This window comes from Enhydra lutris, unplaced genomic scaffold, assembly GCF_002288905.1.
Source record: "Enhydra lutris kenyoni isolate GAN:26980312 unplaced genomic scaffold, ASM228890v2 scaffoldscaffold8, whole genome shotgun sequence".
Classification (NCBI taxonomy): domain Eukaryota; kingdom Metazoa; phylum Chordata; class Mammalia; order Carnivora; family Mustelidae; genus Enhydra; species Enhydra lutris.
Window position 1 is genome coordinate 33,851,955 of NW_019154092.1, and position 72,089 is coordinate 33,924,043.

The window sequence follows — 72,089 nt, forward strand, 5'->3', positions numbered from 1 at the left end:
TGCTTCCACAGTGTTCTACTAGACCACTGGTAGAACTAGATTGTCCACTAGACCAAGAGGTAAGTCATCTTTGCCAAGCAAGCTGGTATGAGTCAAGGTTGCTACATTCACTCTCAGCCTGCCTCCTCTCTCCAGTTTACTCTTCTCCCACTGGGGTAGCTCGAGTAGCAATTTGACTACCTATGAAGATATCCAACACAGAAACGAGGTCCAGTCTTCCTTTCTCACCAGTGTCTTTCATCTCTTCATTAGAGATTTTCCTGGGCCTCCATGCATGCACTCCTCATAAGAACAGGGACTCTCCCCTCATCACAGAACTCACTTCCACAGCCTGATGGGATGAAGACAGAGGGGTAGATATACACTGTAGGAGGGTCAGTCGTGCTAACTTTTAATAAACCCTAGAGAAGTTCCATCCTCAATTGTTAGTGGCTTTTTTGAGGTTGCGGTTTTCTTACTACATTTTTGTTTTCAGGTATATAAAGTACTTATAGCTCACATCAATTCTTTGGAGTCTGCAGTCTGATACATCTCCCTTCCTCACTAATTACATTTCCATAAAGCAGCCAGACAAGGCTCCTTAAATTATCCTATAACACCCAGCAAAATCAGGGGGCTCCTCCACCTCTCTGTGGAATGACCCTTTTATTCTTCTTCTCTTTTTATGTTCTAATTATATCTATATCTGTATCTACATCTCTCGATATATATATAGGCACATTTTTAAAAATTTGCTTATTCTGTGCAATTTGGTTTCTTGCCTCAAGCTCTCCTTCCTGGACTGTCCTCCTCAGGAACATCTGCCCACCATGATCACCATTATCAGTGGTTTACCTTAGCCACACCTGCTAGCTACAGCCAACCTAAGGTGCTTGTAGGCAGCTAGGGATTAATGACCGATGCATGCCTTAGTCCCATTCATCTGTAAGTTTTCAGGTTAACGACATTCTTTAGGGCTCTTCTCTGTCTTTGTGATTAAGTTAGTTTGCCCCCTTTGCCCTTTTATAACTCTCATCATACTTGAAATTACTTGCTCACTGACTATGTTCTCTGTTAAATTATATGGTTCTTGAGGATAGGGGTCAATCTCTTGGATCTATCTTGTTCACTGATATATCCTTAGTACCTAATGCATTTCCCTAACAGCTACTTATTTATTAAGTGAATTGATAAATGTATGGAGAATGGAAATACTGTCATTAATTTTTATTAGATTTAGCAAATGATTGTTCAACCCTTCATTTGAATCTGCCCTTGGAGCTGTGAGGAACCTTATCGACTCTATCCTTCTCCACCTCTATTGATTTCGCTGCATATTCTTGGTTTCTATCCAGTCAGAGTCTGTTTGAGATTGCCACTGTATCCTCATTTCTATCTGTACTGAAGAGGTTGGTGAAAACACTTTTTTTTTAAATCAACAAATAGTGAGTATTACATGTTTTTAAATTAGATATCTTTGAAGTCAACATTTTTAAAATGAAATAGTGCTTTGAGCTCCTAATGTCTTGTACATCTTAATTTCAGTATTGCCTACAGTGCATTTTTAAGTGCTCTTTCCAGGACAGTTTAAGTGGCCAAACCTAACATCAGTCATTGCCTCTAAGAAAAAAATCTTAAGTTTTAAGTTTTCCTCATATGTGTGCTTGTTTAGTTTTTAATGTCTACTTATAATGAAACAGCATTTTTCTCATTGCTTCCGACTTAAAACAATAAGGTTCTGGAGAATGCTGACCCTCAGCACATTTGTGCAGAAGGAACACTGGCAGTGCTCAAAACCTTCCATCTGGTTCCCCATTATATTAGGTTTACCTCGGGACCCCACCACTGATACAATCTCTGGCACAGTTAGTGCATCCTTCCACATCCTGTCAAATTTCTTGGTTTCTCTTTTCCTCTGGCAATTTTACTGAGCTAATCTGTCTGTTAATGGTACAAAGCCAAACCCTACTATTGAGGAGACTCTCAGAGGCCAAATACATCATTCCCCTTATTTTACAGATCAGAGAACCAAGATCTCCAGGACAATATGATTCTCCTATAGATCACAACTAGTTAGGGGAGGAGTCCAGGCTAGAATACGGGGCTCCTCATGCCCAGCTGAGGGCTCTTTCTACTATAAAACACATGCATATTAATTCAAGTATTCTGGAAGTAATTTACCATATTTGTTATCTGACTAAATTGCAGATTAAAGTGAAGGATTTGAACCACTTTAGTTTGGATATTCAAATCCCAGTATGCAGTAAATCAAGTACACACACACATGCACACACAAACTGAGGACCAGAAATGGAGGAAAATATCCAATTATAAAAATATTTATAGGAGTGCCTGGCTGGCTCAGTTGGTAGAGCATATGACTCTTGATCTCAGCACTGTGAGTTCAAGACCCATGTTGGGCACAGAGCTTAAAAAAGAAAAAAAAATTGTAGACAGTATGACAAAATAATTTCAAGGAAATTAGACAAAATCTAAAAAAAATAATAATAATAAAATCAGTATTTTATCACCCCCGCCCCGGGTTTTGTTTTGTTTTGTTTTAATCTGTTGTGTTTTGGGTTTGATTTCACTTCAAAGTGTTCAACTCCCCTGCCCTTCCTGGGTCTTCAGAGAAGCCATCAGAATGCAGCGGCAGGATTCTCATGCCCTTCTCTCTTGTATCTGCAGTCCCACAAAGGTAATCATTCCCCAACTGTCAGAGAAATCCCTCCTCCCAGAAATGGTAGCTGGGCATATTTCTCTGAAGTTTTGTGGTAGTGGTCAGCTGCTGTCACTAAGGATTAACTGGTCTCCGAATAACCAGAAGCATAAATCAAAGTGGGAGCAGAAAAGACAGATCCTCCTCACCAAGTCTATGAAGGCATGGAAATGCGGCCTGTAGGCTCTTTCATCTTCTCAGCCACACCCACACGTGGAGAGTCGGCTGCATTAGCACAGTCATCTTCAAAGGCAGAGGACAGCAAAGCAAGAGGGGAGAAAAAAGAAAAAAAAATCTTAATGACTAATTGGCAAACCATCTGTCTATATGTGTTATCTCCCTATGTTACCTTCACAATTTTCCTTTTTAAGTTCTCATTGATCTAAGCCTGAAGACATTAAAGTTCGTAATATATTCTGGTCTGCTCATCAGCAAAGTCATACTAGTGTGTCAGGGCTGGGCAAGCCTGCAGTCCAAACCCTAGCTTAGCAATAAAGAAAACTGAGGCCAATGATGTGGGTAAGTTGGCCAGAATCTTGTATCTCCTTGGGGAATGAGCCAGAGCTAGCTATTCCATGTTCTGATTCCTTCCTCAGACAACCTTCTTGCTAGGACAATATCTGATTAAAAAATTATCTTGCCTTTACTCTGTGCTATTTTATACCTTCCATCGCTGCCTGTCCAACCTTCCTAGCTTTAGAGCAGGAGCCTTAGTTTCTATCCTCTTCCATCAAAACTTGCAACTAAAATGTGTTTTACATCTGTCTTTCATCACTTCAGATGAATGAGAACCCCCACACCACCTTCCCTGAGGGCATGTTCATGTTCAGCCACATAGTGTGGGTTCTGGAAGGAAAAATTCCATTTCTGTTAAAGGGTCCAGCATCAGGGCAGATTGTGGGAAAAGGTGGGAAGTTTTTTGACACTCTAGTCTCTCAGCTACTGATAGCTACGATTAGCAATAACAAAATGCACACATCATGTCCCCTTTCAAGAAGCCATGTGGGGCATTGGTTCATGATTGTAAGATGGGCAAGTTCAGTTTCGTAAGGTGATAACCTGGAAGAGCCCTCTAGTCTCAAACAGCATTCATGAGTGTAATGCAGAGTAGTCCTACTTTTCCAGTGGAGACAGTAAAAGGTTTCTCTATGTCTCACTCTCTCTCTTTTTAAAAATCTGAGTAAATGTATCTTCAGTGTCATTGCTGTTGTGCGCATTTCAGGGTCTCTCTGCTCTGCCTCAGACCTCCTGGGGACTCAGAAGAGGGAACATCTGTTTGCCTGTTTTACTCCCTTTTGCAGAACCTGCTAAATAGGGAAGAAGCTAAATTTTTAATGTTCCCGAAGCTCTGTGTGTGAAACGATGATATTGGGTTGCAATTGAAGAAGAGTTTTAAGACAGGCAATTTTATACCAACTTACATAATGCATGCCAAAGTGTGAGGCTGTTATGGAATCGCATCTGCAATTGTGAGCTGCATAATACAGCAATAGTATTTGAATATTATCAGATTGTAAATGGCGGAAATGCGGTATTAAGTGTTTGTGAGGAGTGAATTATGCCCTATTATATCACAGAGACCCTGGGAGCAGTGGAAGCAGCCGGTGAATGGCGGGTTTCTCTGATTTATTAACAGGGTTTGTTGACTGGGATTATGCTTATTTTTATGTGAGGCACCATTATCAGTTCTGAGGCTCTACTCTAAAAAGGACACACACAGAGAGGAGGGATAATAGTTGCATGCCTCCCCTCCTGCATGTCACAGCACCTGGAACATCAGCAATATTTGACTTTCTTTGGAAGGAAGAAACCTAGAGAAATATACAAAGAATGAAAACAAATCTCCACAAACTAGCGAGAGAGTTTGGGGAAAGCTGGGGATGTGGAAAAGGAAGGCTCAAGAGGGACATGATCACAGACTGTAAGTACCTTTGAGGTAGCATTATAAATGAAGGGTTGAAATTATTAAGTCTCAGATGATGGCAGGAGTAGAAGGAAGTAGCAGCTTGGACCAGCTAATAAGAAAAGCTTATAGCAGTAAGAATGACAGAGCAGAGAAATAGGTTCCCAAGAGTCATGGCAGATAATCAAGAAATAGGTTAGGTAAGACATTGGCAGGACTGATGGGGTAAAGACAGCCAAATGGATGCAACAAGTGGGCTTTGAAGTTTCTGTTTCTGGAGACATTTGTGAAATAGTAAATGCAAACATTTTCCCCACTGAATGGTGTTTTGCCAATATTCCTAACAAAATCTTTACTCTTGTGTGCCAATGTCATATGTAAGAAACAAAACTTCCAAGTAGATTGCCAGCTGGAAAGTCTCAATCAACAAGTGTGATGACCTTTCCTTCCCCTACAAGTACCCCCATTCTTGACTTTGAAAGTTCTCCAGGAGACTGTAGAAGTTCTCCAGTAGAAGTTAAAATAGGCTGATGGGCTAGAGAAAGCTTATTGAAGGAGTTGAGCTCTAAAGGGCAGGGAATTTAAGGCACATTTTATATTATTTATTCATTACTTATAAACATGATCATTTAAAAAAAAGATTTGTGTTCGTTGTTGAGGATTTAAATAAGAAGGAAGCAGATTATTGTTCTGGCTGGGCATGCCTCCTGGATGTTCTAACCATGTCCCAAGTGAATTCAGCAATAAATAGCAACATTTGTAGTCAAGTAGCCTCTTTAGGTTGTAGGATTGAAACATCAACCTCTCAAGGTTTGGTGGTTGTTCTCAACTGACAGAAGGAATAATAATATCAACAAGTTCTATGAACAATTAAGTTTTAGAGATGTCTCCATATCAGTATGTAGAGTGTTACATGTGATCCATACTCTGCAAATTCAAGAGGGTAGATGGCACCAACAACAGCCTCCCTTTCCATCACCAATTCATTGGTGTCATTAGAAAATGAATCCACAGCTATACTGGAGAGCCATCTCTATTGGGTGAGAAACCATGAGTAATATCTAAAATATGGAAAGCAGCCTGAGCTATACTGCAGACTGCTACAAAAAAATCAAAGTAGCTCTAAAAATGTGGTGTCAAGATCAGATTGGGACTAAAACAATTGCAAAGAAGTTCAGTAGGGTGGCACAGTTCAGAACTTCTGCATCTCTCCTTACCCCCAAACCTTGGGCCAGGCAGTGAACAACAGTGGTTCCTGGGCCCTGGCAACCATAATAAATGTGAGCTCCTAGGGCAGAAAGCAAGGTAATGGTTGAATGACTGCTGAAGTTCTGGGTGAATAGGGTAAACCCACACCTACACTACCTTTTCTTCACTGTAACTCTACCCATACATCAGTATAAACTGCAGTGGTGTGACCTGGCCCATAGCTCATGGAGTCCATACAAATAGCATTACCAGCAAGGTAACAGTGGACCTTAAGACAAATATACATATACAACTGAGCATAACCTTGGAAGAGCCACATCACAAAAGAAAGGCAGAAAACACAGTAAATGGAAGAACATATACTCACAGAAATTGTGCATGAAACAAATAAGGTAGTAAAGGGGTATTATACATATCCACTGAGAAACACAAGAGGATACTATGATTGTTTTTTTAAATCAATTTGAAAACTTGGAAACAAAATTTAATTCTTTAAGAAAAGGAAGGAGAAAATGTGAAAATAAAAGTAAAAGTTGAATGGTAGACTATTCACATATTAAAAAGCTGTATTTTTTTTTTTCAGTGAGGTGGAATTGAGGGGTTTTCCTTACTCTGATGGAGTATTTTAAACTGAAAGCACATGTGAAGACTTTTGGACATATGTTCAATACTGTTCTAAAAAAAGATCAAAGGAAAATGGAGGGGAAATAGGCAAAGTCAAAAATTTTTTAATTTTGCAGGACTGAAGAAAGATGAATTTCTAGATTGAAGGAGCCCACCAAATATTGTGTGACCAAAACAAAAACAAAGAAAAGATTGCACATAAGAATATTGTGAGATTCTAAAACTCCAAAGATAAACAGAATGCCCTTAGGGTATTTTAAGAGAAAGAAAGAATATAAATGAAATTTCAAACAAAGCAACAAAGCTTGACCTCAGAATCTCATCAGTAACACTAGGTGCATGAAGTCCATTTTCCACGAGATTCTTAGAGAAAATTATATTGAACACTATTATTAATTTTGGGGGCAAAATAAAGACTTTTTAAAAAATCTTTTCCCATTTAAAATTTAGTATTTTTTATTTCTTTTTAAATTTAATTTAATTTTTTTTTGGTGTGTGTTTCAAAATTCATTGTTTATGCACCTCACCCAGGGCTCCATGCAATATGTGCCCAAATAACGACATTTTCAGATTTTTTTTTTAGGACATGGAAAGTTTGTATCCATAATTCAAGTCTGAAAGAATTACTGGAGCATACATTCCAACAAGTAAAATAGATGAATCCTAGAGGAAAAAAAAAAAAAAAAAAACAACAGAATTTAAGCAATAGCAGTGAACAAAGAAATCAGTAAAATGTATTGCTAAGTATAAATGAGCACTAATTATAAAATATTGACCTGAAAATGGCACATGATATTGATGTTTTATAACATCACTATACATACAGCAAAGAGTAACCCTAAGAAAGAGTCATGGGATTTTTTTTATCTTTTTTCTTTATTCAAGGACTCAAACATGGTCTCATTTCTCCTCTTCTGAGCATGGGATAATAAAGAGAGCCTTATTTCCCTGACTCCTGTTACAGATATCATTCCATTTCATTGTTCAGATGTTTCATTTACTCCTCTTTATATGCACTGTAGCACAAGATTGATTATAAATTCCTTCCGGAAAGTGAGTTTATCCATTTATTCATTTAATAGATAATAACTAGCATTATTATATATATATGTAATAACTATTGTGTGTGTGTGTGTGTGTGTATATATACACACACACAATAGGTAATAACTAGGATTTTGAAGGTGCTAGTTAGATAAAGAACGAAGGTTTGTTTTCTGTGCTGGCTAGTGCGAGAGAATCAGAAAACAAAGGTGATTATACTAAACCAAGAATCATACAAACAAGTCATGATCTTATAAAATAATTTGGTACAGAAGAAAAGAAATCATTTAACAATACAAAAAACACAGTTGCCTGTCTTTATTAGCTGGGAGAACTGTCTATCACAAAGACTTACAGGCAAAAACCAAGGTCTTATGAAAAGTCCCAACTCTACCAGAAAAAAGCTCTCCACTCTCAACTGCCACAAGAGCCCCTTGAAAATATTTGACAGAATAAATTCACTTCCTTCAGTAAAGGTAATAAAGAGAAACAAACACAAGACAGAATGATATGACAAGGAAAATAGGAAAAAGATAACTATCAAAAAAACAGTGGCCAAGTGTAAATAAAAATGTAAATCAAACATTTCACCATCAATGAAGAAAGATACTATGTCCAACTCTGCTTTGAAACAAATAATAAAATAGTAATAATAATAATAATAATATGTTAAGGAAAGCATATCATGAGTCAAATAGCTCAGAAAATAGAATTTTAAAAATCACAGAAATGTAGGTGAAATAGGAACAGAAAATATAATAACATCCATAGGACACAGAGATGAAAAATAAAAGCAAAATAAAATAGAAATTAAAAAAAGAACTTGTGGGGTGCCTGGGTGTCTCAGTGGGTTAAACTTCTGCCTTTAGCTCAGGTCATGATCTCAGAGTCCTGGGATGGAGCCCCGCATCAGGCTCTCTGCTCAGCAGGGAGCCTACCTCCCCCTCTCTCTCTGCCTGCCTCTCTGCCTACCTGTGATCTCTCTCTCTGTCAAATAAATAAATAAAAATCTTAAAAAAAAAGTTTTAAATGCTAAAAAAAAGAATTTGCAAGGAAAAAAGACAGTTAATAGAGATTCAAACTACACGTATTCACAGATCTTAAAAGAAAAATAAAAACCAAAAAAATTCACAAAAATCAAATACTAAAATATATAACTCCAGAAAACTTTCATTTAATTAAAAAATAATTATTTCTACTTATTAAAAAATAAAACCCATTCCAGAGAATCATCAGAATGATCAAGTTGAAAACATATCATAGTAAAGGCACGAAACTTAAACTATGGAAAAAAAAATCCTTAGGGCATCATGAGAAATAAGCAATTGACTTATAAAAGGGGGAAACAAAGAAGGAAGCAAAGTGGGTGACGAATTCTCCATAGTTACTATCAATAAAAGAGGACAATGGGGCCACATCTATAAATTCCTTGAAGATAAAAAGTAACCCAAGGATTTTCTATCTAGATCAAATGTCAATCAATTATAACATCAAGAGACAAGTGTTCTTTATTTTATTTTATTTTATTTTATTTTATTTATTTGAAGAGAGAGAGCAAAAGAGAGAGCACAAGCAGGGGAAGAGTGAGTAGCAGACTCCCCACTGAGCAGGGAGCCTGATGCAGGACTCAATCCCAGGACCCCGGGATCATGACCTGAGCTGAAGGCAGACACTTAACTGACTGAGCCATTCAGGCACCCCGAAAAAAGGTTTTTAACATACAAGAACTTAGGAAAGATTGCTGTGAATTTACAGATCCTACTTTAAGAGCAGAGTCAATTGAGATATTACTAGGGAGACTACAGCAAAAGCACTGGCCACAGGCAAGGCCTGTAGTTAACTGTGGATCTACAACTCAAACAAATCTGAGAATGAGGTAATGGACAAAAACCAAAGTTACATGTGTGAGAATATCAAAATTACACAAATAACACAAACTGAAAAAAGAAAAAGGTAAGTAGTTAGGAGACGAATCTTATCAATGTAAAAAGTAAAAAAGCTTATCCAAGTAAAAAGCTTGCTTAAAATATAAAAATAGATGCTAATCAAGAAAATAAAACTAGGGAGATTTGCAGATGAGAAGGAGAGAGGCCTATAGTGAACATTTAATAGACTAATACTTTGAGGCAAACATAAAGATAATTTTTAAAATCCATTTTTTCTTAAATATCTGAATTATTAACACATTTTTCAAAGAAACACAGAGGGGTCCCTGGGTGGCACAGTCAGTTCAGCGTTGGACTCTTGGTTTCAGCTCAGGTCATGATCTCATGGTCATGGGATCAAGCCCTGTGTTAGGCTCCCCGCTCATCAGGGAGGTCTACTTGAGTCTCTCTCTCTCCTTCTCCCTCTGCCCCCATCCCTGGGGTCTCTCTCTCTCAAAAAAGTAAATAAATCTTTTTTAAAAAACAAAGTAGGGGCACCTGGGGGGCTCAGTGGGTTAAGCCTCTGCCTTCGGCTCAGGTCATGATCTCAGGGTTCTGGGATCAAGCCCCGCATCGGGCTCTCTGCTCAGCAGGGAGCCTGCTTCCTCCTCTCTCTCTCTCTCTGCCTGCCTCTCTGCCTACTTGTGATCTCTCTCTGTCAAATAAATAAATAAAGTCTTAAAAAAAAAAAAGTAGCACAGAAAACTACATAAAGGAGCTATATAAAGATAAATATTAGGCCCATAAATGTATGTCATATCAGTAAATTTAAATTGGTTAAATGCACCTCATAAAAGAAAATGACTTTCAGAGGTGATCAAAATGAGCACAAAGAAAAATCCCACCCCCATCAAATCCATGCTATAAGGAATTCACCACCACACAAATACACAGACATATAAAAGTCAATCAAAAATATTGAAAATTTTAAAATTGACAAAACCCTCTAGAAAAACTCCAAGAAAAAGAAAACAAAAGGTTATGATCTTAATATCAGACAAGTTTAAACCGTGACCAAAAAGCCCTAAAAAGAGAAAAATCATGTTTAACTGCTAAAGAGTAAAATTCACAACAAAAATATAGCCAATATAAATATCTATACTCCAAATAATATAATGCAAACACTCTGAAGCATTCCACTAGAACATACAAGGAAAAACAAATAAAAACATTAACAGTAGACTTTGTCACCTTATTCAGCACATTCAAAGAGGTAATCTGAGACAAGTTTCATAAAGGGCTTGTTTACAAATTTCAGGGTACAGAAAAACCACGGAATCCCAGGAATTGTCGAACTCCCAAGGCTGATAACAAGCTTTGACCAACCTTAAAGTAGCAAGAGGTGTAAGCAATTTTCAATATACGAAGGCAGGGACTTCCAGGTAACTAACCCAAAGTCTGTAGTCTAGTACCTTTCTCCTAATATTTTGTCTCCAAACAATACAAAACAATACAAAACGTGATGATGTTGGAAATTAATGCACAAATGTAATATATGGTGAGAGTGTTACTGTAAAAATCCTGAATGTTTTGACAAAGTAGACAAAGCATATTTAATAAAGGGAAAAGATGGGAGAAAAACAAAACAAAAAATAAAATAAGTTCCTCATTGTATAGGCTACAGATAAGCATTAAAGAATGTTGAGGGGAAAAAAAAAACTCTGAGAAATCAGATAGAAAAATATTAATAAGAAAATAGTAGGCTAAGGGGGCACCTGGGTGGCTCAGTTGGTTAAGCATCTGCCTTCAGCTCTGGTCATTATCCCAGAGTCCTGGGATCAAGTCCCCTGTCAGGCTCCCTGCTCAGAGAAGAGTCTGTTTCTCCCTTCCCTCACTGCTTGTGTTTTCTCTCTCTAGCTCTTACTCTCTCCAATAAATAAATAAAAGGTTTAGGGGGAAAAAAAAAGAAAATAGGAGGCTAAGAACATTTAACAAAAAGTAGAAATACAAAGGTTATCCCTAGGATGAATACAGAAACCTTTCTAAATACAACATAAAAATGTTTTATAAGTAATAGAAAAAATACATACACCATGCAAAGAAACCTAGCATATACAAAAAGTGTAATAATAAAATATTACGGTAGGGAAGAAATCAAATGTATCAGTCATTTTGGTGATTTTAACTGGACTCAAATGATCTAATAAAAGATAAAAATGTCATGGGGCACCTGGGTGGCTCAGTTGTTAAGTGTCTGCCTTCAGCTCAGGTTATGATCCTAGGGTCTTGGGATTGAGCCCCCCCATTGGGCTTCCTGCTCAGTGGAGATCCTGCTTCTCCCTCTCCCTCTGCCTTCCACTCTGCCTACTTGTGCTATCTCTTTGTCAAATAAATAAATAAAATCTTTAAAAAGAAAAAAAAAAGATAAAAATGTCCTATTCCATTCACAAAACAAGACAGAGGTGTACAAGGGAAATGGAAACAGAGAGCGGTGATAGCAATCTTGATATAAAAAAAATCTAGAATTCAAACCCCAAACCATTAAATGTGAAAAAGAGCACTTTCAAATGTTAAAAACCACAATTAACAGTGAAGATATAACATATATGGATATTTATGCACCAAGTAACACAGTGACCGTCTTTATGAAACAAAAAGTATAGGACATATCGGGACACAAGGAGAAACACTAATAATAAGATGCACTTGCACATCACTGTAGAATAAGAGAGATGAAGTGGACACAATAAATCAGGATACAGAAGACTTTAAAAATGCAATCAATGAGATAGATCTTATAAATATATATTAAACTTTACACCCTGATAAAGTAAATGCAGTTCCTTCTTAAGCACCCATGGCATATGGGCAAAAACTGGTCATAAACCGAGTTCAGAGAAAATGTTACTAATTTCCATAAAGTAGAAATATAAATGACATTCTGATAGCAATGAAATAAAACTAGAAATTATCAACAATGAAACCAAAACCAAAAGGCCCTGCCACATAGAACATTTTAAAGCTTCCTATGAATCAACTCTTTAGAGAAAGGGGGAAACAAACTGAAATTGCGACTTTTTATGAAAAAGAACGGCAATGAAAATACTATACACCAGAACACATGAGATGCATTTAGAGCAGAGATCAGAGGAAAATTCATAGCATTAAACCCTTTTATCAGTAAAAATGAAAGAATGATAATAGACACAAATTCCCAGTTCAAAACACAAAAAAGGAAGAAAGCAAACACAAAGAAAGTATAAGGAAGGAAGGAAAGAATAAAATGAAAAAAGAAATTAAGGAAGAGAATAGAGAAATGGATCTAACAAATAAATCAAAATCCTGTTTTTTAACAAAATTTCACAAAATAGACAAATCATGAGCTAACTTATGAATTAAAAGAAGAAAAGAAAAATATGCAAGACAAGACGTGAGAAAGGGGACGCAACCATTGAAACAAATAGATTTTTTTTTAAATCACTGGAGATGATATTGTAGATATTTTTTTGCAAATAAATTTGCAAGCCCAGATGAAATGGTGTTCAGGAAAAACATATGTGATGCCAGTAGGATATGGGAGTGTTATGGCCAAGAAAGATGCTATTAAATACAGCAAATATACATGAGGGAGTAAACTGAAGCAAAGTACTGTCTGCTAGAATTCTTTTCCTGAAATATGAATATATAATGTATGCTAATCAGGGACGTTATCACATACTCATACCTATCACCCCTCCTTCTGCCTCCCGCCCCAATCAAACACTATAATCAACATCTAGCCCATAATCCAATCTGAGTTTTGAATAGCTATTTCTTTGACCCTCTGCATACTACACAGTAGCCCTACATTCCCCCTTCACCTTTGGTACCATGAGACAGATGAATGAACACAGGGGCTATTGTGGGGAAGTCCTATCGAAGAATGGGATGGATTCACCTTGCAAGTATGCAAAGCATTAATGACCACTTATGTGAAATTCCCCAAAGGCTGTTCATTAAGCCTAAATCAGGCTTCCTGTTGTGGCTCCTCTGAAAGAGATGACAGGCCACTGTGTCCTAGAAATGGGACTCCCACTGGGAGGGAAGGACATTCAAACTGACTCTGTGCCCTCAGGGTAGGTGTCCCATGAAAGGCCCCATGAGGGGGCTTGACTTTCATATCTGAGTGGTATGAATATATTTGCCTGTCATTTCCATGTTAGTCAGCATACAGCAGCCTAATTACCACTTTCTAAAGCCACTGTATAATAGTGAAGGTCATTAATAATTGATGAAAAGCTATTGACCAAAATGAAGTGAGTCCTTGAATATAACTAATAATTTTTAAACCATTACTAATATTTACTGAGCACTTACTGTGTGCCAGACATTCTAAATGTTATATTTCGATTGTTTCATTCAATCTTCACAATAGTTTTATGAGCAAGCTGAAACACAATTTGTATTTGCTCATTTTGTGTCTTTAAGCAGATGACAGATTTTTATCTTAGAGAATAATCAAGGCCCTTCTAGGTGTGATTTGTGATTCAATCTGCCATCCTGATGATGATTTTTTTCCCTAACATTTTATATCATCATTAATTAAAGGGATTCCATGGAACTTGGTAACACTTGCAGAGACCTGCGGTTACACTGAGCACACATTATAGGACATGGGACCATCGATACATGTTTCCAAAGGGTGGATATTTGGCAATGCAATTCACGTTCTACAAATAATGATGACTTTGTTTTTTTTACTCTTCTATTAAAAATGCTATGCTTTGGGAAAGATAAATCCTCACTGTACAAGTAGCAAGAATGGACACAGGGGTCTTCTCGGCTCTAATTCTAAGATAGCAGGAGAATGGAGGCTCCTGAACCACAAAGATGTTAATTTTCATGATTCAAGGTAAAAAAAAAAAAAGTGAAAGAGTGAGGTGGTCATTCATTTCTGATCTTTATAAGAAAGACATAGAGCAGATACATTGAAACCCAGCTCAATCTAGTATTGAAAAAAATTATTATTGCTCATGCACATTTTTTTTTAAGATTTTATTTATTTATTTGTCAGAGAGAGAGGAGCAAGAGTGAGCACAGGCAGACAGAGTGGCAGGCAGAGGCAGAGGGAGAAGCAGGCTCCCTGCCAAGCAAGGAGCCCGATGTGGGACTCCATCCCAGGATACCGGGATCATGACCCGAGCTGAAGGCAGCTGCTTAACCAACTGAGCCACCCAGGCGTCCCGCTCATGCACATTTTTATCTCCCACACAGTTTATCATAATGTGTCTTGTGTTAGTAAAAAACTGTTACAAAGCAAGCCTTGTATGTGATCGACTGTGTGTGTGTACGCTTTCTCCAATATTCAGTAAGTCTTTATTTTGACCTTATACATACCTAAACATTTTGTAAGAGAAGGTCTATTACTTACAGTCTAGAAGAAAGAGGAAAATTGATGCATGTCAACCTCAGGTGCACAAAGCAGGGCAGACAAGAACTTCCCACAATTGACTGGATCTTGAGATTCTGTTTTGGTTAATTCCAAAATAATATGGTGCTTGGAGAGGTTCCCAAACTGACCAAGTCTTTGTACAAGTTGACTAGAGACAATGGGGAGACCAGAGGTGAAGCATTGCTCGATAGTTCAGCAACATCTCTGGCTGGAGACCCACCCGTTTTGCAGTATGAGACAGAAAGTGTGTGGTGTTCCAGCCTGGCTCTTTTCCTAACACTCAGGTGACTTGAGCAAGTTATTAAATCTTATAATAGGGCAATGATGCCCACCTTACCCGGCATTATGTTAGGGACTAAATGAGCTAATGTCTGTAATGCATTCAGCACAGTGCCTGATATAAATGTGTGTGTAAGTAGGTCTGTACTTAAAAATCAATGGCAAGATAATACTAGTTTCTTTCTAAAGGACTAGTGAAACTTGAGGAAAACTCAGGCATCCTAAACACTGTGGACATTTGTCCTTACAGTGAACATTTAATACGTGTGATGGGGGGGGGGGCTCCGCTAAATTAAGTGGTTCCATACATCCTGCCACATGGACTTGCTCACCCTTAGCCGCAAACACATGTGGTGTAGTGTCTGTTGTACACCTCCAATCCCAGTGCCAGGGTACAAATTCCTTTTCTTGCTTTTGATGAATCTTAGTCTATGCACATAACAAATGTCTCCCTTACTTTTGTTCTTTCCTGATCATTCCTGTTTACAGTTGCTGTTACAGAAAATAGCATGTCTCATTTTGTTATCCTTTCTGTGATTACGGCTAATAAAGATGATTCTTTTTTTTCATTTCTCTTTCCACACATAATATAAAAGGTAGAAGGAATTGTGATGACTGTTCAAAGCAACCACAGGTGGTGTGAGAGTATGTGTGAGTGCATGCACATGTGTGTATGTTTTTGTGCATGTGTGTTTGTGAATGTGCATTTGTTGGGGTTGAGGAGAGCACTAATGTGAAGAAGGAGCAAGAAAAGAATTTAGTGGCAGCATAAAACTCAAGTCCGTATAACACTGAACCCATGTAATAAGTGTAAAATACTGAACTCTATTTGGTCCATGTCTAACTCTTAAGAGTTCAGACACCCTTCATCAGAGTGATATTTTAGCATGAACAGCTTCATCAGAGCTGTAGTCCCTGGACACCCTGGGGTCCAGGGTGGTCTCAAACCATCCTATTTCAGTGAAGGAATTTCTTGGGAGAACAAAATCCTGTTTTTGAAGAATCATGTCTGCCTTAATATCCACTTTCATGCTATATCCTTTTAGTTTAATCAAAACACTTTTCCCTGGGCAAAAAGTGCCTCCAGAGTTTATTTTCATTTTCAGCAACCATAGGAGTATTAGCTCATTGGTCTAAGACTCAGTTCTTCTCCTTTACTCGTTAGCCAGTTGGAGCTTCAAGGAACACATCTTTAAGGTCTGTGTGAACTGGGCCAGTGATTCTAAAATTTTATTGTGCATAGGAATCAATGATGAAACTTGTTAAGATTCCAGATCTGGTTTAAGATATGTGGGATTGTGCCTGAGATTCTACATGTCCAAAAATATACCAGGTGGTACTGATGCTACTGCTGGTTCCAGGGCTATCCATTAAGTTATGACAGTCTAACCCAGAAATGGGCAAATTTTTCCCATAAAAAGAGAGACACTAATGATTAGGGGATCTAGCCTATTTAACTCTGCTTGTGGTAGCACAAAGGTAACCCAGAGAGAATACATAACCAAATAGGTGGGTTTTATTCTAATAAAACTTTGAAATTTGAATTTCATGTTTTCACATGTCAAGAAATAATATTTTTCTTTGGATTATTTTTTTCAGCTATTTAAAAATGTAAAAACCACTCTTAGCTTGGAGGTCATACAAAGCAATCAGTGGGTCAGATATGACCTGTGGGCCAAGTTTGCCAATACCTGATCTAGACAGAATTCCTGTCTTGTAACTAGATCTTGACACCTTATCTATTATAAAGAGATAGACATTCTCTTTACCTTCTCGTTTAGAAAGTAAACAATTCTTAAGAAAATCTGTACTCTTACTGACAGAGAATCCTCTAACTTACAGCTCCTGACTTGAGTCTGCTATCCTAAAGCTAGAATGGTCTAGTCCTAATTTCATAGGCAGAGGGAGCAGGTATACCTCTTTACTCAGCCACATTAGGTTTATTAGTGGTTTAGTGACTCACACCAAAACTGAGATTTATTTTGCCATCAATGTGGGGAGAAGATAGAAAGTCATATCTTTTGCTAAGTCTCTAGTAACATCTCAGCCTGAAATTATTAGAAATCTCACTAAGTAGTCAATTCAGCCCAATGGTAGAATTTAATTTCCCCCATCCAAATCCCAGTGGACTCAGAAAGAATCCACAAAACAAACCTGTTTGGGAAGAACTTCTCCAACTTCTTCAATGATATATCTCTATCAGCATAAAGAAAACAATGTGTGTGCCCAGGGCTTTGGAATCCAAACTTAACTGGCCCATAGCAAGTGTGAAATTTCTTTGAAGTCTCTGTTTTATCTTCCAAATTCATGCACACCTTGCCTTTTATTCCATAAAATATACTTGGTGTTTGTTGTAACATAAAGATGTTTAAAATTACTTCTCAGCTCACTTAAACTTTCATGTTAAAAACTGAGAGCCCCAGGAAGTTGGTCAACGTTTACTCTATTGATTCACACAGTCTCTCTGACATACTTGTGTATATATACCAGTTTGAGAAGTATAAAGTTAGCAGAGGTCTCCGCAATTCCCTGGAAGGGCTTTAGATCCCACGTGCCAAAACTCTCTAGCCTCTATCTACCTCATCTCCCAACCAAGCCCCCTGCCACATGATGTAAGAACACCTACTCACAAAGTTTATCTAAAGATTTCCTGGCTAGTTGACACGGTATAATGTTGCTTTAGCATGATTACCCTTTGAGCTTCATTTTTTCTGTTCATATTCTGTTCACAGGTTTATTTTTGGTCTTCAAATCAAATTAGCAATGGAGCCTCTTTAATATCTCTAATAAGCCTACATGTAAATGCAGTGGATCAGAATGACCTGCTTTGTGTCAACAACCCTAATCCCAGTCCATACTCTTCTCTCTATAGGTCTTTAATTTCTTTTGTACTATATTTTATTGTAAGTATATGCCAATGTCCATGTTTAACTGATGCATCTTATCAAGTAGATAGAGTTGAAAATCTGATGATGTCTTCATCTGTTTGTCTTTCCCAATCTTCTTCATGGAATCCTTCATCCAATGCACTGAACTCTTAAAAAGGTGAAAATCAAGAGCAAATCTACCACCTCAAATGCTCACCTACTTTTCAAGTTTCAGTTTTTTCAGGTAATGAGGTATTGGAAAAAGCATGGAAGGAGCTTGGTTGCTTTCTCCCAGGTATTGTTTAACACAATTTCTATAAATGTTTTTAGTATTCTTTTTTTTTTTTTTTTTTTTTTTTTAAAGATTTTATTTATTTATTTGTCAGAGAGAGAGCGAGCACAGGCAGACAGAATGGCAGGCAGAGGCAGAGGGAGAAGCAGGCACCCTGACGAGCAAGGAGCCCGATGTGGGACTCGATCCCAGGACACTGGGATCATGACCTGAGCCGAAGGCAGCTGCTTAACCAACTGAGCCACCCAGGCGTCCCTGTTTTTAGTATTCTTAATTGGCATGAAGATATATATGATTACTATGCTGGTCTTAGTAGAGCTCAAAGAATGTCTTTTTACATGACAACTGGAAATCACAAGAAGGGAATGAGAACAGAAGATGACATTCCATTACTAATGGTGACAGTATCTCCTAGATTATGTGATATAGGAAATATTAACTGAATGATTTAGATAGGAGAAGTAACAATCCCCTTCCCACCTTCTATGGGAAGCATGATTGTTCCAACTGATGAATTGTTAGACCTGACTGGAATGTGAAGGAAAGGCAAGGCAACATTTGATTAAAAGGCTGGTAGTCTCTGTGGTACCAATAGAATGAGCATATTTACAAGTTTATGCATTAGATTGTTGAGTCTGAGAATGAGCATCTCCTTAAATTTTGCACCTTAGGTGGCTCGATTTCCTTACCCTTGTTCTAGTCCTGATGTCAAGATACCTGCCAACTAGTTTATAAACCTCTTTATTAGAAAAGAGACTATATGTTTTAAACTCTTTAGCCTGGACCTCTGTGCACAGATATGAAGAGTCTCAATTTTCACAACTGCAATATAGTTGTCTTATCATGGTTCTACCAAATAAATGGACCACTTGCCAGTCCTCTTAAACAATTTTTCTTTTCTTGTCTCTTGACTTTTGTTCATGAGATCTCTACTTCTTCCAGAATTACTCCCCTGTAGTGGACAGAGTGCTGTGCCACCAGGCTTTCATTCCTCACTCCAAATTTCAAGGTTTATTGTCCCAGCTGCTGAGAGAGTTGATAATTGACAGTCTATCTGAGACCTCCCTTCCAGAAACTGCCCTTGGCCAAAGACAGCCATTTCAACCAAAGTCTCATCCTCTTCCCAGGAACATCTTACATTCAATCACTGGCCAGTGCAGGAGTTTAAGTCTGGCATCTTGTTCCAAGTCAAGACAATTCTGAAGGGCCAGCCCAGCTACAAACTCCTCCATACCTTGAGACCTACAATATGAATTCATTATGGCCCAACTTGTCCCTTTGCTTAATTCCATTTTTTTTTCTTTTTATTGCCTAACAAGTATGGATCCAAGAGTGCTTATAATAAATCTCCAGCATGCGATTTCTAACTCAAAGTCTGTTTCCTAAGGAATCCTCACCAGTAATGGTCTGAGAAAGTAGATTAAAAAAATGAAATTTTACAGTAGAATCACCCACTCACTGACTAGCAATGAGGACTCAATTATTGATTGGAGATAGAGCACTGATAGTCTCTGTATGCAGTAGCAGTGAAATTTTTAATAATTTCATTGGTGCTAAGATTGAATAGCATAGTGATGGAAGAAAATGCATAGCCTAGGGTAATGCATCATCCTGTTAATAATGTGGGGGGAGATAATAATTCTAAGCAAAATAGAATCAGAAAGCTGTTGTTAAGGGCAATTGATGATTTGGTGAAAAGCAGTGAAAAGTGGAAGGTAATTAATTATCTATTAAAGGCTAAGGATGAAAGTCAGAGGACCTTCTTGGTAGGCAATAAAAGGACTCATTTACTGCAGAAAGAGGGTCAAGAAAGTTGAGAATCAGGCCCAGGTCTTAAGCAGAATTGTGAAACAATTCCAATGAAAGGTAATTTTGCAAACCCTGAAAGTCTGATATGCCAAGGTCAGAGTACGATTTGAGAAAGAAATGTGGGAAGAGGACATCTACTCATTTGCATTGATACACTCATAAATTGTAAATGTCCAGATTCCCCTGAATTCTCTGGGTCTACAAAAGCAGCCCAGACCTCTTTATTAACAGTTAGTGTCCTCTTTCCTGTCCCTGACCTTTGGTTGAAGAAAAACAAAGATCTCTTCCTGAAAAATCAACACACGAAACCCAAAAAACCCTCAGGATTTACCTTCCCATTCCTCCTGGTCACTAGACCAAGAATTGGAAAACTATAGAATTGTTTGTGTTTGTATTTGTATTTGTTTTGCATGTAGAATTTTATTAAAATCTTGAGAAAAATGTAAACTCTCTGTCCCGTACAAATGCCAAATGTTTCTGATCCTTCTTTCTGGGAGGAATAGAAAATAATGTGTGTGCCAGTTAAGTGGCAGCATGACATATACCTGATCAAAGCAAAGTCCAGCAGCTACATGTGGGAATACAACATTATTGAGTTTGGCTCTAATATCCGCCTCTAGGATTTCTCTGGCCTCTCTAAGAGCCAGACTATGCAATAAAGGGATATATAAGAGAACCACTACACTGCATACTTTAGTTATTAAGGGTAGCAGATGTCTTTCACACTGTTGTAATATTTTTGATTTACCATCTTACCTTGGGGAAGGGAAGTACAAGAGTTTGTCACATGACCTTCACTGCTATCATAGTCTTTATCTTGCAAGCCAAGGATGTGATTTGAGTGTTCTTCCAACAACCAAGTACATTGCAAGTATATATTTGAGTACTAGATATATGACCATTGGTGGGTCCATGGTCCCAAGGGACCCTCTATGAGTCAAATCTAGTATTTGATTTATTACCTGGTGCTCTTTCAACCCAAGTATAATAGCACTGGGGGCATGATGAGGCTCTGAGTGCATGGGTATTGATGACAAATAAGATATAACCAACAATCCCAAAAATGTTTGTGTTTGTACTTTCCATCAGTGTCCCTTCCATCATTTACCTGAGTAGATGGCCATAGATAATTTTTATTAAGAACTCCAGGATCATTATCATGTATACTTGCTGTAGAAATACAATGTCCTTTCTGTTGGTAATCCTGTCTCCCTTTCAATCAATAGATACTAGTTCTGAAAACCGAGTTAAATTTAGAAATTTGCAGAATTATGATTTTTTTTAATTGGATAACTGTCCTTAGCTTCCTGAGTACACATTCTTGATTTTTTGTATTTGTATAAATTGAGAAATTCCATTATTAATAGTTTGTTTACCTTGTTGTTAGGGATGTTCTATTAACCAACTGTAGTTTTTGCAGATCAGCGATACCTTCCCCAGTTGCCACACCTACCTTACTTCTCATTACATCTTTGCCTATATCAATCTGTAACTTTTTTTCTTTGGAAACAGCGCAACTATGCAGTTTCATTTATGAAGAAACTTTGAGAAACATGTCAATTTTATCAAACCAATTACAGACCATTTCCATGTTTTCCCAAAATCAACTTTCAAGATAATATTGGTATTATTCCTTTTATTTGCATCAACATTGCTCTCTTTACCTATTGCTGGTATGCAAATTATATGTTAATTTTATTCTTACCTTTAGATTTGACACAAAGTTGGAATGTTTTATAGTCTGTTTTGTTCTTCAAAATGCCCATCTGTACCTATACAGATTTTTCATAACAGGTAAGGCAATATCCTCAAAATTAGGCACTGATAGCAAATAATTTATCACACAGAGTTTGATCATCTTGGCCACTGACGTAATTACAATCACTTTCCTGACAGCTTATAGTGACTTTCAAAACACAATTCCTTTCAATTGCTTCTGGTTACTTTTGGAATATTTCTACTTCCTGATAGAAGTTATAATAATTTATTATAACTCTTTGCTTTTTAGCTTTCCAAAGGATTAAAATGTATGGACAATGGGAAATTTAAAAATTGCATAAAAACATCAGAACACTATATATACAAATGTAGACATATACATTTATAAAAATTATATATTAAAATACTGAGCAATGATATCTAGCATAAACATCAATGCAAATAGTTGCCACAAAATTATGTAATTTACCAATTTCTCTTTTTTCTTCCCTAGAGTTAGAGGCATAACCTCCAGAAGCTCAGCTAACCCTTCAAAGTCCCAGTAACTGGAAGTTATCACATTTTATATCTTCCAGTGACAGGGATTTTTTAAAATTCAATTCAGAACTAAGTGCCAGCGCTATAGTCAGCTCACACCAGCTCAAAAGAAAAAAATTGTTACATTTTCAGGAATTCCACAAGTTGATTTTTGAACACTGTCATTATTAAAAATTAAATTATATTAATCTACAATTAAATAAACTATACTAAAAATAAGGGTAACAAATACTTAAAATATATCACTTTCTAATTATTTTATTACATTTTTATGTTACCCATGTTCGATGTCTATTGTATCTGTCTGTGGGAATACTATACAATGTTGTGTTAATGTTGATTTTTCTCTTCAGGCTCAAGTTTCAGAAATATCACATTGAAAGATTGTAATAAACCATGGAGGGAGTATTTACACCACAGAAACTGGCAAATGCAACAAATCGGGTTTTTTCCCACCTCAATCTTTTTTTGGTGGAAACCTATTTTTAAACCTTTACCAGCATCTTACTGACTAAGCCCCTCCTTTGCTACACAGCAGGAACTGAGAAGAAATTTCATAACCTCGCTATGGGAATGGAAAAATAGAGGTTGCCTAAATATATATAGGTAAACAAAACTGGTTAAATTTGTCAATGACAAGGGGAGAATTGAGAAGGAGCCAGTAGTGAAAAGAGAGGACACTTGGACAGGGAAAGGTCAAGTATCATTAAAGTATAGAATAATAAAACTATGAAGAACCTAAGGGAACTTCTTGCTCAACATTTCAATTTAACAGATGATAAAACAGAAGTTTTCCTAGTTGCTCCATAGTTGAGCCAAACAAGATTCTAGCTTTAAATACTGCCAATACTCCCTCTTTTTTACCATATGGTTCATTTAAAAGGTCAAGTGTTCATTTTTTTCCCTCACCATTGCTTATTTACCCAAATTATCTTGAAAAACATAAGCTGGTGTTAGAATAAATGTATGATAAAATGATATTTATATTTTGCCAATTAATTAATACATGACTATTTCCAACTTTATTATTTATATGGTTCATATAGTCTGATTTTCTCAACTGTTTCTCACAAATTTCTGCCCCCAGAATAACAATTTATTCAATTTATCTTTAAAAGAAATAGCTCCTCTCTACTAAAAAAATAAAATTTAGACTTTTTGATCACCTGTTATGTGCTAGGTTGAACAACTTGGTAAGTATACATCATCATACCTATTATATAGAGTAAACTAAAGCTCATAGAGTTTATGTAACTTTTTCCAGGTGATGCAGTTAAGTAGCAGCAGTGCTAGGTCTCAAAACCAGTCCTGCCTCAAAAAAAGTCTGTTTTTTTTCGTTGTTGTTGTTGTAATTCTTTTTCTTCTCTCTCCTCTACTATGCTACTTTATCTCTTAGACATCTGTCTATAGGAGGAAAAACAATAAAAATTTTTCCATGGTTGTGTGAAATTTCTAGATCATATTTGTGCCTTGTGGCATTTTAGATCACATCCAAGTAAAATTAAAATGTCAGTCAGTTTCAAGGTCACCCATCATTATACATATTTGTCATTGTCATGAACTATTTAACCTGAAGTAGGTCCACAACTGAACTTTAAAGTTATCTTTCAAAAGATAGATATCCTGGACTAAAATAGGGAAATGGGGGACAGGGTGAGAGAACATTTAAGGTCATGAAATATGGAGTCATTTGTACTCTAGCAAAGCAACATAAACAAACTGACAGCACAGAAAGAAAGAAAATTCTATTGTACAGCAGGTAAATAAGGTACTAGGGGCAATGCAGAAGGGCTGGCAAATTTGAAACAAATTAAAGGCAATAACCTTAAATATAGTGATAATAGGTCTGTGGGATTCACTACTGTAGGACATCTTTAAATCAAATAACAGTGTTGGACTACGGGGTGGATAATTTAATGACCAATAACCTTGCTGGTGTTTTGGCTGAAAAAGATACACAACATCTCATGGGCTTGATCTGATCAGCCCAAGGGCAAGGAGAATTTAATTTTCCCATGAACCAGATAAAGTATTCATCAGAGTAACTAGAGCTTGCTTTCTCATATTACTAGGACTTGCTTGTGGACTGGATTCCCAGCTCAGGTATTAAATATTACTTTGCAACGGGCCCCATAGGAAAGTGATAGAATGGTGTCAGTGTAAAAGATAACTTTAATTTCCTTCTTCGGTACTGGGGGTAAATTGCATTGTACCATTCTAATACCTTCTTCTGGTTGATAAAATTTACTAAATAACTGGCTCAAGGGTAAGATTTCAGTGTGTGACCTTAGGAAGAGAAAGAACACTGACCAATATAATTGTTTTATGCATTACAAGCATATAAACATGCAGGCATATGTACACAAGGGCTGCTCATCATTTCTCTTAATGTATCTTGTGGATCTTATCTTAGCACATAAACGTCCACCTTTTTTAGTCTTCTTAGTATTTAATTATATAATTAAGATAATCATATTAAGAAAAATAACTATAGGGAACTCCTCAGCAAAAATAAAGGATATTCCATGTCTGTTAAAACAAAATTACCACTGGGATGCCTGGGCGGCTCAGTTAAGCATCTGGCTTCAGCTCAGGTCATGATCCCAGGGTCCTGGGATCTAGCCTTGCTCAGCAGGGTGCCAGCTTCTCCCTCTCAACTCTGTCCATCCCCACCACTCATGCTCTCTCTCTCTCTCAAATAAATAAAACCTTAAAAAAATTTACTATTGATAAGGATATATATTACATATATATCCTTGTGCATATGTGCAAATATATTTGTATAACAAAGTCCTTTCAATGGAATTATTAAGTCATTGGGTATTGGTAGATGCTAAAAAATTGCCCAGCAAAATGGTGACACCACATTGCATTCCTACCAACATAAGGAGAGAACATGTTTCCCCACCTCCAGACCAAGTTTTTGATATTTATTATTCTGAATATTGAAAGTTGAAGGTAATTATTTTTCTTTTTCTGGTCTGTTTAATAGTTTGCGAGGCTGAATGCCATTCAATATTTTTAAAGCCATTTCTTTTTCTATGACTTCACTATTCAAGTCCTTTCATTATTTCCTGTTTGGTAAAGGCCTTTCTCCTCATGAATTTGTAAGGGTTGTTTTGTTTTGTTTTGTTTATATATTTAGTATATTAGACCTTGCCTAGTTTCTCTAAGGATTAATTTTTACCCATTTATCTCCAGGATCTCTTAACATGGTGACTATATCCAATAAATTAAACCTCCCAATCTGCTGAGATATGAAAGAGTTAAAAATAAACAATAGATAGCTAATGTCTTTCTCTTTCTTTGCCATCGGATAGAGAGGTGAGATGCAAAGGTGCCAACCCCAGTTAGAAGGATGAAATTAATGAAATTAATCACACTGGGAGAGAGTAAATAACAAATTTATTATTTAACCATCCACAGATTCATCCTACAAATGTTTCCTAAATAATTCCTGGGTTTCGGTCTTTTACTACATCTAAAAATATGAACATTTTAAATTTAGCACATCTAATCTATTTCTAAGCAGTTTTTATTTTTTTATTTTATTTAATCAGTGTCCCAAGATGCATTGTTTATGTACCACACCCAGTGCTCCATGCAATACAGTGCTCCTTAATACTCACCACCAGGCTCACCCATCTTCTCACCCACCTCCCCTCCAAAACCCTCAGTTTGTTTCTCAGAATCCACAATCCCTCATGGTTTGTCTCCCCCTCCAATTTCCCCCAATTCACTTTTTCTTTCCTTCTCTTAATGTCCTCCATGTTATTCCTTATGCTTCACAAGTAAGTGAAACCATATGATGATTGACTTTCTCTCTGCTTGACTTATTTCACTCAGCATAATCTCCTCCAGTCCCATCCATGTTGATACAAAAGTTGGGTATTCATCCTTTCTGATGGCTGCATAATATTCCATTGTATGTATGGATCATATCTTCTTTATCCATTCATCTACCGAAGGGCATCTTGGCTCTTTCCACAGTTTGGCGATTGTGGACATTGCTGCTATGAACATTGGGTTACATATGGCCCTTCTTTTCACTACATCTGTATCTTTGGAGTAAATATCCAGTAATGCAATTGCAGGGTCATAGGGTAGCTCTGTTTATAATTTTTTGAGGAATCTCCACACTGCTTTCCAAAGTGGCTGCACCAACTTGCATTCCCACCAGCAGTATAAGAGGGTTCTCCTTTCTCCACATCCTCTCTAACACTTTTTGTTTCCTGTCCTGTTAATTTTGGCCATTCTAACTGGTGTAAGGTGGTATTGAAAAATCCTGAATACACAAACACTCTTTACACCTTAAAGAACTGGAAGATTAACAACAAGTTAAGTCAACCCCACACACAAGAAGGGAAATAATGAAGATTAGAGGAGAGATCAATGAGTTAGAAATTGGAGATACAGTAGAACAAATCAGTGAAACTAGAAGCTGGTTCTTTGAAAGAATTAATAAGATCGATAAACCACTAGCCAAACTAATCCAAAAGAAAAGAGAAAGAACACAAATGAATAAAATTATGAATGAAAGGGGAGAGATCATGACTAACACAAGGAAATAGAATCATCAGAAATTATCAACAGTTATGTGTAAATAAGTTAAGTAGCCTAGAAGAAATGGATGCATTCCTAAACCTATAAATTTCCAAGATTGAAACAGGAAGAAATTGACAACCTGAATAAACCAATATTTAGTAATGACATTGAAGCAGTGATCAAAAACCTACCAAAAAACAAGAGTCCAGGACCTGATGGATTCCCTGGGGAATTCTACCAAACATTTGAAGAAGAAATAATACCTATTCTCCTGAAGCTGTTTCAAAAAATAGAAACAGAAGGAAAACTTCCAGACTCTTTCTATGAAGCCAGCAATACCTTGATCCCCAAACCAGGCAAAGACCCCATCAAAAAGGAGAATTTCAGACCAATATCCTTGATGAATATGGATGCCAAGTTTCTCAACAAGATCCTAGCTAATAGGATCTAACAGTACATTAAAAAGATTATCCACCATGACCAGGTGGAATTTACCCCTGTGATGCAAGGGTGGTTCAACATTTGCAAATCAATGTGATAGAACTAATCAATAAGAGAAAAGAGAACCACATGGTCCTCTCAATTGATGCAGAAAAAGCATTTGACAAAATACAGCATCCTTTCCTGATTAAAACTCTTCAAAGTACAGGGATAGGAGGAACATTCCTCAACTTCATAAAATCCATCTATGAAAAACCCACAATGAATATCATTCTCAATGAGGAAAAACTGACAGCCTTCCCATTGAGATCAGGAACACAACAAGGACACCCACTCTCTCCACTGTTTTTCAACATAGTAATAGAAGTCCTAGCAACAGCAATCAGACAACAAAAAGAAATAAAATGTATTCAAATTGGCAAAGAAGAAGTCAAACACTCTCTCTTCACAGATGACATGATATGGAAAATCCAAAAGACTCAACTCCTAAATTACTAGAACTCATATGGCAATTCAGTTATGTGGGAAGATACAAAATCAATGCACAGAAATCAGTTGCTTTCTTATACACTAATAATCTAAGCAGTTTTTTTTTTTTTTAATTCCAATATGGTTTACATGCAGTGCTATATTAGTTTCAGGTGTCAAATACAGTGATTCAGTAATTCTATATATTACTCAGTGCTCATGGTAATAGGTGTGTTCTTAATCCCCTTCACCGATTTCACCTATCTCCCCTCTGGTTACCACCTGCTTGTTCTGCATAGTTAAGAGTGTTTTTTGATTTGTCTCTTTTTTTCTTTGTTTCTTAAAGTCATATATGAGTGAAATCATGTGGTATTTGCTTTCCTCTGACTGACTTATTTCACTTAGCATTGTACTCTCTAGATTCATCCATGTTGTGGCAAATGGCAAGATTTCATTCTTTTTTACGGCTGAGTATTATTCCATTGTGTATATATACCACATCTCCTTTATCCATTCATCTATCAAGGGACACACAATTTGGCTATTGTAAATAAAGCTACTATAAACATAGGGGCATGTATATCTTTTCAAATTAGTGTTTTCATTTTCTTTAAGTAAATATCAAGTAGTGGAACTACAGGATCATATGGTATTTCTATTTTTAATTTATTGAAGAAACTCCATACTGTATTCCACAGTGGCTACACCAGTTTTCATTCCCACCAACAGTACATGAGGGTTCTTTTTTCACACATCCACACTAACACTTACTACATCTTGTGTTTTTGATTTTAGCTTTTTTGACAGGTTTTGATTTGCATTTCTCTAATGATGAATGGTGATGAGCATCTTTTCATGTGTTTGTTGGCCATCTGTACGTCTTCTTCGAATAAATGTCTGTTGAAATATTCTGCCCATTTTTAAAAAATTTTTATTAACATATATGTATTATTAGCCCCAGGGGTACAGGTCTGTGAATCATCAGGCTTACACACTTCACAGTACTCACCATAGCACATACCCTCCCCAATGTCCATAACCCAACCTCCCTCTCCCTACACCCCACCAGCAACCCTCAGTTTATTTTGTGAGACTGAGAGTCTCTTATGGTTTGTCTCCCTCCCGATCCCATCTTCTTTCATTTATTCTTTTCCTACCCCCCCAACCCCCCCACGTTGCCTCTCAACTTCCTCATATCAGGGAGATCATATTATAATTGTCTTTCTCTGATTGACTTATTTCACTCAGCATAATACCCTCTAGTTCCATCCATGTTGTCGCAAATGGCAAGATTTCATTTCTTTTGATGGCTGCATAGTATTCCATTGTATATATATATACACCACATCTTCTTTATCCATTCATCTGTTGATGGACATTTAGGTTCTTCCTATAGTTTGGCTATTGTGGACATTGCTACTATAAACATTTGGGTGCATGTGCCCCTTCGGATCACTACATTTGTATCATTAGGGTAAATACCCAGTAGTGCAATTGCTGGGTCATAGGGAGCTCTATTTTCAATTTTTTGAGGAACCTCCATGCTGTTTTCCAGAGTGGTTGCACCAGCTTGCATTCCCACCAATAGTGTAGGAAGATTCCCCTTTCTCTGCATCCTCGCCAGCATCTGTCATTTCCTGACTTGTTAATTTTAGCCATTCTGACTAGTGTGAGGTGATATCTCATTGTGGTTTTGATTTGTATTTCCCTGATGCTGAGTGTTGTGGAGCACTTTTTCGTGTGTCTGTTGGTCATCTGGATGTCTTCTTTTTTTTTTTTTTTTTAAAGATGTTATTTATTTATTTGACAGAGAGAGATCACAAGTGGATGGAGAGGCAGGCAGAGAGAGAGAGGGAAGCAGGCTTCCTGCCGAGCAGAGAGCCCGATGTGGGACGCGATCCCAGGACCCCGAGATCACGACCTGAGCCGAAGGCAGCGGCTTAATCCACTGAGCCACCCAGGCGCCCCCATCTGGATGTCTTCTTTGCAGAAATGTCTGTTCATGTCTTCTGCCCACTTCTTGATTGGGTTATGTGTTCTTTGGGTGTTGAGTTTGATAAATTCTTTATAGATTTTGGATGCTAGCCCTTTATCTGATATGTCATTTGCAAAAATCTTCTCCCATTCAGTAAGTTTCCTTTTAGTTTTGTTGTTTCCTTTGCTGTGCAGAAGTTTTTTATTTTGATATAGTCCCAATAGTGAATTTTTACATTTGCTTCCCATGCCTTAAGACACAGTTCTAGAAAAATGTTGCTATGGCTGATGTCACAAAAATTGCTGCCTTCCTCTCTTTTAGGATTTTTATGGTTTCAGGTCTTATATTTAGGTCATGAATTCATTTTGAGTTTATTTTTGTGTAAGAATTGGTCCAGTTTCATTCTTTTGCATGTGGCTGTCCAGTTTTCTCAACACCGTTTGTTGAGGAGACTTTTTCCAATTGCATATTCTTGCTTCCTTTGTCAAAGATTAAGTAACCACATAATAGTGGGTTTATTTCTGGTCTCTCTATTCCTTTCCATTGACCTATATGTCCACTTTTATTTTCCAAATACCATACTGTTTTGATTACTACAGCTTTGTAATATATCTTAAAATCTTCTTCTTTAAGATTGCTTTGGATATTCAGGATCTTTTGTGGTTCCATACAAATTTTAGGATTATTTGTTCTACTTTTGGGGAAAATGTTATTGGTATTTTGATAGGGATTGCATTAATTCTGTAGATTGCTTTGGGTAGTAGATATTTTAACAATATTTGTTTCTCCAGTCCATGAGTATGGACTTGCCATTGGTCTGTGTCATTTTCAATTTATCAATGTTTTATAGTTTTCAGAGTACAGGTTTTCTGCCTCCTTGGTTACGTTTATTCCTAGGTATTCATTCTTTTTGGTGCAAACTGCAAATGGTATTTTTTTTTCTTTATTTCTCTTTCTGCTACATCATAGTGTACATAAATGTGATTGATTTTTTATCCTGTGATCTTACCAAATTCATTTTTTAGTTCAAGTAGTTTTTTGGTGGAATCTTTAGGGTTTTCTATATAGAGCATAAGGTCATCTGCAAATAGTGAAATTTCTTCCTTACCAATGTGGATGTCTTTTATTTCTTTTTCTTGTCTGATTGCTATGGCTAGGACTTCCAGTACAGTGTTGAATAAAGTGGTGAGAGTAGACATCCTTCTTTCATTCCTGACCTTAGGGGAAAAGCTCTCAGTTCTTCACCATTGAGTATGATGTTAGATGTGCATTTTTCACATATGGATTTATTAATTTGAGGTATGCTCCTACTAACCCTACTTTGTTGAGGGTTTTTATCATGAACAGATGTTGTACTTTATTAAAGACTTTTTCTGCATCTATTGAAATGATCATATAGATTTTATCCTTTCTCTTGTTGATGTGATGTATCATGTTGATTGATTTTTAAATACTGAACCATCCCAGGAATAAATCCCACTCAAATACAGTAATGATTTTTTAAATGTATTGTTTGATTCAGTTTGCTAATATTATGTAGAGGAATGTTGCATCTATGCTTACCATAGATATTGGTCTGTAGTTCTCTTTTTCTGTAGTGACTTTATCTGGTTTTTCTGTTAGGGTAATGCTGGCCTCATAGAATACATTTGCAAACTTTCTTTCCTCTTCTATTTTTTGGAATAGTTTGAGATGAATAGATATTAACTCTTCTTTAAATGTTTGTTACAATTCAGTTGTGAAGCCATCTGGTCCTGGACTTTTGTTTGTTGGGAGTTTTTTTTTTTGTCGTTGTTGTTACTGATTCAATTTTACTGCTTGTAGTAAGTCTGTTAAATTTTCTATTTCTTCATAATTTGTTTTTGGAGGATATAGGTTTCTAGGAATTTATGCATTTCTTCTGGGTTGTCCAATTTGTTGGCATATAATTTTCCTAATATTCTCTTGTGCTTTGTATTTCTGTGGTGTCAGCTGTTATTTCTCCTCTTTCATTTCTGATATTGTTTGAGTCTTTTCTCTCTGTCTCTCTTTCAGATGAGTTTAGCTAAAGTTTTATCAATTTTATTGATTTTTACAAAGAACCAGCCCCTGGTTTCATTGATCTGCTCTTTTGTTCTGTTCCACTTATTTCTGCTCTAGTGTTTATTATTTCCTTCCTTCTTCTGGTTTTGGATTTTGTTTGTTCTTCTTTTCCTAGCTCTTTTAGGTGTGAGGTTAGCTTGTTTATTTGAGATTTTTCTTGCTTTTTGAGGTAGACCTGTATTGCTACAAAATTCCCTCTTAGAACAGCTTCTGCTGCATCCTAAAGATTTTGGACCATTGTGTTTTCATTTTCACTTATCTCCATGTATCTTTTTGTTTCCTCTTTGATTTCTTGATTGACCCATTCATTGTTTAGAAGCATGTTATTTAACTTCCATTTACTTGTGTCCTTTCCAGTTTTTCTTGTGTTTTGTTTCTAGTTTCATAGCACTGTGATCAGAAAAGATTCATGGTATGACTTCAGTCTTCTTGAATTTGTTGAGATTTGTTTTGTGATTTAATATGTAATCTATCCGTAGAGAATGTTCCATGTGCATTTGAGAAGAATGGGTATTCTGCTTTTTTTTTAAGATGGGATGTTCTGAATATATCTGTTAGATCCATCTTCTCCAACATGTCATTCAAAGCAACTGTTTCCTTGTTGAAATTCAGTTTGAGTAATTTATCCACTGATGTAAGTGGAATGTTAAAGTACCCTCCAATTATTGTATGACCATTAATTAGTCCCTTTATGTTTGTTATTAACTGTTTTAAACATTTGGGTGTTCCCATGTTAGGTATATAGATATTTACAATTTTTATAATTTCTTGTTGAATTGTTCCCTTTATTATTATTTGGTGTCCTTCTTTGTTTCTTGTTTACAGACTTTGTTGTAAAGTCTATTTTGTCCAATATAAGTATTGCTACCCTGGCTTTCTTTTCACTTCCATTTGCATGATAAATGCTTTTCCATCCCTTCATTTTTCAATCTGTATGTGTCTTTCTTTATATCTATAATAAGTCTCTTATAGGCAGCATAAAGATAGGCAGCATAAATCTTCCTTTTTTTATCCACCCTGTCTTTTGATTGGAGTGTGTAGTTTATTTACATTCAAAATAATTATTGATAGGTGTGTACCTATTGTCATCTGTTACTTCTTTTATGGCTGTTTCTTTAGTTTCTTCTCTGTGACCTTCCTTGCTTCCTTCTCTCACAATTTGCTGGCTTTCTTTAATGATATACTTGGACTCCTTTCTTTTCTTACTTTCTTTCTTTCTTTTTTTCTTTTTTTTTTTTTTTTTTTTTTTGCATATATTACTGGTTTTTGATTTGTGGTTACCATTAGGTTTGTATATAATGTCTTATGCATATAGTACTCTATAACATGGTGGTTAAGTTGGTCCTTAAGTCTGAACTCTTTTTTTAACTTGTCTCCCTCCACATTTTAATATATAGTGTCAACTTTATATCCTTTCATTTTATGAATCCCTTGACTGATTTTTGTAGATATACTAAATTTCACTGCTTTTATGGTTCCTACATTTCTGACTCCTATTTATGGTCTTTCCATTCCCTCAAGGAGTCCCCTTTAATGTTTCTTGTAGGGCTTGTTTAGTGGTCATGAATTCCTTTAACTTTTGTCTGGGAAACTCTATATCTCTCCTTCTATTCTGAATGAGAGACTGGTTGGATAGAGTATTCTTAGTGGTAGGTTTGTTTGTTTGTTTGTTTAATAGCTCTTTAAGTATATAATGCCCCTTTCTTCTGGCCTGCAAAGTTTCTGCTGAAAATTCAGCTATTAGCCTTATGGGGTTTCCCTTGTAGGTAACTGTTTCCCTCTTGCTGCTTTTAAAATTCTCTATCACTACTTTTTGCCATTTTCATTATGGCATATCTTGGAGTGGAGCTCCTTAGGTTTATTTTGTTGTGGGCTCTCTGTGCCTCTTGGATCTGGATTCTGTTTCCTTCCCCAGATTCAGGAAGTTTTCAGCTATTATTTCCTCAAATAAATTTTCTGCCCCCCCCCCTTTTTTTCCTCTCATCTCTTTCTGAGATCCCTGTAATGTGGCTGTTATTACACTTGTTATTATACTTGATGGTGTCACTGAATTCCTTAAATTTATTTTCATGTTCTATTACTATTTTTTTTTCTTTCCTGTTCAGCTTGATTATTTTCAATTACTCTGTCCTCCAGGTTACTGATCCATTCTTCTGCTTCCTCTAGTCTACTATTTATTCTATCTTGTCAATTTTAAATTTCATTTATTGAGTTTTTCATCTCTGATAGGTCCTTTTTATGTTTTCTCTCTCCTTGTTAAGGCTTTCACTGAGGTAAGTCCTCCATTCTTTTCCTAAGTCCTGTGGGTATCTTTAAGACCATTACCTTAAATTCTCTATCAAACATATTACTTATCTCCATTTTGTTTAGGTCTCTTGCTGTGGCTTTGTTCTGTTCTTTCATTTGGGATATATTCCTCTGTCTTCTCATTTTGGCCAACTCTCTGTGTCTGTTTCTATGTGTTAGGAAAATCAGCCACATCTCCTACCTTTGAAAGTAGTGGCCTTATGAAGAAGAGTTCCTGTGGTATGCTGCAGTGAAATGTCCCCTGTTCACCAGAACCAGGCACTTCAGGAGCACCTCCTGTGTGTATTACATGTGCCCTGATATTATGACTGAGTAGCTTTTGCCATTAATCCAATTACCTGCAATGGCTTTATTTGTCTGTTATAGGCAGGGTTTGTTCCCTATGTTGTTCATGGGCCAGTCTGGGGCACTTTGAGCTTGAGTTGAGTCAGACAAGGCATGTACCACAAATGCAGTAACACCAAAGTGCAGATCACAGGTGTGGGGCACATGGTGCCAGTGAAGTCCAAACTGGCAGGATGGGACCTGCAACTACTGGGGACCTAAGCAGACCAGTTTGGGTAGATCCAGAGACTTATGCAGGGATGATACATCAGATGGACCTAAGCAGACCAGTTTGGGTAGATCCAGAGACTTATGCAGGGATGATACATCAGATGTTAGTAATGTTTGCATGGGTCTGCAGTGAGAGGGGACCTGGAGCTGAGGCCTGGCTGAATAGGGCATGTCCACAAGAGAATGCATGGGCAAGGGATGCTGTTAGAAAGTTAGGTAGTGGGTAATGGCAAAGCTCTGGTTCCCACAAGTGTCTGTGTGTTTAGGCTGAGAGTTGGGATTGGAAATGGCACCCAACCAACTCCTTTGTTCCTTGGAGAAATCTCCCAATAATCCCTTCCCCTAATGCGCATGATCTGAGATTAGTAAACCACCCTCCTACATGAAAGTACTGCTGCTACTATGCTGTATCTCCACAGGGCTATTTATTGTGCTGTTGGTTTCAGGGAAGGGACTCCGTTTCCTTCCCCTCCCAGCTTTTCCAGGATACTGTTGATTTTTAAATTTCCAGCTTTTAAGCCCCACTAATTGTGAGAACTCACAAAATTCAGCCCCCCTGGTTTTCAAAGCCAAATGCTATGGGGATTCATCTTCCCTATGTGGACTCCATCGTAGGAGAGACTGTTTCTCTCCCTTCTCCATACCTACGGTATCTCTCTGTCCCTTGGACAGTCCCAGAGTTTGTTTAGTTCCTGACTACTTCTCCACCCTTCCTACCCCTTCAGTATGGTCTCTTTTCTACATTTAGCTGTGGAGAGTTTGTTCTGTCAGTCCTTAGGGTCAGTTTTTGGGTTATTTGCACTGATGTGGCTGTTATCTAGTTTTATCCATGGGACACAGTGAGCTTAAGGTCCTCCACTCCTCCTAAGCAGTTCTTAATCATAACAAATCTAACCAAGAAAAGTTATACATCTTCAAGACTTCTATACTTAATGAATGTGAATCCATTAGGAATGCACTGAGAAGCTGGTAATAATCCAAAAATCACAGAAGTGATTTCTTTTCCCCAAAGAAAATGAGACTATTACATAAGGTCCAGAGGTAGGCAGTACAGTACTCTTATGGTGGGTTTTGAGTTATAGAGGCTCCTTCTACCCTTCTGCTTTGCCATCCTTATGGATGACTTCCATTTCTAATTCTCTTTATTGGCATAATGTTGCTTCTGTATCTTCAGCCACCATATCTCTGTTCTAGACAACTATGAGGAGGCAGGTGTGAGGAAATGATCACTTGCTTTCAAGGAAGTCAACTCCTTTTAAATGGCTTTCCTTTAAATTTTACCTAATGGTCCCTATTTAAATCTTACTGGATGTGTTAATGAACTTGATTGTGGTAATCATTTCAATAATGTATTCATATATTGAACTACCACACTGTACATCTTAAATATATACAATTTTATTTGTCAATTATACCTCAATAAGGCTGGAAAAATAATCTCACTGGCCTATGGTTAACAATGGAACTTAAGAAAATGGGTTGTTCATGTTGATATTGTTTTTACTGCTTGTATTTTCTTAACCTGGGCACATTCAATAGTAAGGAAAAAGAGAGTGGAAATTAAACAGCAAACTCAACCACACCATAAATTACCTAATTCCTTAGGCGGTAATCTTCCAATTTTCATATTCTCCAAAAACACAGCAAGAATGAGGAGGTATACTCTGCCCCTAACATATATGTCTACACTGAGGTTGCCTTGCAGGAAAGACTTCCCGCCTGAGGTTCAGGAGAGAAAACCTCAGCTTGGAGCCAGTGCCTTTAGGGCACCATGCTCCTCTATGTTTCTGTATCTTCCTTCTCACCTCTTTATATCCTTCCTCCCATTCCTCAAATAAAATAAGGCATTGAGTTCAAGGTATTATTTTCTTCTTTTCTTTTCAGATAACCACAAAAGTTTAGATCCTTATTAACTGATGTACTTTTCTGCCTCCCTTTTTCCAGGCTTAAATTCCATTCTTTCTACTTACAAAAACCATTAGTCTTATAAAACATCATTTTACATAAACTTTCTTTCCCCAAAAAACCCTTCATTTATTTAGTAAGTCCTATTAAAAATAAAGAAATAAGCTTTATTCTGCCCTATAAGACTCTCTGCAGTCTAGTCCTTATGGTCTTGCCAATATGATCCTCAAAAATGATTAGTTCATTCTCACACTGTATCTCTCCTCATGCAGTTCTCCTTCCTTTCCTTGCCAAATCCTCCAAAGTCTAGTTCAAGTTCCCCTTGCTGCTCAAAGAATGTCAGAGAACCTCCCCGCCCCATGCCATCTTTTCCACAGTAAAAGTGAGTCCTTCTGTTCTTAGACACTTGTCTGCAGCACTCACTGACACATTCTGGTTTCTAGCCACCTTTTTCATGTTTGCATTCATTATTTATATTATTTACATCTAGCAAAATATTGATACCCACTCTAGTCAGCTTTTTTAATGCATAGTAGGCTCTCAAACATATCTATTGGTTGAAAGTAATTTGTTTTTATTCCTCCTGTATATTTCTTTTGTAATCAAAAGTCCTCTTTCTCATTATGCCTGCCTCTCAGTTTCTAACCAAAATTGTATCGGGGCCCAAACTCCCAATCTGATGTTCCACAGAGTCAGAATGCATCATCTACAGAGGTCAAGACATTCCACAATTAGCTAAATATTAGCATAAGGCCTGGCATGGAACTGAATTATCAGGCCCTTTTTAACTGGATGATTTCCACTGGGTTTTATTTTCTGTTTGCTTGTTAATAGAAATGCCCATAGGCAATGGCCCCAGATCAAAAGTATGGACCTAATGGAATCTAAAAGTTCATGTTTAATTTTACAATCAGACTCCCTTCAGATTCCCAGCATTGCCAAAATTCATCTGAAAAGCAGAAAATGTCATTTTCCTTCCACCTTCAAAAGCAGCTGAACAAAATTTAAATACATCTGGTTATAACAAACAAGCTAGAAAATGCACCACAATTGGGACAAGTTTGCACCCAGATCCAATTTTTATGACTGAGTTAGAAAGCCCTTGAAAAATGGGGCTCATGGTGCAATCCCTGCTGGGGCATTAACAGAAACCTCTTTGGCAAGACTGAAGTAATAAGTATGAGTGGCATTTTCCCAAAGCAGGTTAAATACCCCAATAGAAACCTGGAAGAAATTATACTTAAAGGTTCTCCCAGGCAGCTTGAGTCAATCTGACACCTCTTCTTTGCATGTGAATTCCCTGCATGACAAATCACATTCTACAATTTATGGGATAAATTAGATGCTTTTATGAGTGTTAATGCCACAGGTTTTGGAGCTAAATCAATGTGACAAAAATAATAGAATTTTGTTTATTTTCTTCCGTGTTTAAAATTTTCCCTCTAAAATATAAGTTGAGACTATTTGAAGGAAAGATCCCTATTAGTCATTCTCATCCTTACGACTACAAGTTGGGAATAGCTAATGAAACAAAGACGACATATGCCATCTTTCAGGTTAGTCTTTGAACAAGGCTCATGTGCACTTTTGAGATGGATTGCTGTTCTTGAGGTCAGGGGATGAGTTAATTTTACCTTTTTGACCTTTCAGAGGATTCACCGTTGCTTGATCCTTATCAAAGTACACTAGCCAGGCTGTTAGGATAAGAAAGGCTTCTCCCTGAAAGAATATTTACTTATTGGGTCACAAATAACTTCTACCATATTCCTATTGGTCTGGACAACTTGTTAAAGATAGATTGTAAACTTGAATCTTCACCTAATCAATATGAAGTTTTGGTATAACACAGTGGTTAGGGGATGAATTTTTGAGCCAGTTTGTGGTAAACTTTGAACTCTTACTAGCTACATCACCTTGGGCAAATCACTTAAACTCTTTGTCTTTTATAGAAAATGGGCTTAAAAGAATGCCTGGATCATATTACTTTCTTTCCCTGTTTTCCAGTAGAAACCTTCTCTGCAGATCAGTGAGGTATACTCTCAGACCACCCAAGAGTTCACATTTAGAATAGACTTATTTTGGAGTATAAGCCTCTGCTATGCTATTTCTTTTGTCAGAAATACCTTCTTCCTGCCCTTTCCCACTCTTATTTTTAAATTCTTGGATTTTAGGATTAGGCCTATTTATTGACTTTTCCCCTGTCACTTTCCAGTACATCTGGCAGGTTTTGTTTTCTTTTTTTTCTTTTCCTTCCTTCCTTCCTTCCTTCCCTCCCTCCCTCCCTCTTTTCTTTTCCTTTCTTTTTTTCTTTCTTCCTTCCTTCCTTTCTTTCTTTCTTTCTTTCTCTCTCTCCTTACTACTTGTGATCTCCTTACCTTTCAGGCACATACCATATATTACATTCATGTACTGTGGTGAATATTTATCTGTAATGCTCTAAAAGGAAAGTATCTGAATTTTTTTTTTTTTTACTTTACTCTATACCTTCTTTATTAGCCTGTGCTTTATCACACCTTGCAAAGTTTTCCATGGTCATTCAAATGCATTCAGGATGTAGCATTACTGCCTGCAACCATTAAGATACATTTGGCAAAAACATCTGATATGTTATGTTTATATGGTGATAAATATTAGAAATGGTGTGAAGGCAATTATCTTAGGGATTAATTTATTCAAATTTTATTCTATCTCATAGAGGAAGCGAGGGCATCTACTGAGTGCTATTCTTTTTGGTCTCTTCAATACTTGGGCTTTTCTATCCTTTTCCAAACAATTTGACATCCATAATTGGCTGAATAGTTTCCTTATCTTCATTTCAATAACTAGCTGGAGGCTACTGACCAGAATCAGTCTTGTCAGTCCATTTATGAAACCAACCTATGTTTCAGTTCTTCACTTTGTGGCAGATGGAATTTCCTTGGATGAATTTGCGTTGATTCATTGCCTGCATGACAAACTCATACTTGGAAGATTTGCTGTACCATGTTTCCTTGGACAGGGCACTTTGTAGTTCTATGCTTATTCATTGCCCATGATCACCATTCACTGAATTCATACTGAAGATGATTCTTTTGTTCCTGATAATTGCTGTTTTCCTGAAATTATTTTACCTCTTGGACTCAGTCCCTTTTGTTGTGTGGCCATCTCCACATGGCTAACAGTTCTGTCCCTCTCCTATAGCTAACAATATTTAGCACAGTTCCATGAATATCTTGAACACTCATTATATGCTTGGTAAGAAAATAAATGCAGCAAATTCTCAGTTGCTGGACATTCTATTAACAGAAACTTTATTAAATGGCACTTTGCTCTCCTCCAGAAATTTATATTTGAAGTTCTTAGTGATATTTTGTTATTTAAATAGCTATATATACATTTGGAATCTGTAAAGAGAAGCCATTATTTCATAATATTTTTAATTATAGTTGCTGTACATGAACTCTAAGTGAATTACTATCCCATGTTTGTATTGTACAATAAACATCTTAATCTGAATATTATAAAAACTAAAACCCCTATATGAGTTACCTCTGTTCAGACTCCTGTGGTGTATATTTATAACTTGCAATGGATGCTTTGAGTCTCAAAAGTTTTTATATTACATTAAAACACACAATTATAAAATAAGATAGGTATAGATCATAATATGTAAAAAATCATGAGTTTATTGAAATTCTAAAAGATGCCACTCTCAAATTCTACACCGTATTTTCCTTATTATAAGCCTATATTAGCATGTCCTTACCATTTTTACATAGCATTCAATTCAGGGGAACAAAATCTCAAAGGGAAACAGCATACATGGGTAAGTTAAGGAATATCATTATGCACATAGCTTACTAGTGGCTCTATTAGTCTGTTTAGGAGAACCTAGATGAGACATATTTTCTCTTTACCTTTCAAAGTCCTATCTTCATTCCTTCATTCCTCTCATTCCTTCTTTGTTTTCCCCTCCTATCTCCTTTCATTTAAAAAAAAAAAAAAGTCCTACTATTAAGGACTCAAAATTCCAAAGAAAATAAAAAATAGATGATGGGAAGTTTCATCTGTAGAATTTATGTAAAGGTAAGAGCTTTAGAGGTCACTACAACAGTTGTTTCATATGAACAAAAATGTGAACAACTGTAAAAACACTTGAGTAATGAAGAGACTAACAAAGAGAGTGACAAGTAATCATAAATAAAACTTGGGTAAATAGTATGATTTTTAGAATAACAAGGAGAACATTTTATCCTGACTACAGAAAGAGTTCATTCTTTTTTGAGAATTTTAAATAGGACAAGGAAGGGGAGAATGTTGGCATGTATTCAGATCAAGAAACAAAGGGAGGTAAGATTTTGGAGTGAAGTTCCCTATTTAAAAGTTCACTTGGCAGTGAGTCATGCTACACAGTCACAATGAGCCTTTGTACTTACTAAGTGGCTTTTGTACAAAGATCTCACAAGGCAAAAAGCTGTAAAGAGCACCCATTCTCATTTCAGATGGACAACTAAATCAGAAACAAGAGGGCAGAATAGAGATAAGTTTTGAATACCTCATTATTGCCTCTCAGTAACTGCTTACTTTTCATTAAAAAATGAAGTGTATTTTAGATATCATTAAATGCACAGATTTGAAGTGCATAATTCAGTGAGTTTTAAGAAATGATCACATATCATCCTGACCCATATCAAGGGCAGAAAATTCTCTTGGCTAGAAAGTTAATCTACACTTCTCTTCCCAGGAGGCAGCCACTACTCTGATTCTTTCTTTCACCATAGATTGGTGTTGCGTCAGTTCTACAATGTAATATAAATTAAATCATAGAGTATGTACATTCAGGTTTCTGGCTTTTTCATTTATCATAATTTTTTTTAGTGACTTTTTAAAAATCAGTACTAGATTTAAAGAAAAATTATTAGGAGAATACAAAAGAATTCTCATATATCCAACACCCAGTTTCATCTATTACTAACATTTCACATTAGTATGGTAAATCTGTTACAATTAAATAACCAATACTGATATGTTAGTATTGAGTAAACACCTTTCTTTATTCAGATTTGCTTAATTTTTACTTAATGTCTAACCCAAGATACCACATTAATTTAGTCATCATGTCTTCTTAGGCTTCTGGTTATGACTTTCCTTGTTTTTGGTGGCCTTGACATTTTTTAAGACTAGTGGTAAGATAGTTTGTAGATCATTCCTAAATTGAAATTTGTTGATGTTCTTCTCACACATAGACTAGAATTTTAAGTTTTAGGAAGGAAGACCACAGAGGTAAAGTGCCATTTCTGTTACAGCACATCAAGGGTGCAAACTATGAAAGGACTCTATCATGATGTCAACTTGATGACTTGTTTCAGAAGATGTTTGTTAGCTTTCTTGACTATAAAGTTACCCCTTTTTTCCTTTAGCTCAGTAACTTGAAATTCATTCATTTTGTTGGACGTACCAGTAGTTTGTTTCCTTGTATTGCAGAATAATGTTCCATTATATGATTATACTGTAATTTATTCAGCAATTCTATGGTCAATGAATATTTGTGGTTTTTCAATTTGGAGCTGTTTATGAACAAGGCTGCTTTGTACATTCTTGTGTGTGTGCACATGTGTGTGTTCATGTGTATACATATGTTTTTATCTCTCTTGGGTAACTGACTATGAAAAAAATTGTTGGATCATAAGTTTAATGTGTATTGAACTTCATGAGAAAATACTTGACTAATTCACAAAGTTATTACACCATTTACTTTCCTATCAACCAGAGTTGAAAGTTCCAACTGCTTCACATCTTCACTAACTCTTGCTATTGAGAACCACTTTAATTTTAGTCATTCTAGTGGGTATATTTAATTACATTTTTTTTTCCTTTCTGACTAACATCATTGAGAATATATTCATGTAATTGTAGTCACTAATATTCCTTCTATTTTAATTACCACAGGACTGCTTTTCCTCCTCTCCATAGGATTTCAATGACATCCTTGTCAAAAATCATTTGAATGTCTTCAAATAGATCAATTTCTGTGTTATTTTATTCCATTGATTTATTTTTTTATCTAGCAAACACCACACTCTCCTGATTACTGTTATCTTCTAATTACATCAAGTAATGTAAATCCATCATATTTGTCTTGTGTTTTTTTTTAAAGATTGTACTTACTCTTTCCATTTCTTCACATTTCCATATATGTTTAGGATCTACTTGTTAATCTCTACAAAAAGTGTGCTGGGATTTTGATTAGAATTTCATAAAATCTATGATGAATTTGGTAAGAACCAATATTATAGAAGTAAGTCTCCCAAACAAGGATAGGATTTAACTCTCTATTTTTTAAGGTATAATTTACTTCCTTTTGTCAATAACTTATAGTTTTTATTAGATAGGTTTACATGTATTTTGCAAGTTCTAAGTTTTTCAAGTGTTTATAGAGTTAAAAAAAAAAACCATTTCCCAGTTTTTGCTTCTAAAATACAGAAATACAGTTGATTTTTGTATATTCACCTTTCTGAATATTTTGCTAGATGAGTAGAATCCTTGATATTTCTAACCAAAATAATAATTGTCACTATTTAAAGTAATTTTACTTCTTTTAAATCCCCCCCCCCCACTTATTTTACTGAGTAAGACCTTCACTGTAATGTCAAATAGAGGTATGAAGGGGGCATCCTTGCTTTTTTCCAAATATCAGGGACAATGTATACAAATTTCTACCATTAAGTATGATGCTAAGTGTAAGTTATTGGTAAATGCTCTTGATTAGATTGTTGAATTTCCTTTTATGCCTAGCTTGCTGAGAATTTTCATCATAATGTGTGGAAAATCTTGCCAGATACTTTTTCTGCATATATTGAGATGATCATATAAATTTAATCATTTATTTTTTAAGGTATTAAATTACATTGAATGTTTTTAAGTGTTAAACCAACCTTGCATTCCTCTGACAAATTTCACCTACTCATGAGTTATCTCTTTATATGTTATTCCATTTTCTAATACTTGAAAAACATATGCTTATATATTATTTTTGGTCTGTATTCGTCCTGTAATGTTTTTGTCTAGTTATATTTTCCAGGTTGTGCTGACTTCAAAAAATGAGTAAGAAAGTAGTTCCTCCTCCTCTGTTTTTTCTGAAAGACTTGGTATGAAATTCATATTATTGCCTCCTTAGTACACATTAAATTTCAAAAGACAAGTCATTGAAAACCTGGTTTTTCTTTACAGAATTTTTTAAAATTATGAATTCATTATCTTTAATATACATGGGCTATTTAGATTTTTTTTTTTTAAATTTTTCCTTGAGTCTTTTTGGTACTTTGTTTCTTTCTAAACCATTTTTTCCAAAGCAATTCCAATCTGTGGAATTTATTGGCATAAAATTAACCAGAAATTCCATTATTATAATTGTAGTATCTGTGGAATCTATAACAAGTATCAACTCTTTCATTCTTACTATTGTTCATTTATGTTTTCTCTCTTTGTTTTCCAACCAATCTCAATAGGCAGTATAATTTTATTCATTTCTCTGCTGCGCTTTGTTTGTTTTCTACATCATTGATTTCTGCTTTTTCCTAATTAGTTTTTGTATTCTACTTTTCTGGATTTAATTTGCTCTTGTTTTTCTAGCCTCTTGATATACAAGCTTATATCATTGATTCAACTCCTTATTCTTTTCCAATATAAATATTTGGGTATAAAAATGTTACTCTAAACATTATTTTAACTGCACCATACTAACTGGTATTTTGTTTTCATTCATTTTATTATAATTTTTCAAAATATCTTCTAATTTATTTTTGCATTTCTTCTTTGATTTAGAATTTCTATAATTTTCAAACTTTAGAGATACTCTACACATTAAAAAATGTTTCTAACATAATTACTTTTTGGTTAGAATGGAATTTATATTTTCTAGCTTTTTTCTATCTGTCCTTTTGACCAAGAATATAGTCTATCTTATAGAATACTCCATGTATATTTGAAACTCTGCTTTTGGCCTTTTTTTTTTTTTTTTTTGGCTGTAGTCTCTATAAATGTCCATTTAGGTAGGTCAAGTTGTTTAGTAGTGCTGTCAAGTCTTCCATATTCTTACTCATCTTGTCTCTTTTTCTATCAATTACCAAGAGGTGAGTGTTTAAATCTCCAAGTATAGTCGTGTATTCTGCATTTCTCCTTTCAATTTTTTTTGATTCATTTAATTTGAAATTCTTTTATTAGATGTATAACATTAAGGATTATTATGGTACTTTGACTAATTGATGCATTTATGGTTATACATCTTTATTATTGGTCATTTTTCTTGTTTCAAAGATGACTTTATTATTTATTAATGGAGATTTCTCATTTTCTTATGATTGTGATTTTCATGGTATGTACTCATACCATTACTTTTAAGCTCACTGTATTTTCAAATTTAAAATATATCTCTTAAAAGTAACATACATTTTAGAGTTAGTTTTTTATCCAGACAGAAAATTTGTCTTTCATTTTTATGTTTAGCCTAATTGTTTTAATGTAATCATTGATAGGATTTTATCATCTTGCTGTTGGATTTCTATTTGTTCCATTGTAGTTGTACTCTTCAGTTAATTTTATGCATTATGACAATTTCAAGTGCCAAAGATAAGAAACCTGTAATGGATATTGGTTGTTTTACTTAATCAAAACTCTCTTCCAATAATTATCTTTCATTTTACAGATGAATAAACTGAGGGAATCAGCTTAATCACTTATTAATGATGTATCATAGTTACTGTAAGTGTTTCTTGAATTTATCGTAACTAGCAGTTTAGCAAGTACCCAAAGTAATTCTATGAATGGAATTTCACAGATAAATATCAAGTCACACTAACCCACCTATCTCAGATTTCATTTGTTTATTTAGGAATACCATAAATATATGTAGTTTTTATTTATCAATTTATAAATAAATAAATTTTATTTATTTATGTATCTCAGTAAGGCTGGAAAAGTAGATTAAGAAAAAGAATCAATAATACAGAAAACATAGGTACTATCTAAAGATAACAACACTTTTTTTCCCCACTCAAACTATGTGGCAGTCATTTTATTTGATATCCTCTCCTACAAAGGGACAATTCATTCTGAGTATTTCTATACCAAAGATATTTAGAAATACTAAATTGATATCTACATATCAGAAAAATTTACATAAGTTAATAAATGCTAATTTTTCTACAGGAGTTTTTTTTATAAAATATTAAGATTCCTTTAATAATTAGAAGATAAAATTTAAAAGTTTTTAACATTGTTTTCAATTGAGATTTGACAGGTCTCTGTTTCTTTCAAAGTCTAAGTTATGAAATACTTTATCTTTTTTTCTGCTGTCATACAGAATGATATTAATAACTTTTGTCACTATACACTTAGTAAAAACAATATTTAATAAGCCAGAATTTTATAATTCTGTTTTTATGACAATTAATGGTGATTTACAAATTGATTCATTTATAAAATGAGGATATCAAATGCTATGTTGTGTACCTCAAACAACCAGCCAATAATTTAAATTTTTATGAATCTGATTATTATAGAAAGTCATATAAACTTGTCACCCATTCCATATTATTGTCATGTACTATGATTCTTCTATTTTAATAAGAGTATCTCACTTTTCGTGAAGGACTTTTGTGCAAGTAGTTTATTTAGGAGATGACCAAGGGAATAGGAGCAAAGGACAGGGACTGTTAATCAGGAAAAGTGGGAAAGCCAATGTAAGTGTGAGTCTCTGAGACTCCTACAAGGGATGGGACAACCTGTAAAGCATATAAAATGTCTCCCAAACTTTGGTACCCTGATGGAAGGTTAAGAACTTTTATATATTCACTGCTTAAAGGTTACCCTAGAAGAAATACCCTTTCACTTCCAGGCTGCACTAGCGCACAGAACAAATAGGCTCCCACATCATGGGACAAACCTCAAAGCAAAGAACATCTCGAGTGTAAACATTTAGAGCACAGCATGAATTCAAGCTGCCACAGTTACAACTGAAAGTAGAGGGGCAACAACGTAACTAGTTGTAGATCAACATAAAATTCTGGTTCAAAAGTTTAGAAAAAGAAATTAACTTAAAACAGAATGACAAGTGGTTAAGAAAACCAGTATTAGATTATCCTAAACTAATAAAATTAGGAAGTTCATATAAGCACCTGAGATTAGAAGAAAAAAAAAACCTTCCTGGGAGAGTACTTGCTCCTAAGCAGGAGAGATAACATCTCTGGCTGTGAGGAAATTCACCCTTTGCCAGAACTAGCTGAACTTTGTAAATTCAAATTTTGGAAAAGCAACAGGAGGCTTAGGAGGTGAGAGTTTAGAATGGAATCAGTGTGAACAGTTAAAACAACAACAACAAACAAAACATACACATAGTGAGGAAACTGGAGAATTCAGGTGCAAATAGTCAAGACCTTGATCATAGGGCTTTTGACATCTCAAGGAGCAAAGGAAATAATTGGAATGTAATGAAAAGTGATTGGGAAAGAGAAAGGAGACTACAAACAGGAGAGAACTTAAGTAGTCTTGTCCAGAAGAAAGCTAAATAGAAGTGTGTTGTCATATTATTATTAAATTTAGGGGTTGTTTCCAAATATATACCAGAATGTGGTATATAGATTTCACTCATTAATGATACTGATTTCATCACTAATATTTAAGACTTGGGAAAGCATATAGATATACCATGACATTTTTTTCTTTCTTTCTTTCTCTTTCTTTCTTTCTTTTTTCTTTCTTTCTTTTTTTTTTTTTTTTAAAGGATTTTATTTTTTTAAAGCAGTTTTAGGTCAACAGCAAAATTGAGAGGAAGGTATAGAATTTCCCATATACTCCTTTCCTCCATGCATACATAGCTTTCCTATTATCAATATCCCTCACCAAAGTTGTACATTATTTATAGTTGACAAGACTAAGATGACACATCATATAGTTGACATTAGGGTTCACTCTTGATGTTGTACATACTATGGGTTTGGACAGATGTATAATGACACGTATGCACCACTGTAATGTCATAGAGTATTCTCACTGCCTAAAAACCCTCGGTGCTCTGCCTATTTATCTCTCCTCTTCCCATTCCACTCTTTGCAACCACTGATCTTTTTATTGTCTCCATAATTTTGTATCATGGCATTTTTCATTGTGTACTGATTACGAAAGTATTTTGGGGCACTTGGCTGGCTCAGGCAGTGGAGTGTGTGATTCTTGATGTCAGTGCTGTAAGTTCGAGCCCCATGTTGGGTACACAGATTACTTAAAAATAAAATCTTTTTTAAAAAGTATTTTCTAAAAAAAAAAAATTAAATATTTAAAAAAATTTAAGTCTATCACATAATAAGATCTTTATGAATATTAAGATATTTAGAATACACCACTTTTGGACTACAAGTCATAATTAGTAACCAAAGCATATACACATACATGCATAATATACACAGTCATGTGGGGCACCTGATGACTCTTGATCTCAGGGTTGTGAGTTTGAGCCCAATGCTAGGTATAGAGATTACTTAAAAATAAAGTCTTTAAAAAATGTATACACAGTCATGTACTTTGTGTTATACTAAATTCAAATGTTGATTAGTTTAGAGATCAATAGGCTACAATATCTTGAATTCCCTTCAGAACTACACATTTCCTTAAAAATGCACAAATAATTTATTAAATTTTAAAGGACAATGTTCACCGTTTGTTCACTTAACATTGGTGATAAAACATGCAACCTGTAAAGAGATGTGATTTTAATTTTTTGTGTGTATGACTGGAATTTGTAAATTAAAACTTCCATGCTAAAAGTGGTCCTAATTTCTTGTTAGACCATTAAGCATTGACTATTTGAACCAGTCCTTTGACTATGGCTGATATCAACCAAATATTGAGTATGAATCCTAACAAGGACACCATGAACACACATACTTTGTTTTCATAGTTTGAGTTATAGCCCCTTGTCCATCCATATACATTACAACTTTATGCATTCTGAATACATTCCTAGGCAAATATTTTAACCAGAAAACATTAATATAATGAAGTAGACATCTCTGATTCTAAACATAAGTACAATTTTAATTGGGGGGGGTGGTATCCTTGGATTATTTACCTATTTCTTTGTCCTGATTTCCAGTGAGTACCAAAACTTAGAAAAATTAGCAATTCTGAATTTAACCCTTATGTGGGTAAAACCATTGTAACATTTCACTGCCCTCTACAGGATGCAAATATAAGTTGTTTGGGTGAAACTTTCCTTTTTGTACATAATTTGAAAATGAAATTCTCAAGCAAGGATCCAGAATTTAAAAGAAGAGCGGCACAGCAAAGAAGGGTAGGGAGATGCAAATTGAATTTTCTGTAAAATTAATGAATTTGTGAAGACATACAGTACCCAGCAAGATTTCCCCAAACTGAAAATAAACAGCAATAAAAATGCCACAGAATGATAAGGTGGCAATAACACAAGAAAGGTTTTATGAATTGTTCAAATGAGAGAGAGGGAGAGAGAGAGAGGGAAGAACAGGAGAAAGGGGGAGGGAAAATGTTATTGAAAATGAGTGGGTGTTATTGTTTGATCTTGTTTTTTCTCCCTTTTTGTTTGTTTAATTTCACTTGATTGCTAAAATGAAAAGTGTCTGCAAAATGATGGACTAATTAGAAGAACACGCAACCATTATTTTTCTTACGAAGAAAAAAAAAAAAAAGAGTTTTATCCTTATAAGATCCCATCCAAAGCCTTCACTCTGCACCATAGTGGGTTTTGAAGTCATTTACATAATAGCTAACAAAAATGTACTCAGCAAAACACCGGGCTTTCTAAACACAGGAGATAATTATGTTGGAAGAATGATATTCCATTGCCATCTCTATTTTCAAGATACATTTATTTTCCCTGTACACAGCATAGAACAACCAAACACATATTAACATATATTGCGTAGGTGTGCGCCATTAGAGTGACAAGGTACAGGCAGTTGGGGCTGATGGGGGCTAAGGCAGAGCAAAAGCCAGGAAGGAAAGAAATACTGCATTCTATTCCTGGCATATATGTACCACCTGAATGGTATTTTTCATTATCTCCTGCACTGGGAACATTCTATTATTCCACTGGGAAGTCATAGCAGAAGAGATATAATTATCAGCAGAGTAATGGGGATGCTCTAGCTAATGGCCAGCTATTCAAATATCTCAATATAATCGTCTTGCCCAATCTCTCCCCATTGCATACTCTTCTGGAGAAACTCATCATTTTTTCCACTTACTCCAGCATAATGAATTCATTTTGCATTTTCTTTGTGAGAAATTAAGAGGAATCGCAATATAATGTGTTGACATTTGAAATTCTGCACAGAAAAGTTTAGGCTGGCAATTTAGTTTAATCGCAAGCTAGCAGGGAGACACTGCTTATTAAATTAGTTCCCTGTGTATGGAATGTGTATTTTCTTTATAAACCTTTGCCTTTGTACCTGAGTTTAAATTTTTCCCCTTCTTTGTAAGTCCCAGTTTTCTCAAAAGAAAAAATAATGTCCCAAACTAAAGACTGTTCTTTGAGCTTTTTTTTTTTTTCCTCTTTTTATGGTCAAAATTGTTGACATCAGAGATGAGCCTTGAGTAAGAGGCCCTTGAGAAAAGTGAAAAATAAATAAGAAGTTGCTTTAAGAAAAACCACCTAAGTGAATTTTCTTTTTCTGCAATATTAAACCACTCATTTTGGCTACTTTCAGGAAAGATTCTTTCTCCCTATTAGATTGAAGCTCTTCTGTTTATTTGTTCAAATCTAAGCTTGAGTAAACATTTCCATATTTTCTGCCTCTTATTTTTCTTTTTGGAGTTTCAAGTCATTTTCTCTAATAAGACTTGTAAACTGCTAATAAAACAGCCTTTCCAGTTTCTCTAGGGAATGCCAGATATCTGGGCAGGTGGTAACATGAACAAGTTATAAAAAACTGCTATTGGAATCATCGAATTGGAAGAGAATTTGGCTTTCCTCTCATCCCAGCCTAGAAGTTTCACTAAGTTCTAGCATTTGTGGGATGAGAGGCAAGGCTAGGTGTGAAACGTGTCATCCGTTGATGGGGAGCAAAAAGATTAAAAAAAGGTGTCTCATTTTGATTAACTTCCTATTATGTTTCACAGTCTTTCATTTGCTTCCTATAAAGTACTTTTTTATATTCAACTAAATATTGTATTAACATAGCACACTATAATTTTTTTAAGAACACACTCATTTGGGAAAATAGAGTCAGAGGGAGTATCCATTCCTCTGTCTCCAGTCCTTTCTGAACAGCACACAGCTCAGAACTCCCTGACCTCATCAGAGGGTGCTGGGAAGGGGTATGAGGGAAAGACACCACCACCTGACCTTCAGAAAAGGCAACCCTTGAGATTAACATGAAACCAGAAGAATTACTCTGCTGTCAGTAAGAGTCAGTCTCATCACACTCTCTGGTTCTGTCACCATCCAATCCATACCTACTTTTTGTCTTGTAGAAGGTATATGGTTTCCCTCTACCTCTTGAACTGCCCTTGACAGCTAAGGCTATGCCTGGCTTCTCCACGTTCTTCTTCAATATTAGTCTAAAATTTTACATTCTTATTTTAATTACAATTATCTCCCAATCTTTTATATATTAATGTTCTATTGGTTGTTATTCTTTTTTTCTCACTCTGCATATTACCAACATTAATAAAACCCACTGCTTTTTAGCTGTCAAACAGTTCTACTGTCAAAACTGTGATAATATGGGATTTGTCACTTTGTTTGGAAGATGGTCTCTTGATCTAAAATGTGGAGTATTTCTTAAGAAAGATGATTCTAGGGGCGCCTGGGTAGCTCAGCCAGTTAAGTGTTTGCCTTTGGATCAGGTTGTGATCCCAGGATCCTGGAATCAAGCCCTCTATTGCTAGAAGCCTGCTTCTCCCTTTCCGTCTGCTGATTGCCCTGCTTGTGTTCTCTCACTCTCTCTCTCTCACTGAAATAAATAAATAAAATCTTAAAAAAATAAAGATGGCTCTATATTTCATAACAAAGATATTATATTAAAAGATAGTGTCTCAATTTACCTTTGGAGATGTTCCATAAATTAAAGGGAACTGAAAAAGAAGTAAGAGGAAGGAAACCCACCAGAACTCCCAAGATATGACAGTGAAATTGCCTGTATGTGTGTTACTTAAAACTGATTGTGATGCACTGAGGTTTTCAAATTCCAATCCATAACCTGTTTGTAATTACTAACAGAGAAGCCAAAGGAAGCAGGGGGAATATGAGTGACTGCAAAAGTATATATTTGAGAGCACACTCACCAAAAAAAACAGCTTTGGTTTATAGTATGAAAGACAGTATGTTATTATAGCAAGAACACTTGATCACAAGCCAGAAGCCTGAGTTCTAGTCTTTAAATCTAGTCCTTGCTAACTAGCTATGTGACCTTGGGCTATGAATCATAAAGCCTCTAATTCATCCATAAAATGAGGAAGTTAGATTTGATTTTGTGTAATACCAGTTCCAATTTGAAGCAACTCTAATTACATTATTTGGATTTAAAGTATCTTTCTGAAAACCAGGCTATTAATGGACAGTAGACATAAATTATAATCCATAGTCATTTCATTTTAAATGATTCATTTTTAAGAAGTTTCTGATAGCAGGTAAAGAGGAAGTGATGTAATTAATTATAGGGAGGTTCAGGGAAGGAATATGGCAAATTGGATCAAGCAATCCATCATCAGGGATTTACTGAATGTCTCCTGCCTTAAATATTATGAGATTTTTAAAAAAATTAAATATCTGAAATGATCTCTTTCCTGAATTGCTTCCTCTTTAGGAGGAGGGTGAAGTACAACCCTTTATAAAAATATGAAGCAAAGAAGAGACAAACAGTATAGTTCTATGAAGAGGTAGAGTAGAATTTTAGATAATGATACAAATGAAGCATTCTTATGGGAAAAATTAGGGTCTGATCAAGTTTTAGAATTACTGGTGGTATGAAAATGAATATAGAACAGGAAAATGTTCAGTTCAGGCAGGGAAGAGAGACTCTGCTAAGCTTCAAAAAGAGATTTTAAGGAGGTTCTCCAATGCTGTTGTTCAGTAACAATGTGTATGTAGAGAAACAATCCTAGACATAACTAGGAGCCTTAAATGGCTCCAACATATTTTGGAAGAATTGATGACAATGAATATTAAGATGCCCTAACTTCATGGTTCACCAAAACAGAGGACCTATCAAGACACCAAACCAGAGACTTTCTTTTCCTATGGACTTTACTACGGAGCTGCTCTGTGGCATGACATAAAGTATAATTTCTTTTACTAGCAGAAACACAGGTACCTGATCAGGGGAATTATAGAGGAATATAGAGATTGCTCTTAATGAGCTGTTCTCATATCTTCTCAGGTTATAGTGATACTCTAATAATTTCACCATATATACAATACTACCAATATTTTTTTCTTATTATGAAAACATTCGTTGATGTTATCTTAAATAGCTGCAGCTAGAAAAAAATACAAACTTTTCTATACAAGTCTAAAGAAAAAAGTAAAATGAAGAAAGAAACAGGTGCATAAGCCATGTTTAATCCCATAGAAGAAAACAGAGGGAATTTGCAAAGAACTTTTGTGGCCCATTAGGATTCTCAGTAAATAATTCACAGCAGTTGTCTTCAAACACTTTTGCTCATGTACCACTAAGACTTTAGAAAAACTAATTTACTCTCTCACGTATTTTTAAGTTGACATTAAAATTTTCATTATAAGCTCATACTTACGATGCAGAGTTACAAAGTAAATACATTATAAATGTTGACATTTAAATATAAAATTGTTAAATCATTCTCTTAAATGTATCTAATGGAATCTGAATACTATGATTTGAAAGCTGTCATCATTACAAAAACAGAAGATAACATGAATTTCCTTTGTGATATTAAATTTTTTAGTTTCTTTTTTCTCCATGAATTTATGTTTCTGTTCCATATCCCGAAAGAATTTCATCCTTTAATATATTTTTATGTTTAAAAGTATTTTATTGATTATCCTATTATCTTTCCCTGCAACACAATTATGCATGTAAAATGTAATTAAATGTTTTATTCCCCTGAATACAAAGCTCTAAGAATAAAAATTTTTTTCTCAAGTTATAATAATTATCACTAATTCACTATTGATCAAAATAATATAAATAAATCATAAGACTTAATAATACTAAATATAAAATACAAAAATTCATTAGAATAGCATCTCTTAATGAGATAGATAGATCTAGGTATTTTTTTTTCCCCTTTAGTTCATGAATTCATGGATGAATACCACTCATTGCTACCATGAAACAATGCTTGTTGTTAATTTCCTTATTATTATCTTCTTAAAAAGATGATGATTATCTTCTTAAAAAGATGTGAGTGTTATTGACCTAATGAGTGATACAGGACTTACATGTATAAAACAGTCAATGTCAAGACAAGCAGCCCAACTAGAACCATCCATTTGTTACAAAAAGTTTAACTTTATTTTTAAATTTAAATCAAAGTGTTCATATATATCTCAACCTCACAACATCACACTGGATTTTCATTGAAATAGTAAATTAATGGATGCTAGATAGATAGATGATAGATAGAAGATAAAGTCACAAAGTTTTGATGTGAGTTTTGGTCTGGGTGAAATAAGGCTCCATTACATTCAGTTCTTCACTTAAGTTCACTTTGCTTTGCTCTCATAGGACCTGCCTTTAGCAGCAATGTGCTCTTTTAAATAGATTGGGGATGGAAGAGTCAAGGTCATTAAATGAAAATTGCATCACACCCTATCCTAGAATATATCAGAATTTAAGACATTTCAACTCAAGCCAAATATCATCCTTTCCAATATCATACTCTGTCATTAACAGGAATATGTACAAGACAGGAATAGCAAGAAAAGTCTATTCTTGTCCTTTAAGGATGACAATATTTTGAATATCTCCAGAAGATTTTAAATTCTGGGGGCACCTGGGCGACTCAGAGGGCTAAGCCTCTGCCTTCAGCTCAGGTCATGATCTCAGGGTCCTGGGATCGAGCCCCACATCGGGCTCTCTGCTCAGCAGGGAACCTGCTTCCTCCTCTCTCTCTGCCTGCCTGCTTGTGATCTCTCTCTCTCTCTGTCAAATAAATAAATAAAATCTTTAGAAAAAAAAAGATTTTAAATTCTGTGTGATGATCTGTTAAGATGTATAGTTTTCCAGCAGGAGAACAGAGAGCAAACAGGTGAATTGCCCTCAGATACTCTCTTGGGAAGATCAATCTTAAAATAAAAAGGCATATATAAAGTTGAGGATCTGGAAATGTATTCTTTGAAATTACTGGTGCCCAATTATCCCTAAGAAAGACTGTATATTCCCAGAAAGGCATTCTCCAGTATGAAACCTACTCCAGAAAGGACTCCACCTCTATCCTAAGAACAGATTCTATTTCCATGATGACAGTCTTTATTTCCTCATCTCAGCATAGACCCATCTCTGATTACCATCCTTAACAATGTATCGTGTGCTCTAAATCTATTGTATAATTTAACCCTTCCAATTCTTCTAGATCTTTGAATTGGGATTATTACTCACAATGTATAGCTACGTGGCTCAAGGAGGGTAAGAAAATTGTTCATGATTTCATTAAAAAGAAAAAGCAATCTAAATCTGCCTGACCCCAACAATATGGACCCCCAAGTCCTCCACCACTTTAAACAATGAAGAGGTTGTGCTTTATAATTTTTGTGGAATCTACAGCTCTAACATTCTAGACCCTAAGATAGCAGCTGGGATAGAGCTCCATAGGGCTCCTAATGACACTGGCATTTTAGCTTGAAAATAAAGCCAATACTTGACTCTATTTGAAAATGTTAGCTCATCTTTCTGAAACTTCTTAATTAACGTGGCCATCAAATTTTTAGCAGCATTAACATTTCTTACTTTAAGTACTTAAAAAATAGTAACATGGTCCCCAGATTTTTTCCATCTGGCTCTCTCCAGTTATGTTAGTCAATACAATTTTTTTCAAGTGGAATTTTTGAGACCCATCACTGTATGATTCCTATAGCTATTGATTTCTTTGGATGGTGAAGAATTTGCTGCTGAAACCAGCCCCCACCCATTGTGTGTGTGTGTGTGTGTGTGTGTGTGTGTGTGTGTGTGTAAGTGTGTTGATCTAATTTGGTAAGTAAGGTGGGGAAGAAAATATTTGTTTAATTTTTGTCCTCTCACCTAAAAAATATATTTTGCCCTGAGAGATTCTCATAACACAGCAGTCAGTTCTGTGCTCTGCTCTTTACAGAAAGAATGACACACTAATTTTCACTTCAAAGCCTGGCAGTTTGTAAGCCTGTCTTACAACATTAATTTTGGGAGCCATCTTCCAATGTCTTTCAGGGAGACATTAACAGTCAACTGTGTTTGGCTTGTGAAAATAGAGAAAATGCTTCTAAAATCTAGAAAATAAAGAAAAACGAAGCTTTAACTGGTTAAAAAATCAAAATGCTTAATTGTGGTGCATAATATGTCAAACAAAATAAAAGAACAACTTGGCCCAAAAACAAACAAACAAACAAAACCCAGAAAAATAATGCCATAGAGTTCAAAACTTTTTGTTGTTTTAGACAAATACTATTAGCATGGATTTATTTTTTTAAGTCCTCCTTCATTTCTTGCTATTGCTGTCATTACTACTGATGGGTCCGTGATCAAAGGAGTGAGACTGATACAACGAAGGTCAAGCAAAGCTTTATTTCACTCTAGCACCAAGAATCAAACTGACCAGTTGGGGTTGCCTCTTACAGAGAGGGCAACCCCTCCCAGCCTCACAGACTAACTTTTATAGAGCAAAGACCATGTGGTTGAGCCTGGCCAAACACAGGTGGCCAACTGAATTACAATTCACCCTATAGTAGCTATTTGAACTAGCCTATCACTCTGGTCAGATCTGGCTCCAAAAAGGCACCCAAAAGGCGCCCAAAAGGCAGGGCCCACATTCTTTGGTGGTTAGGGAGGTGCTTTACTGATTGGATGTCTCCACCTGGCTTGACTCATCCTTGCATTCTGGGCTCTGTTATCTCCCCTGACCTGACACGTCTTGGTATATGGGCTCTGTTATCAGGGGCTGGTTGGCCATATTTTACTGGTTTCCAAGACTTGTTTCTAAGTAAGTTCCTCGGCGGCGGGGGGGGGGGGGGGGGGGGGGGGGGGGGGGGTGGTAGCGCAGGGTCAATCTAAGTTTACTGCATAACAACAAAATGGCTATTTAACCAAGATGGAGTCGCTCTGGCTAAGTAGGCCCTTACAACTCATGGAGTAGTTTAAGTATTTACTTACATTAGCTAAAATTGAGGCGACATGCACATTGATTTGCAAACATGGTGTTTACTCCTTGTAGCAATACTATGAGAAATTATTATTTAAAGATGATGAATCTGACATTATGTTGCTTATCTAAGTGGCATAACTCAGAGAATTAGAACCAGAATTCAAATTGAGGCTTGTCTGATTAGAGTATCTAGACTCTTATTCATAGTTTCCTCCTGTCCTGCTCTAGGATTCCTTGGGAAATTGGGGTTCAGAAAATGAAAAAGGGGGTAGGTACTCTGGAAGGCCCACAGTGGGGTAGAAATTGAATGGTGCCTTAGTGATCAGTTATCTCATGAGCAAGGCTGAAGAGCAAGGGGAAATCAAATTGAATAATGGCTTATTCTCAGAAACAAACCTAACATGTCTAAGTGCAAATATAAATTCTGTGCAGAATGGAGAAGAAAAGCATAAACCAGCATCATTTTAAAATGCTTAATATAAAATCTCTCCCCTACTTTTGTTTTTTTCCCCCTCTTGTCCTCCCCTTTTCAGTACACTTGTAACAAAAAATGTCTCAGTATCCTTCTCCATACCTAAGATTAGTACATTAGAAATGATAGCAGAAATCCGTGCAGTATTTACAAGAAAGAGATAACGCTGAAGTATACAGAGGGGAAAAAATACAACTAAAGAGAATGCTGAACAGGAAGCAATCTTGAGAATCACGTAGTCCAATCTTGCTCAAAGAATGTTATCTTCATGATCTGCAAGGTTTCATCAGAAAGAGAAAACTAAAAATAGAAAGTGTGGGTTAAGTGAGTGGGATATATAGCTTTAAAAAAAAAAAAAGGAAGAAAACTACTCACAGCTTAAAGGTTTAGAAAACTCTCTGCCACAAGATCTGAAAGAATAAATTACATCAAGAGCTGTTTTAGTGTTTTCTTTATTTTGGGGGAGTGCAGTGTGGATTGATTTGGAGTGACCTGTATTTAAAAGCCTTGGCATTCTTGGAAACAGAGAAGTTCCATCGCACTATCCTCCTTTTCCTCCTCCTCCTTCTCCCCACAGTACAAAGAAGAAACTTTTACACAGTCTGACTTCTCAACTCCTATCTTCTTACTTTCTCAGCACAACAGGGCAGCCATCCATCCTGCTCTTGCTCCATATGACCTTCCTGCCAGCCCCAGATTTCCTGTTTTCCTGCTCTAGTCAGAGAGTTTAAATACATGGAGGCAGGGCTGGGGATGTGGAGGTCAAGGCTGAGAGAGAAACTGTTAAATCATGCAGCACAGTGTTAGTTGTTCTCTATGAATTTTTAGTTCATGCCTATAATGTGATCTGATAAGAACATGGCTACCTTGACTCTGAAGCATACATTGCATTGTTTAAACATCCCCCACCCCCCCCACCAAAAAAAAATTACCAATGACAGAATAAGACATTTTGTTCAATTCAAACTGAAGCAATGCCCCACTGGATTGTGACAAGACAGCTGCTGAATTCTAAGAACAATGAATAGCAGTTAAGTTTGCCAGAAGCAGAAGAAAAAGGAGGGAGGAGGAGGTTACATGCATACTTAGCCATCTACTCAACATTTCAGGTGGAGGGCTACACAGAGGGATTCTGACAGGGTTAACTTGTGCCATTAATCTGGTACCATGTATTAAGCGCTGATTCACTTCATGAAGTCACAGTAGGCAACATTCTAGAATGTTCTCTGAACAGGTTACCAAATGATCATCCCACTTGGTTAATGACTTTGCACATATTTCAGGAAGACAATAGAATTCTTGTAAATTACACTCTAGCATTCCCATGGGGGGAAAAATTCTATCAGCATCTGCATCCTTTTTAAACAAAACTTTCTGTTACATTTGAGGAAGTGCCAATCTTCCAAAGATTAACTTCCTCTTATGTCCTAGATCTAAGTACCATAGGTATCTTTTCTTCTTGAAAGACATAATCTTTTTATGTTTTTATTTTTCATTTTATTTTTATTTTTTTTAAGATTTTATTTATTTAACAGACAGAGAGAGAGAGAGATCACAAGTAGGCAGAAAGGTAGATAGAGGGGGAGGGAGAAGAAGGCTCCCTGCTGAGCAGAGAGCCTGATGCGGGGCTCAATCCCAGGACCCTGGGATAATGTCCTGAGCTGAAGGCAGAGGCTTAACCCACTGAGCCACCCAGGCACCCCTAATTTTTTTTTTATTTTTTAAAGATATTATTTCTTTATTTGACAGAAAGAGAGACAGCAAGAGAGGGAATGCAGGCAGGGGAAGTGGGAGAGGGAGAAGCAGGCTTCTGGCTGAGTAGAGAGCCCAATGTGGGGTTGGATCCCAGGACCCTGGGCTCATAACCTGAGCCGAAGGCAGACGCTTAACAACTGAGCACCCAGGTGCCCCAAGATACAATCTTTTTAGATGACCTCTTTTTTCTTTATCCCATGTTTCTCTCTACCTAAGATCACTCTTAGGAAGTATTCAAGGCCCTGATACCCAGTGCTGTAACCAGGATCCACATGTGGTTACAGAACACTCGAAATGTGGCTAGTATGAATTTAAATGTACAGAAGTGTAAAATATACAACAGATTTCAAAGACCTTTTACCAAATTTTAAAAAAAAAGGTAAAATAGTAATCATTGTTTTCTATTGCTTATATTTTAAAATTATATTTTTACTATATAGAATTAGTAAGATTAGCATTAAAATTAACTTCACCAGTTTATTTTACTTTTTTTAATGTGCCTACTACAGTGTTTAAAATTATACATGTGCCTTTCTCTTTTCTTTTCTTTTCCCTTTAGGTCATATTCTTTGTTTTGTTTTGTTTTGCTTTGCTTTGCTCTGCTTTTGGTAGAGAATATCCTCCAGTAGCTTCCTACAAGAACTTTCATTATAAATTTTCTGAGTCATTTTATGTCTAACCATGTGTGTATACAATAGGTTTTGTCTTAGTTTCTATTTCCCTTTTTACATAAAAAAAATTCTCCAAAAGATAGTTTCTGCTCCCTTGCCTTCAAAATCAGTCTGCATGCTAAGGACTTCCAAAGTTAAATCTTTAGGCCATAACTCATCAAAAATTTAAGACAATTCACTGGGTGTGGTGCATAAACAATGAATTCTGTTACACTGAAAAAAGAATTAAAATTAAATTAAAAAAATGAAATCTTAGAAATAAAAAAATTTTTAAAATTTAGAAAATTGAGACAATTACATCATGCTTCTTATTGAACATATTTACTTGAAAGATATTTCATGGACAACTTAAATATAACTATAATCTTTCTATATATATACACACACAAATATACATATATACACACAAAAATACACAAATAATATACACACAAACCCACTTATATAAACAAACAGACTTGTTTGCCTTGCCTTGAGTTTTTTTACTCTTAGCAAATGATAGCATGCAAAAAGTTTCTCAAGTTAGGGAAAAGTTTTCAATTAGCAATAATCGCACCTCGGATAAACCTCATTGGCTACGATACTGCCACTGCGCAAAGCTTGAAAAGTTTCTCAAGTTAGAAACCTAAGATATTTCCTTGATGCCTTTCTTCAGAAAATCTATCTGCAAGTCCTATTTTTTCTGCCTCAAGATGTTTTTCTAACCTGACCATTCATTTCCATTTTTGATGGAATCACTTTTGTCCAAGCCTCCACAATTGTGTTCTAGGCCTATTTCCAAATTGGACTTCAGGTTTTTACTCTTGTTCTCTACCAATCCATTCTCTACAGCCGGAAGAGAAAAGAGATGATTTAAAATATAAACTTATGCTGAAAATCTTCACCCTCACTCAAAATTAAGTACAAACTCATGAACATGACTTACAAGATTTCTCGTGTTGTGATACCATTCAGCCTCTCCAATCTTTTCTTATGCCACTTTCTACCTTGCACACTCTGCTTTAGCTCATTCTAGAAATCAGTCAGTCCCTGGTCTCTTCTCAAAATTACCAAATGCTTTCCTGCCTCTGGGTTTTTACCATGTTGTTCTCTAGAATCTTCTCTAACTTTTGCATGACTGACTCCTTTCCAATATTGAGGTTTCACTTGGACACATCCTTTTGTTGACTACCCAGTCTAAAATAGCCCCCACTACTGCAACACTATTTCTTTATTTTCTATCATAGAGATGTTTTTCCTTTATAATACTTCTCAAAAATTATTTTATTATATTTTATTTTCTTGTCCATTGTATGACTCTTTATCTGCATAATGTTAGCTCTAAAATGGCAAAGACCATAACTATCTTGTAGACCACTGTCTCCTGGTCCATGTGCAATGTCTGGCATATGAAAGGTACTCAATAAATATAGAGTGAATAAAGAAATGGATGATTATTTGCTCCGAGGAAATTATTTCATCACATAAATTTAAGCTTTAGAATTACTGGCTCAATATATCAGGTGGCATCATATTTTAAAGCTTCTCTTGAACAGGAGGAAACATGGAGGAGGATAAGAAGTTTGCATTTATCATTAGTATATTCAAAGAATATGGGGCAGAAGCATGAGTATGTAAGTAGTCTAGAATATCAAGAGTTATTTTTTTTAATTATGGAAATACAGTTTTTTTCCCAGTAATGGAACCACAAATCTAACATCATTGGCAATTATCATTTAATCCTCAGGCCACAATATGACAGATGTGGAGGAGACTGACGGTATCCCACTGTAACCTGTCCCTGTATCACTATGGACACTTCTCATACTATGATTATCAGTCATTTACTTCTGCATTCCTTCTTACCCAACCATTTAAAAATTTAAAAACTCTAAGAAACAATGAAAATAGAATGAGAGATGCTTTTTAATTAGAGAACTGAATGCTTGTTATTCAAGTACTCTTTAGAGATTCAATTTTGAGAAATGAATAACCCAACTTGAAGAATTTGGCTAGATAGGAGAAAAAGAGAAGAAAAATGAGTCTTTGGTGGCATATGAAAGCTGTATGTCATAGCTTCAACTTACATCAAAGACAAGAAAGTGATTAATCAAGAATAAGTTATAGAAATAAAACGGATGTGTGCTCAACTTCTATAAATGTCAGTTTTGCTTGATGGCACTGTCCATTAAGAAACAGAAATTTGGAATTTGAAATACTATATTATAAATTCTGTATAATAGCTCTATTTTTATATAAAAATTTCAACTAGTCAGTTTTATTCAGAAGTTGAACTTTTCTGTAGCTAATTTAAAGGAATCACTGATCTCAATGAATTGCTAAAGCATTAGTACAGCTATTGTTAAAATGGGCAAAATGTCTTCAAACTACAGAACTTGCTGTTTGAGCCTAATTCTGAGCTCTTTTAAAAATGTTCTTTCTTCCTTGTAAGTTGAAACTTGAATGGAGGTGGGAGGAGAAAGACATGCCAGGAATTAAGATTCTGATTTTGCAAATTCCTTTAAGAATTGTGATTTGGTTCTTCAGAAAATCAGCACAAACGAGGTAATTTCTTTAAAATAAAAGTTATATGGTTGCAATTTGCATTCCATTAATCTGGTCTTTGAAAGTTTCCTTTCTCCCCTCTTTCCAAACTGTCATATCATACTATCATGTTAGAAAAATGTTATTTCTTGCTAAGTATTGCAGAACTTTAAAAGTAAAAGGGAAATTAGAGCTACTCTAGTCAAACACCCTCATGTTCCAAATGTGAATGTAGAGGCCAGGGAGTGTACAGGGGCAGCAAGGATTGCACTCACACAATGATGGTGCCAGTTCTAATCAGGGATTATATCTGGAAGTGACTTCTGGGGTCATAAAGGTGTCATTAATGAGTTGAGTGGGAAGGATGTGAGACAAGAGGTACTGTTGGAGCCAACAAAACCACATGCCCATATCTGAGTTGACCAGTGAGCAAATATATTCCATGCATAAGAAGTCAAGTTCCCAACTTTAAGACCTATGATGGTGACATGCCCTATTGACTATCCATTATATCTCTTTTGGTATTTATGCTAAAAAATAATTGGAAGAGGTTCTATGTTGGGCTGTCTGGGTGGTGCAATAAATTAAGCATCTGCCTTCAGCTCAGGTCATGATCCCAGCATCCTGGGATCGAGTTCCACAATGGGCTCTTTGCTCAATGGGGAGCCTGTTTCTTCTCCCTCTGCCTGCTGCTCCCCCTGCTTATGTGCTCTCTCTCTGACAAATAAATAAATAAAATCTTTAAAAAAAGAGGTTCTGCATAAAACTGTTATCAAATTGTTTATTTAAAGTCTTTTTATGCCAACTTATTTTGGCTCAGCAAAATAAAGACCTAAATCTTGGACTGAAAGAAGCAGCTTAATGACATTAGTGAAAACACATTTTAATTTGGTTTGGGAACTTATTTTTTTAGCAAGGTTTTTTTTTCTTCTTTTTATCATAAACGTTATTATTATTTAATGGTAAGTATAATTGAATTTGAGTGAGTTCTGTATGTTATGCAACAGAATATTTTTTTAATGTTTTTGAAAATATTCTCAAATCTGAAGTATTTCCCTTTGCTCCTCTAAGATAACCCTGCCTATCATTTCAAACTAACCATAATTTGGTTCTAAGCAAACTATTTTTAGTACATCCCATTTACTGGTCTCTCCTTGGTCTGATCAATCTCTTTATTGCACCACCCTCCCACAGGTTTGTTATCAATCCTGAGCCATACTTTGCACTATTCCTCCAACTTAGAAAATTACGTTGGCTATTACCTCAAAGCCTGCTTCTTCAGAAAGCTCATCGCATCACCTGTTCCTTGCCAAAAAGCCTCACTGCTCTCTGGATGACCACACCCCCATACTGACCTCCCTAGAAGGGCCTTCACATCTATCAATAGCATGCCTGTGATTTTTCGTTGGAAAGATGCCTGAAGACAGCAAACATGCCTTCAATTCCCTGTACATTTTCCATACCACCTAGTCTATTTTTTGGTACTTGGTCAAAATTTAAGACCAAAAACTAATCAATTTTTAAAATAAAAAATCTTAAGGGCTCAGAAGATTCCAAGCAGAAACACAGACAATCTCATTCTTTTTAGAGCCTGGAAAGCAGTGAAGACTTAGTAGGCAGGGGAACTGTCTCAAGTGGAAGCTACTGAATAAACCCTTGGGATAAGGATCCATTCTCCTGTGTGCTAGACCAACGCTTACCTCACTATTTACTATCTCACTCGCAATACCCAGAGATCATTAGGAACAGAAGAAAGAGTAACGTGCCTTGAAGAGTTGACACACATTCTTGTCTGGATGCAAGACACCCAGGCTAGGCATCCAGAATGTCAGCTCTTAGCTCATTCAAAACAATACCACCTGAAATAAAGCAACAGGCAGCGAGAAAAGCTGTCAAGTCCCAATTTGCAGTTTCTAGTAAAGATCACAGCAAAAAATAGACTCCAGATTCAACTTGTCTTTATTTCAACTTCTCAAGGGCTCAGCACTACCTAACTGCTGGAATTCCACACAAGCACACTGACCAGCGTTATGCTTGCTTCTCCTCCTTCCTGGTTACCCAATTAGTTCCTTGTTAACCACACACCTGCAGTGTCTCTCCCCTCAGGCTCTGCTCCTCTCTGTGTAGCTTGTAACCCCTTCTGTACACATTGTTTAAAACACTATTAAGGTGCCCCCATGGATGCCTGACAGAATCATTGGTGCCCCCTTGGTTGCCAAAGTAATTAGCTTACAGGGACATCTCATCTAATATAACTGCAAAATCAGGAATAGATCAAACTCCCCTGCCTGTGCAAGCTGCTGGGGCACTGGGAATGCAAACGCTATTCGTCCAGGTAATCAGGTAGCATGGCAACACAGACAATGTCAGAAGCAAGATATCCAGAGATTTCGGTCAAGGGAACGATTGGAACACCGTTGTCTTTATCAAACCTTTCTGAGCTCCAGAAAGAAAATCCCCTGGGAAGCCAAAAGGAGAACGATGAGTCAAGGAAAAATGTCTTGGTGTTATGCTAAAGACTTTTTCACAGCTGCTTGTGCCTGACTGAACTGCCAAACTTGGAAAGGACGCGTGCTTTTAAATGAGGAATGGGCGAGACTGCGCTCCAAGAAAATGAAGGGAACGGGGTGTAGGGAAGATAGTCACATCTAGGAGTGCCAGTAGGTTGTCAAACCATACGTCTTCTCACAGGCAGAACCTGACTTACAAATCAGAATTAATTAGGATTAAAGCTATTTTTCAGATCTTCCAAAAAATAAGATAACATTAGGTAACTGTTCAAAGGAAAACCACAAGCCCAAAATGGTGTCACTTAGGCCAAGTCCCCAAACCACAGCTTAATACCTAATCTGATTGCAGTTTCAACCTCCCCCAGAAATGCAGTCTTAACCAGTCAGGAATTGTCCTGATCAGCTCCAGAGTCTGCCACAGGGGTCTTCTCCATCCCCTAAAGGAAGATGAGGAAATCCAGAAATCTATATGAGAAAATTTCCCCCTGCTATGTCCCCTAAGGGCAAGCAGCATTGACTGGAACAATTTTTTTTTTTTTTTTTTTTTTTTTTTTTTTTGCTAATAACTTTTTCTAGGCCCACCCCTCTTCCTACAAAAATCTTCCATTTTGTACCACTCAGAGGACAGGACACTGCCCTCATGAATCCATTAATAAAGGCAATTAGATGTTCTAACTTACTGGGATGACATTTCCTTAACCTTCCTTAGCAACACATTCCATGATCTGAAAATCTTCATTTCCAAGAAGTATATCTCTTTCCATCTTCATTATTAAAAAAGAAAAACAGATTCAAACTCTAAAGGGCAAAATAAACAGACATAAAACAAAAAAACCTACAGCCTACTGGAGACCAAAAAATTATAAGAATAAGCCTGGTTATTTTAAATAAGAAAAACCTACAAATATAATTTCAGAGTCTTGTAGCAATTATAATAAAAGGAAATGGAAAAGAGAATTGCTAGAAACCAAATGCAGAAATCTCACCAGATCTCAAACAGGAAGAAAAAGTGGATTGTGAAAATCATAGCTCAAGGGTGTGGCATTGATAACTAATAAAATCATTGAATTATTAAATAATTGATTTGTTCATATTCAATAAGGGAAAAGTGATAAGTGCATTGTGTTTTCGCCAAAAAATACCTCATGCTAAATTAACCGTTTTTTTGCGTTTTTTTTTTAATCCTGTTATCAGGCTGGAAAATCAGAAGTTTCAAGAACAATATTGCTGGATTTCAACAAAATTTTTCTCTTTTTATTTTTGAAGATTTTATTTTTAAGTAATCCTATACCCAATGGGGGGCTCGAACTCACAACCCCGAAATCAAGAGTCACACGTTCGGCCAATCAAGCCAGCCAGGTGCCCCAGTTTTTCTCTTTTTAAGAAGATGGGGGGAAATGATAAAATGTCAGTCATGTGTGTAATTTAAGAAACAAAACAAAAAATCATAGGGGAAAAAAGAGAGAGGGAAACAAAGAAACAGACTCTTAATTACAGAGAACCAACTGATGATTATCAGAGGGGAGGGGCGTAGGAGGATGGTTAAATAGGTGATGGGGGTGAAGGAGGGAACTTGTGATGAGCGGTGTTGTGTGGAAGTGCTGAGTCATTAAACTACACATCTGAAACTACATTACACTGTCTGTTAACTAACTGGAATTGCAAAACTTTAATTTAAAAAAAAGAAAGTGAAGATGGGAGAAAAATGAACATGTACTGAACACTTGAATAAAGCCAATGCTGGTTGAGCCTGGCTTCTTAAAAGGATGAATGTCAATCCAGAGAGAATTCTTAAGGCCCTGTTGCCTTTTTCCTCACCTAGGTGTCAAGTGCCTGCTGTGTGCTAAAATTTGAGGAAACAGCAGTGAGCAAGATCAAGATGGGCAAAGATAGACTTTCCCTTGCCTTCACGGAGCTTATGTAAGTTTGACTTATTTCATTAAAAAGTGGGTGGAAAAATAGAAGGTTATTATCAAAGCCTTAAGACTTTACAAAGTCAGATGTAGAACCAAATCATCCTATCAGAGTCTTCCGATTAAAAAGGTTAGGCTGGAAGGAAGCATCACACTTGAGAGCAAAATAGTTAATCGGGATAAATGTAAATTTGAAATCTATTTAAAACTGAACTCAGCAGATGTCTCTTGAGGTCTTGAAGTTTTGGGTGACTCCAAGATTAAAGGAGGTTAGAATGTGATTTAACTTTCAAATTAGCTAATCAAACCCTAAATTATATAAATAAAGGTAAAGTGCAGTGTCCAAAACAAGGGAAAATGAACTGCATTGCTTAGATCAACTTGGAAGTTTTCATTTTGTTTAAAGCACCACAGATTTAAAGAAAAATAACAATAATTTAGGGGACATAAAGCATGGCAGTAAAATGTTTGGAAATCCTGCTATGTAAGAATCTAAAAATTTGGAACATTTAAGTAAGAAAATGCAAAAGGGTAGAGCATGTGCACTAAGAGAGTAATGTAATTGTTTTAATATATCCTTAGGACAAAACTAGGATTAAGTGATAGAAATTACAAAGACACAAATGGTGCTAATAAGAATATATACATATATATTTACCAACTACATAAAAGAAGAGAGGGCTGATGTTTAATATGGTGGATACTAAAAATGACCAACTACACACTGAATGGCAAATTGTGAGGAATATTTTAGAAAGGACTTCTCAATTAGAAAGGATTTCAGTGTAAATGATATCTAAGATCTCGTCTCATTTTCTAAATCTAAATCTATGAGACTATGTAATAGAAATATTTTCTTCTATATATTTGACTTCAGATGAATGTTTCCTCCTGAATTACTATTCTATAACCACAAGAGATGAACGGTTATTAAGTAGGAATGGTTTCTCCAATTTCTCTTGCCTTGATCTATGGATGTTATCATCTTAGAGCTTAAATCCAATAACAAGCAAGCCTAGCATCTCAATCAAGCTACATTTTACCTCATTTATTGTACTTCGCTCAAACAAAATACTAACTTATTTCTCCTATTATGAATCTTGATGTTGCTTTTGTCTCCATTGTTTTTTCTAACAACAAAATCATTTCGTTCTAGCTACATTTTGGATTTTTGGTCAATTAAGCTTGTGGTTTCTTTTAATCTTTAATTTACATTATCCTCAGAATCATTCCAAAGATGCCATGGTTTGTGATATATTACTGTAGTTCCCAGCAGGTCATGACACGAAGTAATACCCAGCTTTGCGGGTGTCCAAATTCCAGAGATTCTGTACGATTTCTCCAGACGCTGCCTTCCTATCTCTTCCTGTGCAATAGCCAAGGCTGTATCCTGTGTTGGGTGGAGGGATCTTTCTCACTTTTCTCTACCCCTGCCCTTTAAAAGTACTTGTTATCTTTAATCCTGCGTTTCTCCAGTCTTGTGAAGTACAAATATGTTTGATTTTCCCTAAATTAATCCCCCAGCGGAACTGCAGGTTTGTTCCTCCCCCACCACCCCGTTCTACTTAGTCAATTACCACTTGTCCATCTGTTTCTCATTTTCTAACATTTTGTTGACATCATTTGTCTGGAGTCATTTCTTATCTTGTTCTTGCCGTCCTCATGGATTTATACCTTTATTTTATTGTGCTGATATTTTAGAAAGAGACAGATATAAACATTTGGTCTGACAGGTTAAATTAGAAGTCTCATCTTTTTTTTTTCTTTCATTTGAATGCTTTTGAATTTTTGTTGCTGTTATTAGTTCAACCACATATTGCCTCTTATTATTAAAAAAAGGTTAATGTTAAAACCAAGGAAATGATGGGCAAGTGAATTCAAATTGTAATAATGTGTGTCTCTGTTCAGGTGAAATTATATATGGTAATAGTTCTTTTTTTATCCATTTAAAAATATTTTCTAGATATTATAGCTGTACTAGTTCCATAATAAGAAGATTTAATTAAAATAACCAGAATAATTTTTATTCCATATTTTTCCTTATTGTGCATTTTTAATAATTTGAAGAAAATACTTAACCCAACAAAATTGCCTTAGAGTTTATATTAAAAAAATTTAGAGTGCACATTTAAATCAAAAGTATTGAGAAGAATGGGTTATAAAATAAAACAACATGAGGATTACGGAATGAAAATTTATTGGGAATAAGGTGCTTGAACAATATATAGTAGAGTGATTTAAATTTAGGACTTGGGCATTGTGAAGGTCACCTTATTTCTTTTAAGGATATTTGTAGTGAGCTTTAGATGTAGGACATTGCTGGTAAGATCATGGAGATGCTGAGTGAAAGCCTGGCAAGCTGTGCTCAAAGGATTTCGGTTGTGAAGAATTAATATTCACATTTTAACTTTGAGATTTTGGTGGGAGGGTCTCCCTAGGGGAGTTTCGAGCACAGCACTCCACAAGTGTTTAGATGTTCTCCATCATAATCCCTGGATTTGTCCTTGGTGGGGGCTGAAGGCAGTGGGACCGTAGGGGAGGATTATTGTTGGCATTGTTATTTAAAAACAGAGTAAACAAATAACAAGGAATTCACTATAGAGAATGTACTGCCTTGAGCTTTGAGATAGGGGGATTCAAGTAGATTTTCAAAATTATACTGCTGGTTTTACTAATAGAACAAATGTGGATTTAAAAAGTATATATATACAAACTGCTGAATGGTGTTCTCTAAAGCAGCTCCCCCTCACCCACTACACCCACCCACAGGGAATAACTCAATTCATAGAATAAATTATTGTGACATTTTTATCACTTTTGCCAGTACAAGTACATTTCACCTTATTCGATCCCATCCATTTTATTCCATTTTATCTCATGACAGGTAGCTCAGATTTACCTTAATCTAGGTTATTAACCCCTTAGATATATATTTTAAGTATGTACTAGCAATATTTAATACATTTAAATTGGAGATTGAATTTCTGCAACTAAATTCATCTCCTGCTATGAATGTACAGTTATGTCTAAAATAACCGTAAGCTGGGTGCCTGGGTGGCTCAGTTGTTAAGCGTCTGCCTTCAGCTCAGGTCATGATCCCAGAGTCCTGGGACTGAGGCCCACATTAGGCTCCCTGCTTGATGGGAAGCCTGCTTCTTCCTCTCCTCCTCCCTCCGCTTGTGTTCCCTCTCTCTCTGTTTCTGTCTGTCTGTCTCTCTCTGTCAAATAAATAAATAAATAATCTTAAAAAATAATAAATAAAATAGCTGCAAGCAAAAAATAAAATTTAAAAAAAAAATTAAATAGCCATAAGCTTTCCTTTCCAACTTTCTCAGAGGTAACTAATATTTCATTAAGCAGTTTTAAAAAGACATTTGTTCAAATTTTGCTGTTGTTTATAATATAAATTTATACTTATGGTAGAATATTTGGAAAATGCAATTAAGTACATGAAACTATACATTATCTATAATCTCACTATTTTCAAAAATCCAATATTACTATATTGGTATAATCTTATTGGCTTTCATTTTCATAAATAGATAACTCATTACTGCTGATGCTTTATAAATTTATAAAAATAAGGCTCATAATCTCTGAGCTTTTCTAGTTTACTTTTAAAAATTATATATGCTGCTCTTTTTTTGTTTGTTTTTTGTATTTAAAGGTTTTATTTATTATTTGACAGAGAGAGACACAGTGAGAGAGGGAACACAAGTAGGGGGAGTGGGCGAGGGAGAAGCAAGCCTCTTGCTGAGCAGGGAATCTGATGTGGATCTAAATCCCAGGACCCTGGAATTATGACCTGAGCTGAAGACAGACTCTTAAGGACTGAGCCACCCAAGTGCCGTTTTTTTGTTTTTGTTTTAAGAAAACTGTTTTCTATTATATGGGGATTGAACATTTTCCTTATCTCAGGCATGGATAACACAATTTTTAAGGTAAGTACATAATCATTTATTATATAAATGGTTCATATTTCATTTTTTAAACTATCTTTCCATTTCTGAGGATTTGGATTGTTTCTGATTATCAGTGTGTGTGACTATATACACTGTAGGGGAGGAAAAATAATTTCCCACTACCCTTCTAGATTCTTGGTTGAGACACCCCGCATAATAAAAAAATTGATTAACAGGAGGAAAAAAAAAAGAAAACCAGAAATTTTAATAACATGTTTACTTCCTACATACATAGATACCCAGGAAAAACTGAGTAATTCCCTGAAAAGGCCCAAGACATTACCTTAAATATTTTCAGCTAAAGACAAAAGAAAATACTGGTGGGGGGGAAAGGGAAAAACAAGTTATGGGAGGTTATTAGGCAAAACAAAACAAGGGTAGAGTTAATATGCAGATTCAAGTCCATTTCCTCTTAGCTGATATTTGACTGAAATTTAGTCATCCTCATCTTCCTGATACAGAGAAGAAAACTTTATGGAGATTTCTTTTATAAATGTAAATGTGTCTTACAAAAGGGTAATTTCTACATAGTTTTCGGAGCTTTTCCTATTTCTGCTGTTTCTTTATTATATTTATTTATATATATATATGCTTCTTTTTATATATATATATATATGCTTCTTTATATATATATATATATGTATATATATAGAGAGAGAGATGGAGACAGAGACATAGAGACAGAACCAGAGAAAGGCACAGAGAGATAAAGATCTCAAATAAGATATTTTGTGAAATAAACAAAGACCAACAAGGTAAGTAAAGCAAAAGCTATTTATGCAGAACTTCTGATAGCAAAGGAATCAACCACCATCACTTGTGTTTGGCAGAGACTCAAAGGCAAGCAGAGAAATGGAAAAGAATCTGAGTGGGTGGAACAAAAAAAGACATAAGTTATGCCCTGATTGGAGGCAGTTGCCATGAGGAAACTATAGGCGAAGTAACTAGAAGAGGGCCATCATATGTCATTAGTTAGGAGTACGTTTTTGGTTTTCTCTGTTTGGTCCTAAACTGGAAGTGGAGAAGAAAATTAGGAAAGCTGTCCCTTATTAATCAAGCCATGACTGATATTTTGGGCCAATTGTTTTAGAAATTATTATGTGGCTATCTGGATTGTTACTAGAGATAGTAGTCTGACTCCCTGAAATTCTGACTAATGGTTGGCTTCTGGGCAGGTTACCATAGTTAAGGATTGGTCTCCTGGATAGGTTGCTGCAGACCATGGATCAGAATTTTATTTTTATATCTGATCTCACACTGTTTGTAAATTCAGTCTCTCAATATACACACACATTTAAAATACTTCAAATATACATGGGATAGTTACATAAACCATTTACAACCTAGGTGACTATAAAATTCTCAATAATTTCTAATTGATATTCTGTCAATATGCTGTGAAATAG